The 72089-nt window shown below is 39.3% G+C and overlaps 2 long non-coding RNA genes across 3 annotated transcripts; one reads left to right on the forward strand and one right to left on the reverse strand.

The window, feature by feature from the left end:
- Window positions 1-16202: 16202 nt before the first annotated feature.
- Window positions 16203-34811, reverse strand: LOC111772945 (uncharacterized). Of its 2 annotated transcripts, none has more exons than XR_002807123.2 (3): window positions 34453-34811; window positions 34164-34308; window positions 16203-16685 (listed from the first exon to the last, which is right to left on the reverse strand). It is a non-coding gene; the product is annotated as an uncharacterized lncRNA (long non-coding RNA). The 2 variants fall into 2 exon arrangements; XR_002807122.2 differs by lacking the exon at window positions 16203-16685 and adding an exon at window positions 28884-29629.
- Window positions 31858-39852, forward strand: LOC111772944 (uncharacterized). The gene is made up of 3 exons (XR_002807121.2): window positions 31858-31914; window positions 39261-39313; window positions 39709-39852. It is a non-coding gene; the product is annotated as an uncharacterized lncRNA (long non-coding RNA).
- Window positions 39853-72089: the final 32237 nt, after the last annotated feature.

Below are 72089 nucleotides of genomic sequence, written 5' to 3' on the forward strand. Positions count from 1 at the left end.
AGGGGCCAGCCCAGTGGCATAGTGGTTAAGTTCATGCACTCCACTCTGGCAGCCTGGTGTTCACATTTTCAGATTCCAGGCGTGGACCTAACACCACTCATCAAGCCATGCTGTGGTGGTATCCCACACGAAATAGAGGAAGATTGGTGCAGATGTTAGCTAAGTGACAATCTTCCTCACAAAAAAATAATAAAGAAGTAAATTACCACTCGGCCACGGAGCCGGCCCCCTAGTAGTGTGTTTTCATGCATCACATTTAGAATTTAGTTTTCTGATCCACAAAGTGGGTGTAACAATGCCTACGTCCCTACAGGGCATTTGTGGTGATTAAATGATGTGTCGTTTACGATAGTGCCTAGGATAAGTTTGACACCTGGAAGACACTCAGTAAATATTTTCTTTCCCTTATCCCTCATTTAATCACTTCTCTTCAGCACAAGAAATTGTTGGTATCAGAAGCACTGAGTAGACTTTCCAATGAAAACCAGAATTCCTGACATTCTCCTCCCCTTTCCCCAACCCATTTCCTGGGAATCCGAGTAACACACACTGCTAAAGCTCAGCTCTGTGCTGTATTGAGTTATTTTGTATATTGGTAGATGAGTCTCTGAAAGGTTCATGTGTCTCTGCCTTATTCAGAACTCTTATTCAGTAGCGAATAAAAATAACGGAAGCCACAATTTCCTGGGTGCTCACTATGTGCCAGTTAAGTGTTTGACAGGTGGTAACAACTTATGAGATAGGTGCTATTGTAATTCCTACTACAGTAATGACACTTTCGAGTCTTGGGTCGAGTACGTTGCCCCACACCATAGAGCTGGGGAGTGATGGAACAGACCTTCAAACCAGCTATTTGTGACACTAAAGTATCAGAGGTAAAACCTTCAGGTGACAAAAAGCTTGCGACATAAGCTCTTATGATCCTAGTAGGCTAGGACTGCTTGGGCATAGCAAAAAGAAAGGCAGAGTTGGCTATTGGAGCACCTGGCTTTAAGTCTAGTCTAAGTATACTCTGGCCAGAACCCTCGGCCAGAAGTCCAGATCAAGTACGCTTTAGCAAATAAGGGAAATTTATTGACTTCATTCCCCCTCTTTCGAACTCTGCTTCTATTGGTCAGTTTTCTTCTCACAATGAAGACATTGTCAATTGTCCAAGTTTGACTAAGGAAATTTGCCAGAAATAGCTTTGGCTTAATTTCCGCTAAAGCTGGTGATCAAGCGGAAAGAGGAGGTATCTCCGCAAGACCCACCAGGTTTGAGTTCCCAGACTAATCACTACGGGCAGGAGAATGGAGGACTCTCGTTAGCTTGGCCAAAGCCATGTTCCTCCAACTCTTGAGATTGAGTAGAATGGAGGGTAGGGTAAATCCGATTGAAAATATGTGGGATGGGACATAAAAGGAAGAGACACTGAGCAGAAAAAGACCTTTTTCCTTAAAATTATGTCACTTAGAACTCGTTAAAGCTTAAGTGTTGATTTGAAACCTCAGGAGTTCTTCGGATGAAATTCAAAACTGGCCCCCTGTACATGGAGGACAAGGAGAGACTGAAGAAAAGGGCAGGCCACTCCAGATGGGTAGGCGACAAGCTTACTAAGCAAAGGAACTTGCATACAGGCTTGTCTTGGGTGGCCACAAGACGAGGAAATCTCCACACCGGCCAGCCAGAATCTTAAGAGTCTATATAGAGGCCTTAAGGGGGTTCAGTCACTTATGCAGTCCAGATGGTCTCACCAACACACATTCTCTCAAGGCTGCGTGCGGGAGTGTGCTTAAAGTGGCTCCTAGTGTGGGAACGGTGGGCAAAATGTACCTTCCAAGGACAGGGGAGGGGGTGAGGAGCCGCTGCTTGCCCGGATCCAGCTCATGGGTCAACAGGCAGTTTCATCCTCTCGATGACCTCCTTCAACACTGAGTGAGTCGTTTCACTCTGAACTCCAGTCTCTTCGTCTGTAAAATGAGAGTATTAATTTTCCTTGGAAGGTTGTTGTGAGAGACAAATAAAATAATAGATTGCAGAGAAAGTCCTGTGGCAACACTACTCCATAGTCTCTGCAGCAGCCTCTGCTGTGACATGTGACTTATTTTAGGTGCTTCTTTACCATTTAGTGAGAGCAAATCACGTACCAGACTAAATTAATGAAAAGATATGTATTACCATTAGAATATATATGCTCACATTCTTTAGCCTGAAGAGAAGTAAAAATGAGAGCGTTAAAAAAATCTGGGATGTGGTTATTTATAGCTCATGTCTGCCAAATTCTCTGCCAAAGTACAACTTAATTTCAGGTTTACCTTAAAATGTCTCTGCTAAAAGGTAAAAGCTGGGGAAGAAGCCTGTGGATAAAAATAAACAGAGGATTTATTCAAAGAGAAAATACAAAGCAAGAATACAAAGCTCACGGCCATGTGGGTGAGAACTGAGCCATGAGCAGATTGCGCATTTTAAAGTAAGTGGGAACTTGGCTTAAGGTATGAGCCAAGGGGAGAAAGTGGTGCTTCTTTCTTCAAATGATTAAACCTTAAAATTGCATCTTACTAGAATATTCCCGCTAATCAAAGTGAACCTGGGATGCTTGGCCTCACAATCAAGAGGAAAGCTTGAATTTCTGCAGATTCCTGCTCTCGCTGGAATTCTAAAACATATCTATGAGAAAGCCATCTTTAGAGAATTTCCCAGGTGCTGAATTATTCTTTAGTTCTATACTTTTAAAAAGATACTAAGTTCATTTAGGAAGTTGGGAAGTTGTACGTGTCTTAACATTGTAGCCATTGCTTTTTCTACACCTAGAATTTGCTAGGTTCTTATAATAATAGCTAATAGAAAGGCTAGAGAGTTGAAGAAGAAAAAATGACCTAGTACTGGCTGGGGATAAGGAGACCTACATTCTAATTCTCATTCAGTCAACATTCATTCAAAGAAAAAGAATTTGAACATCAGGCTTCATCCTAAATGTCAGGGATACAGTTTTGAACCAAATATTGTTCTTATCTTCCTGAAGTTTATAATTATCATGTGAAGGAGACACATAATAAAGATAATATCACATAAATTGTCATCACTATGATGAAAAATCAAGCAGAGTAAGGGATTAAGAGGGGTGTTGAGTGCTCTTTTAGAGAGAGTGGTCAAAGATGAACTCTCTGAGAGGTTAATATTCGAAATAAGTCTTGAAGGAAGTGAGAGAACAAGAGTTGAGAATTGAGGGGAAGAATGCTCCTGGAAGAGAGGATAGTATGTGCAAAGGTCCTGAGGCAGAAGTATACCTGACTTCTTTGAGGAACCAACAAGGAGGCTGGGGCGTTAGAGAGGATTAAGCTAGGAAAGCAGGAATGGTAGATAAGAAATAAACTGGAGAACAACTAGAGGCTATATTACATGGGGACTTACAGACCTCGGTGAACTTTCTATCTCATTGACGTGTAATGGAAAGCCATTGGAGGGCTTGAACAGAGGAACTCTAGCTGTTATATAGAAAACAGACAGTGAAGAGCAAAGGTAGAAACAGGGAGATCAGCAGATGGCTATGACAGTAACTTAGGATGTACTTGGTTGTGATGAGAAATGGTTGTATTTGAGATATTGTCTGTAAGTAGGGCCAAAGGATTTGATGTGTTTTTTCTGCTGTAGAACTTCAGTCATATATGTGACTTTGTGAGGTGATAAAATATAGCGGACATTTTATTTAAAGAATTTTCAGACCTACACAAGGAAAAGTGAAGAATACAGTGGACTGTGTATCCACCACTCAGATTTAGTAATTACGAAGATTTTACAATCTTCTTATGCCTATGTCTTCCCACTACTCTTTTTTTCTCTTTTTGAACTATTCAAACAAACCCAAGACATCGTATCAACTTACCCATCAATGCTTTAGTATGCATCTCCCACAAACAAGAACTTAATAAGACCCCCACAATATCACACATAAAAAACCTACACTATCAACCTAACAATGTTGACAACAATTATTCATTACCATCTAACTTCAATGTGTGTTCAAGTTTTCCTAATGTTTTTCAAAAACCTATTTTCCAGTTGGTTTGACCAAATTAGGATCCAAAGAAGGTCCACCCATTGCATTTGGTTAATTTGTCTCACAAGTTTCTTTCATCTATAATTTATTTATTCATGAATAATTATTTTATTTTATCTTTTTGCTGTAAGACTATTTTTTTTAGAGCAGTTTTAGGTTTACAGAAAGATTGAGAGACAGGTCCAGAGATTTCCCATATACCTCCTACACTGCACACATGCACATACTTCCGTATTGTAGACATGCCCCATCAGACAGTATATTTGTTACAGCTGACAAAAACACATGGACACATCATAATCACCCAAAGTCCATAGTCTACCTTAGGGTTCATTCATTTTTAATTTTTTTGGTGAGGAAGATTGGCCCTGAGCTAACATCTGTGGCAATCTTTGTCTATTTTGTATGTGGGACGCCACCACAGCATGGCTCAATGAGCAGTGCTAGGTCCATGCCTGGGATCCAAACCAGTGAACTCCGGGCTGCTGAAGCACAGTGTGCGAGCTTAACCACTACGCCATTGGGTGGGCACCTAGGGTTCATTCTTGGTGTTGTACATTCTACGGGTTTGCATAAATGCGTAATGGTGTGTCCATCATTATGGTATCATGCAGAGTATTTTCACTGCCCTAAAATCCTCTGTGCTCTGTCTACTCATCCCTCTCCCCTACCCCAACCTCTGGCAACGACTGATGTTTTTACTGTCTCCAAAGTTTTGCCCTTTTCCAGAATGCCATATAGTTGGAACCATGCAGTGTGTAGCCTTTTCAGATTGGCTTCTTTCACTTAGTGAGATGTGATTAAGTTTCCTTGATAATCACATACCTTTTTAGGGCTGAATAATATTCTATTACTTGGATGTACCACAGTTTATTTAATCCATTCACCTACTGAAGGACATCTTGGTTGCTTCCAACTTTTGGTAATTATGAATAAAGGTGCTATAAATATATGTGTGCAAGTTTTTGTGTGGACATAAGTTTTCAACTATTTTGGGTAAATACCAAAGAGTACAATTACTAGATTGGACGGTAAGAGTATGTTTAGTTTTGTAAGAAACCTCCAAACTGTCTTCCAAAGTGGCTGCCCCATTTTGAATTCCTGCTAGAAATGAATGAGAGTTCCTGTTGACCAACATCCTCACTGGTATTTGGTGTTGTGGTGTTCCGCATTTTCGCCATCCTTTTGTTTTTCTCTCCCATTTTTTTTGGTTGAGAATCCTGAATCATTTACCCTGCAGGATTTCCTATATACTCCATTTAGTGGCATTTGAAAAATGTTTCTTTATCCTCCTAATTTACTGTAAAACCATTAGCTAGATGTAGAGGCTTGAATATATTCTTTTTTGGCATGGCCAGGGCCAGAAAAATTCATAGTACATGCACCGTTTACTACCTATATCATTGCATTGTCAATCGAAATAGAGTTAAACTGAAACAAGCTCAAATGATCAAAACTTGAGTTTTCTGGAGAACTGCAGCAAGCTACACGTGAGTTCGTTGAGAGTTTGGGGCGAGCTACTTTTATGGGCAAGGAGTACAAAGAGAGGGGAAGTTAGCTAGAGTCCAAGAAGCAAGTTTATTGGCTTGAGGATGGGAAGAGGTTCTTGGCAAACGTTCATTGGTTGAGGGCTAAGTTCCGGTTCTTGGTAAGTGAGTCATTTACGGAAACAGTTTCTGAGTCTTTAAGTTTTGAGGGCGCATGCGTGAGATTCTTGGTTTCACATCCTCCGGTTCCATTTTATATTGAAATCTTTTCACAGCATGGCGGGGTAATACGATGACCGCTTTAATGAGGTTAAAATTAATCAGTGGTGTGGCAGCCCAAATAACACCCCTACTCTGCAAAGATGTCTGCACCCTAATCCCGAAACCTGTAAATTTGTCACGCTGCTTGGCAAAAGGGACTCTGTAGATGTAATTAAGGTTGCAGACCTTCAGATAGGGAGAGGAGCCAGGATTGTCTGGGTGGGTTCAAGCTAGTCACACGAGACCTTACGGGCAGAGTATCTTTCCCAGCAGAAGTGAGAAGCGGCAGGAAAGAAATACAGTAGAAGGCAGGCGGGAAGTCAGAGAGACTGTGAGCATGAGAAAGGTTTGATGTGCTGATGCTGCTATGAGATGGGGCCGGATCGAGGCCTCTAGGAGCTAAGGGCGGTACCCAGCTGACTGCCAGGAAAGAAATTGCACCTCAGTCCATCCACTCCAAGAAACTTTATTCGGCCACCAAGCGGAATGAATTTGGAAGCGGGTTCTTCCCAGAGCCTCCCAATTATAGTCCAGGCGAGTTGACACCTTGCTTCTGGCCTTCTACCATCTGCAGCAGAGAAACCAATCAGACTAGCCCTGACTTTTCACCTACAGAATGGTGAGGTAATAAATGTGTGTTGTTTTAAGCTGCTAAATTTGTGGTTTGTTAGGACAGCAATAGATAACAATGCAGTGGAGGCAGGTGTTGGGAGCCTGATCCATCCATTATAACGTCCTCGTGAATCTTCCGCCTCGTGCTTTCAGCAGCTGTTAATGATTGTTGTTTAGATCTATTGTCATTAGCGGTTACAAAATGGTGATTTTTCTAGTTCTATCATTCTTTCTGCATTTATTAGCTGAAATTCTTCTCTAAAGAAGAACTTTTCTTGATCAGTAGTTTAGTTACCTTGAAAAATTTTGTACATGAAAAGCAGGATGAATACCTGATATTTTCTCTTTATTAGTTTTCAGAATACTGAGATGGCGTTTTTGCTATGATTTAAGGCGACCGATTAGGGTTTTTTGTTTTTTTTTTTTGGTATTATTATGAGTTCATGGAGTATTATGTTTGTGTGCTTCAACCATATTGTTGTCATTAATTTGTTTGGTACTTAAGTAGTCCCATTTGTGGCCAATAGAAACCCCTTCAGGTTGGATCCTGCGTCTTTTTGTCCAGGTCTCATTATTCTATGATAGCATTCTTACTTTCTGGGGGTTCAGATTATCCAAGGTTTATCTTGTACATTTTATGCCCTAGACATTGTGCCATCCATTTCCCCAAGAATCCTTTGTTTCTTTTTGGGTCTTTAGAGACCACAATCTGGGCACTTAGGGGTGCTGCTGTCATTGCTACAAGACCATCTCATTAGACAGAGATAGGACATGTTATTTGTTTTTTAGAAATAAAAAACAAGCATGAGTTTATATTTCCAATTCAAAGGTTACAATACATGGTTTATACTTTGATTTTTATACTTGTCTGTTAAAAATTTTGGTTTCTAACCATATTAATATGATTTATTATTGGTTTTCTCAATCTATTATCTAATAATGCAAATATTGTTGTTACTGACAACAAGATTGCCGAATTTGGTTAAAGATTTTTTCGCAGTTTTTGTTGTTGTTTTTAGAATTTATGTCTTTTGGGAAGTGCAGTGAAAATACTGTATCTTAAAGTATAAAAGTATTCTTCACAAAGTGCTTATGCCACAAATTTCCTATAGTTAAATTAATTTACTTTTCTTTTTTTATTTTTGGAGGGGTTATGTTTTTGTCTTTGTTTTAATTTTGTTTTAAAATGTGTAAATGTTTGCATAATTCCAGCGTAAAAAATAAAATAGAACAAGGGGTATTCGGAGAGTTCTAGCTTCTTGTCTCCTTTCCCTACCTTCATTGTCTTTCCTCCATGGGTAGCTTTTTATTACTTCTTAGTTTTAGATCCACCAATTTTTAATTCAGAAAATACAATCAAATATATGTATGCGTATGTATACATATATGTGTATATACATATATTCATAGTTTTCTTACCCAAAGAAGAATTAGCCTTTTTAGCAACCGTTTACCTTGCTTTCTCAACATATCATGCCCATCACTCCATTGCAGTATATAGAGATTTTTCTCATTCTTTCTTATAGTGACATGATATTCCATAATTTATTCATAATAGATTTATTCAACCCATCCTCCTTTGTTGGACACTGGGTAGTTTCCAATCTTTTGTTATTGTAAATTGTGCTGCATTGAGTCCTGTGTCTTCCTCTTTTCTTACTTGCTTGTGATTATTTAGGATGCATTTATAGAAGTGGAGTTGCTCGGCCAAAGGGTAAATGTATGAGTAACTTTAGTAGAATTTCCCAAATTCCACCTCATGGAGGCTGTACATATTGCAATCCCATGAGCAGTTTTTGAGAGTGCGCCAGCTCTTGCTGAGGATTGACTCCCTTTGCCATTTCTTGGCTGTGTTCCATATGTAAATTGTGGGTAACAATTCCTTTCTTGAACAGCAGGAGGATAAAATGTAGGAAGTACCAAAAAAAAAAAAGCCTGATACAGAGTAAGTGTTTAAGAGATATGAACTTGCTTTCTTCCCTTCTTTCTTGGACAAATCATTCCAGTTATTCATTTAATAAATGGGTGTTGAGAACCAAGTGCCAGACTCTGTTCTAGGAACTAGAGACCAGCAATAAACAGATAATCTCTTTCCCTCATAGAAGCTGCATGAGACCAAATCAAGTAAACAGATAACAAAGGTGCATTCTGATAGTGCTGTGATGTAGAACCAAAAACAAACAGGGTAATGGGAGAGAGACCTGAGGCTGTCAAGGGCCCTTTTGTACTTCAATTTTAAAGAAAAATATATATATATACTGTTAGGCCAATTCCAGAAGATTGTTTGGAAAATGAAATAAGTTTCTGGATATGTAAGTGTTTCGAAAAGTTGCTTAGCAATTGTTTTGATCCTTGAGGAAAGGAACAGAAAGAAAGATGCTGTCTTAGTTTCCTGTGGCTGTCATAGTGAAGTACCACAAAAGGGGTGGCTTTAAACAACAGAAATTTATTGTCTCACAGTTCTGGAGGCTAGGACTCTGAAGCCAAGATGTTGGCAGGGCCATGCTCTCTCTGCAACCTGTAGGGGACTCCTTCCTTGCCTCTTGATAGTTTCTATTGGTGTGCGGGCATCTTTGGCTTTCCTTGGCTTGCAGATGCATCACTCCAGTCTCTGCGTTCCCTCTTAACACGGTGTTGTCCCTGTGTGCCTTTGTGTCTTTATATGGCTATCTTCTTGTAAGAACATTAGTATATCAAATTGGGGGGCATCCCATATTATTGGCAATCCAGGAAAGAAGAAAGCTGCCTTCCCTCCCATTTTGTTAGGAAAGCAAAAACTTTTCCTGAAACCACCCTGTGCCTCTCCCACCCCCAGCTATTAGATCCACCTGTCTCATTTTTGGTGAGGTGTCACATGACTGTTTATAGTTGCATGAGACACTGGGAATGTGGGGAACAGGATTGCTTAGATCAGGGATTGGCAAACTATGCTTCCTGGGCCAAATCTGCCCACAGCTTGTTTTTGTAAATAAAGTTTTATTGGAACACAGCCACACCCATTCATTTGCATATTTTCTATGGCTACATTCACATTGCAGCAACGGAACTGAGTAGTTGTGATGGCAATCACATGGCCTAATATATTTGTCACCTGGTCCTTCACACAGAAGATCACCAACCTCTGGTGTAGATCAAGTAATGATCCATAGACTAAGGCTGGAAACACTGTTGTTCCAAATAAAAAAATATTTTATTTGCAAGGAGAAAGTGGGAATGGATGTTGGGTAGGCAATTAGTAATGTCTGTCACAATGTTGTTGATGATAGAGGTTGAGGTAAAAAGACAAGGTTGAAAGTGAACTAGCCTTTATAGGAACAATGGTTTATTTCTTGTTCAGTCACCTACTCCGTCAACATTCTCTTCCACTTGTGGCCTTTATTCCTTTGATTTCATCCCTTAACCCAATCCTTAGGTAACAAGCGACTCTTCCACTATTTCTGACTAGCTGACTTTCTGGAATGGTTCTAATTTCACTCATGGATACCTTAGAGTAAATTTAGGCAATATATCCTTTTCCATGGCTCAGATATGTTTTGAGGCTTCATCTTATGTGGGAAGAAAACTGCCTAGTGAAGATGAATTTCAGGCTTTGGAGTACCTGTACACTTGTTTCCTTCCTCAGATATTTAATAAGCATCTACACATTCCAGGCTGTGTTCTAGGTGCTCAGAATACAAAGGAGAAGACAGACAAAGTCCCTGCCCTCATTGAACTTACATCATACTAGGAAAAACAGGGTATAAACAAAGCAATCAATAAATATGTAATAAAATAGCAAATAGTGATGAGTACTTGGAAGAAAACTTAAGTGGAGTGAAGCCCTGGAGAGTGACAAGTGGCCAGGGAAGGCTTTTCTCAGGAGAACACTCTCCAGCACGAAGGAAGTGATACAGGGAACCCTGCATATACCTGAGGAAAGGATTCCAGGCAGAGGGAAGTGCAAGTGCAAAGGCCCTGAGGTAGGACTTTGATTGGAACTGTCATGGGCAGCAAGGATGCCCATGCTTAGTGAGCAGTGAGCAAGGAGAGTGCAACAAGATGAGACCGAGGTTATAGCCAGGTGTTAGATCACACAAGGGGTTGAAAGCCTGGGAAAGGACTTGGACATTTATTCTAATTATGCTGGCAAGCCACTGAAAGATTTTGATCAGGAGCTTAAAGAGCTCTGACTGATGCTTAGAAAGATCCCCTTGGTTTACTTTGGGACAGAAAGCAAATTTCCATTTATATACTACAAAAGTAGATCACGTGTTGAGTTGTGAAAGTGCTTTGTAAACAGTGAATTTCTCTTCATTCATTTAATAAGTAAATATTTACCAACTGTTATACTGCGGGCACCTATTTAAGCTTTGAGGATACAAGGATGAATGAGACATAAACCCTAACCTTGTGGAATTTATTAGCTAATAGTGGAGCTTTAGAAGTAAACAGATTATTGTCAATAATGTAGTAAGTCCTATAAAAAGGGTAAACATAGGGGGACATGTTAGCCCACTGGAGAATCCACACAGCCTCTGTTTGGGTGAACTGAGAAGGAAGGAAGATGTGTTCACTTAAGCTGTGTCCTGAAGGTTGGGCTGGGGGGTAGAAAGGGGCTAAGGTTGCCAGATAAAATACAGGATGACCAGCTAAAATTGAACTTTATATAAACAATGGATAATGTTTTTAGTGTAAGTATGTCCAGATGTTGCATAGGGCATGCTTATACTAAAAAGGTCTTCATTGTTTATCTGAAATTCATATTTAACTGGGCATCCAGTGTTTTTTATTTCCTAAATCCAGCAAACCTGGAGGATGCTCTTCAGGGGAATTGCAAGTAGTTGGGTAGGCATGGAATCCGAAATCAGAGACAAGAGTGTTGAGAGAAAAGTAGATTGGGCCAAGATTGCAGCCTACCGTCAGGATAAGGTCCAAAAGACAACCAGCGAAGAGTTTTAAGCAGGGAAGTGACGTGCTCAGATTTCAAATTTAGGAGAAGACACAGCGCTTTGGCTCTAAAGTACAGATGATGAAATGGGGCCTGGGTGAGGGAAACCACAGCTTGAAGAGAGGAGACATTATAAATACGTCCCTTCCAGGCACTGGCTTTTTTATTTAGTTTATGATAAAATTTTTTAGCTTCGTCTGTCTTCCCCCGAGCAAGGGTTTCTTATGTGTTCTTTCTCATTTGTCTGTACTAATTTTAATCCTAAACCAGCAGAAAAAAACTTTGAAGAGAAAAAATTTTAACAAGAAACAAAAACAAGATTTCACAGAAAGAGAGCTCGTTCCTCACAAAGCTCCCAGAACGTTTGCACAGGAGTTCTTTCTTTTGCCCTCCCCGCCACTCCCCGCCACTCCTCGCTGTCCATTTTAGGGGGTGAAGGGAGTGTGTGTCAAAGGCTTCATCTCTTGCAGTTGCTCATTCTGACCTCAAGCCAGGAGCCCCAAGAGTTTCTCTGACAAGCAGGTTGCTAAGGTGTTCTTTTGAGGTCAAGAGGCCAAGATGGTGAAAAAAAGGCCATGTCTCCCCACTTGGTGGGAAAAGACCAGCATCAGCTCTTCAGCAGCAGCCAAAATGCAGGGTTCAGCCTGCCTTTGGAACTGATTCATGAGGCATGGGTGAAATTTCTTTGGAGATGAAAATGGAAAAGGGACTTTCTCCGCAAACGCAATGCCACAGGCCACAATCGTTCTGAAGAATGACTCCCTTCTAGTAATTTTTCTTCTATATTGTCTTCCTGTCGGAATTTGTTGGCCTATAAAACTCATTTTTCTTAATCCAAATCTTGTTCTTTCTTCTCCTCCTCTCCTTCCACCTACTCTCAGTCATCCCCCTCAACCTCCCGGTTCTTTTACTTTGTTCTTTACACGTCATTCACTCATTCATTTACTAAATATTATTGAACATCTCCAGGGAGGCCTATTTCTGGCCTAGTTGCTGAGGAATAAAAGGATGGATCAAAGACTGTTCTTTTCCGAAAGATATTTATCGTAGTTGGGAAAAGAGAGAGAAAGAGAAAAAAATAGTAAGTAACAATTATATTGTAAAATATTAAGTAACAGCAAAATTTTAAAAATATTAAGTTGTAAAAATATTGTAAAAATAATAATAAATAATGATAGTAGTAACAGTCTAGGAAATGCTTACTCGATGCCAGAGACGCTTCTAAGAACTTGATATATAGTCACTCATTTAATGTTCACAAAAATTCTATAAGAAAACTACAATTATCATCACCATTTTCGGAGACAATAGATTTGCCTGCAGTCTTAAGGGTAGTGGAGACCGGGCAGAGACAAGCAGTCTGGGTCTAGAGTTTGCGTTCTTAACAATATGCTTTATAAGTATGTATTGTCTGTTCCATATACATATTTATAGACAAATATGTTTTTATACAATTCATTTGTACAACATGCAATTCATTATATAAAGATCAAGTTTTGTGTGTATTTATACCGTTGGGTAGGCACAAGGATAGAGCCAGCTTGGCATATTTCTTGACAGTAGACCATCTACCTGGATCACATATGCCAGGGGTGGGCATGGTACGGTTGCATCTGCTAGTCTGAAGTTATAATGAGGCTTTTGGCTACAGATTGAGATTTGAAATCTTCTATAAGGGGAATTTAAAACTATGAAATGAATGGTATTAACTAAAAGAGGAGTGTGATAAGAAGAGCAGGATGGGAATAAACTCTGCAGCCTCAACATTTAGAGGAGGCCCAGCAGAAGAACCACAGATAAGGAAGAGAAGAAAGGGTGTGAGGCAGGGGGCGAACAGAGAGAGAATGCCATGGAAGACCAAGACGTGGAGTTTCAAGGATGGAATCATCCAGGTTGTCAAAAGCAGAAGAGAAATCCACTTCATTTCCTTACCTTCCCGTGTAAATAGCACATGACAGAGCTGAGCAAAATGCTTCTCAGCAACTGGCCTGAGCTGACTCATGCTCTCCGCTGTCCTGGGGTTGGTGGTTGGTGTTCTCCACTTTTCCTTGACTGACTTGGGCAATTCTCTTTTTCAGAAATGTTTTTGTAGGAATGGAGGCCATCTGGCCTTCAACAGACTTCCACCTACTCCCTCCTGTCTGGATAAGCCCCCTGGCCAAAAAATGGCAACAAGTTGATTTTGCTGGTGTCCTGAGTTTGCTTTTGCTGGAGGAAGTGAGGTTGAATGAGTCAACCCTAAAGCAGCGTGGACTGGACTGAACTGAACTCACTTTAAGGAGAAAAAGGAGGGGAGAGGATGGAAGTCTTAGGAGGAATTACGTTGTTTAAAGGAGAAATAGTGAGGGAAGTTCAACTGAATAAGGAATAAATGTTTGTTTGAGGAAATGCTGGTAGGTGACTGTTCCAGTCTGAGAGGCAAGTCCTTGGAGGTCACTATCACACTTCTCTCAAAATTCTTAGAGAGGCTGATTTAATTCTCCACCTTTCTTCCAATTCTACCGAATATCCTTCAGGTCTAGTGCTGGCAAGAAGACCTTCAAGGAGGAATGGGTCACCTCTCCTTCTCCTGACAGCAGGGGTGAGGGTGAGAGATGTGCTGAATTTACTTTAGGAGTAAAGACCGAGAGCAGAAAGTGGACCAAACTCCCAGTGACTATCTTAGAAGGGAGTCCAAGTTTCTAGATGATACAGTAACTTCCAGATCTTCATGAAATTCGGAAAACATAGTACCTGTCCTATATCTGTTATTTTGGTTTTCCTTTGTGTGTTTCTCATAGTGGTTAGCCATAAAAACTTCTGGTCAGAAAGACTCATGTCCTTCTCTTGAGAAGGAAATTGGAGTGACAGCAAAGTACAGAGGTACTCTATCTGACTCTGCAGCCAATTCTGGGGGACAAGAAACCTAACAGATGCTAGCAGTTGCAATTTTATATGAGAGGGAAGGGATCATGAGACCAAGGGGAGGGAGGAAAAGGCAAAAAAGGAGAGCCAAGGTAAAAGGAAAAGGTGTTAGTGTTTATAATTTTAACATTATTGAGGAATTGCACCGTTCCAGGCGCTATCTAAGTGTTTTACTAATTTTAACACATTTCATCCACCTAACAAACCTTCCCAAAATTTAGCGGAGTAAAGTAACTATTTTATTTATTTATTTATTTATTTATTTAATTTAATTTAATTTAATTTTAATTTTTTTGAGGAAGATTAGCCCTGAGCTAACTACTGCCAGTCCTCCTCTTTTTTGCTGAGGAAGCCTGGCCCTGAGCTAACATCCATGCCCATCTTCCTCTACTTTATATGTGGGACGCCTACCACAGCATGGCTTGTCAAGCGGTGCCATGTCCGCACCCGGAATCCGAACCAGCGAACCCCGGGCTGCCGAGAAGCGGAATGTGTGAGCTTAACCACCGCACCACCGGGCTGGCCCCCAGTAACTATTTTATTATGTGTAATTTTTCTCTACCCGCAATGTCTGGAACCTCAGCTAAGAAGACTTGAATATTTGGGAGCTGAAAGAGCGGAGACTGGAGGATCCATTTCCAAGATGGTTTCTTCTCTCACACATTTGGCTCCTTGACAGGGGTGGTGGTTGGCTTGAAGGCTGGGCACGGCTAGAACTGCCGTCCAGAGTGCTTATACCAAACCTCTCCATCGTGGCGGCCCAGGGGAAGTTGAACTTCTCACATGGCAACTCAGTGATCCAGGGAAGAAGATGGAAACTGCATGGCCTTTTATGACCTATTCTGGGAAGCCAAGTGGCATCACTTCCACTGTACCGTATTGGTGGAAGCAGTCATCAGGCCACTCAGACTTGATAGGAGGGAATGTAGGCTCCAGCTGTTAATAGGAGTGTCAAATAATTTGTTGCCATTAAAAAATGCTACACTTTTGTGATTATTGTTTTAAAGATGAAGAAACTAAAGCCTAGGGAAGGTAAATAATTTGGCAGAAATGAAGTAGTCTGTAAGTGGCAAAGTAGGTATCAAATCCAGGGACTCGGGCCCCAAAGCCAGCATTCTTAATCATTCTGTTAATATCACCATCCCCACTGATAATAACAATACCATTACTCCAGCTATGACTGCTGCTGTTACTGTACTGCTGAGGCCACCATTTCTTCTATTACTGTTCTGCTGCCACTATCTCTCTCTTCCTTTTAAGAGTGTGAGGACAGGTCAGAAGTTAAGAAATTGGAGTTGATATTAGGTTGTCGAGCCTGGGCTGTCAACCATCCCTGACTCCTGCCCCCTGATGCCGGCAGGCCAGGGCTGTGCCCTCCACCACCCAACTTTATTCCCAGCTCAGTGTATGGCTGTCCTTTGATCTGGGAAGGAACAGCCCAAGGCTCTAGTGTATGTCCGTAAGGCAGCAACATGAAAGGATGTGTAAATAGATGTGTTTGGCTTTGTTGATGGGGAAAAGGTGTTAGTGACACAGGGTTATACAGTAGAGAGAGCGGGTCTCTGGAATTTGTCCTGGCTGTGCCAGAAATTGCATGCCTCTGGGCAATTGCTCCGCCTGGCTGCACCCTAATTTCGCCGCTCTTTGATCAAAGGCATACGAAAAGCCTCTTTTCTCTCTGGTGTCTCATAGCTTAGAATTAAGCGGACAGTAGGGAGAAGCGGGGGGAGATGCAGCTTTCCGCAAGAGACTCGTGTCGGGAGCAGCTTTCCAGTGCATTTGCTCTTAGTGAGTCCAGCTAGTCTGGATCTAAAATTGGGCTGGGAATTCCAACAGACCTCTCTTCCCTGGAAAAGCATCACTCAGCTATAAGAAGTACAGATAGGAAAATGGTTTTAGAGTGTTTACGACTCTGAAATTGGAGACGCTTTAGTCCTGAAAGCTGTGGAACAAAGGGCAAATTCTATCAAACCACAGGACTTCGCAAACATTTTAATGAATATTCTTCCAGTAATGAAATCACTTTGGATAATGCATTTCTTGGATATGTCTTAGGCAAGGAGGGGAAGATAAAATTGTGCCAATCAAAAAGCAAAATAAAATGAACTTGAACTGAAGCTACTAAGTATTTAAAAGATCTAAACAATTATAATATTTTTTTGTTTTGTCTTAGAAATACTGAAGAAGCTATCCAATAAAATGTTAAGGTAAGCATGTGAAAATTTATGTGAATAACCCCTTAATTAAGAAATTTCAAACTAGAGTGGACTTATTTTGTTTTGCTCCTCAGAAGTTTGTTTTGGGGGGTGTGTGTGTCTGTGTCAGTTCAAATGCTGTGTCTGGGTTTTCTTCATTGATGGCTTCAAAAACCTGGTTGGTACCAAGTATTACACTTTCAGTGTCGGCTTTGTGACATCCACTTCTTGAATTCTGCTTTCCCTTGAGTGACTTGCAACTTCTGAGACAGATAATAATAAAAACAAAGACAATAATGTTTATTGAGTGTTATTCTCTGCTAGGCATTCTACTGAGCATTTCTTATTTAGGTCTTCCAACATTTCTTATTATTATGAGGTATTATCGTCATCATCCCCATTTTACAGATGAGGAACTAAGGGTCAGAATCATTAAGTAAATTTCTTAAGGTCACACAGCTGCTAAGAGTCGGAAAAGCCACGATCTGACCCCGCCTCAGCCAGAACCTAGAGTACAGATCCTTAGCCGCCAGCAACACCAGCAGCTCAGAGTGTCGTTTCAGTCCTGCATTTTCTGTTGCCCTGATGTGGAAGTAATGCTCTGATGCTGTTCTGAAGTTTGTGGTTAGTGGTATTTCTGGTAGATTTACTGCATCAGCTGCCCGCTGTCCGAGAAGCCAAGTGTTACGGACTGAATGTTTATATCCCTGCCAAATTCCTATGCTGAAGCCCAAAGGTCCAGTGTGGGGCCTTTGGGAGGTAGTTAGGTTTAGATGAGGTCATGGGGTTGGGGCCCCAGTGGTGGGATTAGTGTCCTGACAAGCAGCAGAGCTCTGTCTCTCTCTGTGTGTGAGGACACGGTGAGAAGGCCGCTGCAGTCAGGAAGCGGGCTCTCACCAGGAACCAAGTCTGCTGGCACCTTGACCTTGGACTTCCCAGCCTCCAGAACTACGAGAAATGAATGTCTGTTCTGTAAGCCACCCAGTTTGTGGTGTTTTGTTACGGCAGCCTGAGCTGACTAAGACACCGAGGTCTGAGCTCTCTCATGCGTAACGTTTCCAGCGAGGACGTCTCAGCTCGGTGCACGTGGCCCTGCGTCTGCCTCCCCTCCAACTCAGCAGACCTCTCTTTGGCAGCAACTAATACTCACTCTACACTAGCCCTCCCCAACTCATTACAGGGCCCCCAAGGCCCCCACGGTGTCATGCTTCTTTGACTTTGCCCAGGCCCTTTCTCCTTCCATCTTCACGCCTGGTAAACGTCTAGTAATCAGTCACATTTAGTCCTAATTATCTCCTCTTCCAGGAAGCCTTCCCTGACTTCTCAGGTAGAACTATGTGCTCCTTCCCTTGGGCTGACACTCCAGCCTGTATGTTCAGTATTTCTCTAATGGCAGTATCCTGCTCTACTGCAATTACTTCTTATTTTTGTTGTAGCAAAAAACCCATATCGCATAAAATCACCCTCCCGACAATTTCCAAATGTACAGTACAATATTGTCAACCACACCCACATTGTTGTGCAACAGATCCCCAGAACCCCCTCATCCTGTGTGACTGAAACTCTACACCCATTGAAAAACTCCCCACCTCTCCTCTCTCCAGTCTCTGGCAACCACCGTTCTCTTTTCTGAGTTTGACCATACTTTGGATGCCTCGTGTAAGTGGAATCATGCAGTGTGTGAGTGTTTGTCACTTTGTGACTGGCTTATTTCACTTAGCATAATGTCCTTGGGGGTCATCCATGTTGTAATATATGACTGGATTTTCTTCTTTTTAAGGGTGAATAATATTCCATTGTATTTATATAGCAATTTCCTTTATCCGGTCATCTATCCATGGATCTTTTTTGTTGGGTAAACATCTTGTTAATGTTTAATGAATTAATTTTTATTCATTGAGATATAATTGACATACAACATTGTGTAAGTTTAAGGTGTACGGTGTGTTGATTTGATACACTTATGTATTGCAATATGATTACTACTGTTGTGTTAGGTAACTTCTACAACATCACATAAATATCTTGAATTCTTTTGTATGATGAGAACTGTTAAGATCTAGTCTCTTAGCAGTTTTGAAGTTTATAATACAATATTGTTGGCTATGATCGCTATGCTGGCCATTGGATCTCCAGGACTTATGTATCTGCTAGTTGCAATTTTATACTCTTAAACAACCTGTCCCCAATTCCCCTACCTCCAGCCCCTGGTAACCACCCTTCTTCTCTCTGTTTTTATGCGTTTGGCTGTTTTAGATTCCGTTGGTAAGTAATATGATACAGTGTTTGTCTTTTTCTCTCTGACTTATCTCACCTAGCATAATGGCCTCAAGGTCCATCTATGTTTTTGCAAATGGCAAGATGTCCTTCTTTCTCATGGCTGAATAATATTCCATTGTATACGTATATACCACATTTTCTTTATCTATTCATCTACTGACAGACTCCTAGGTTGTTTCCATGTCTTGTCGGTTGTGAATAATGCTGCAATGAACATGGGAGTGCAGATATCTCTTTGATACATCAGTGGATCTATTGCAATTCATTTTGACGTGGGCCGTCTGCCTTAGTAAGTCCATTAATGGAAAAAACTCTCTCCTGTTCCACTTTGTATTCCAATTCCTAACACAGTGTCTAACACATGAGAGAGACTCGGTAAATATTTAAAAGAATGAATTTAAATTTGAACAAATAAAGAACAAATATTTAGAAAGAGAAACAACATGCTTCCAACAAAAGGAAAGTACAGATATTTGTTTTTAAAAGTAGCAGAGTAGGGATTTAAAGAGGAACCTGGAGCAAAAAATCAAAAATTAATTTCACGTTTTGCTAAGCTTTAAAATCATTCCCCAAACCACAATGATGTAACTACTTTCATAAACCAATTAATACACTGTGGGCTGCTGTCTCCTTCCTCAAGAAAATTCCTTTGCCAAATGGAGAATTATCCTTCAGCCCCTGAGTTTATCCCCCATTCCTGACTTAAAAGGCTCGTACACACAATTCCAGACAGAAGAAAGTGGTCCCTTCAGCACATCTCCTTCCACCATTATTTTAATGAATGCTGGAACCAGTTCAGCCTTAGAATTTAAGTGTTTCTAGAATCTCTTGTCAGCATTTTTAAAGATCTCTTTAGATATAAGTGATTCATATTAAAAATCCAAACATAATTTTCTATTCAGAAGAAAGAAGAACCCTATAAAAATTCACTTCTCCAAAAAAGATAAAATGTCAGCATTTAGGAATTAAATGTCCAGTGCTGAGACTGCTAAAACCTTATGCTTTAATTTTTTTTTAAAGTCCTGAAGATGGATCTGCTTCAGTCAGTTCTCGCATTTTCATGCCCTGTGACTAGGGCTATATATTTTGTTAGAAACCTAGCTGGTCGAGAGAGCTTCCTGGTGTTCAGGAATGCGAAGGGGAGGAAACTGACCTTTGTTGAGAATTCATTTAATATATATCAGGAGCACCAAACACCTTGCGAGGTAGGTATGTTGTTCCCACTCTCTAGATTATAGCAAACAAATGAAAATCAAAACCAAGACCACTCAACACAACAGCAAAAAATGCTGTGTAATAAAAGCCATGACCTAGGCTTGTTGTAGCAATCCTCAAAGTAACTGAACTGAATTGTCCTTCAAGTAGCAAAGCCGTATTTCTTTTCTTTTTATGAAGATTGAAGTTTTTTAATATTGCCCTATTTTATGGTACAGTAATATAAAGGAAACTCTTTGAGCAAGAATCTCCATAGGATTCTCTCCAGTTGGTTTAAGTGTGAGGCAGTCTTAGGAAATTTTCTTTTGTTCCTTGGTTTATGTATTTATTTTTTACAGCAGATCTGGTTATGGGATCCGTGAACTCCCAAAGAATTCTTGAATAGAATGCTAGGCTCTTTGAACTTGGTTGGGGAAAAAGATTGCATCTTTGATTTCATTAATCTCTAACTAAAATTTAACAGATCTCTCAATATGAATTTAGGCAGCATCCTTCAATAATGTTAGCAGTCCTGTGACCTTGTCATCAATGGAAATCACAGATACTTTCACATTGCTTTACAGTTGTTCCTGATGCCCAGACGTATTGTGTCCCTCATTGCTTCAAAACTGTGGTAGACCAGTCCATGTTGTTATTTAACAGAATAATAAAGAAGCATATATATTTTACATCATAATTTTCTTGCTTTAATATTTGTAATTGTATTTACAATATAATTAGATTCCTTTACAATTTTATGTATGTCATTTTATGCATTTAAAAATATTGTTCTAGAAAGCCTTTCAAAGAGTTCATGGCATAAAGAAGGCAGATCTCCTAAATCTTTACTCTTTCATTCTCATTCTCTCTCTCCATCATTTCTTTTTTCTTTCATCTCTTTTTCTCTTTTCATTTTCTTTCCTTCCTTCTTCCCTTCCTTCCTTTCTTTTCTCTTTCCTTTCTTTCTTCCTGTACCTGCTTATGCTAAACACAGAGATTCTATCCAGACTTCTGTTTGTTCTGACAAATAGTGGAGTGAGTTCTCCTTGACTCTGTTTTCCCATGTCTGGTCCTCATAACCTTCTCCTCTGAGGCACGGTGCATTGTGGTTTACTGTCTTGAGTCTGAAGCATTTGGAGGGAGTGGGGAACCCAACTGGGTCTATGTTCCACTTTTGTGACAAAACCCCGTTCTGCTTCCTCTTCTGAGATTTCATTAAATGTCCAACATTAGGGTTCATGCCTCACATTCAGGATTATTTCCTCTAGCTTCTGTGCTGAGAAGACAGTACAGGAATCAAGAATAAGAGCAGAGAGGTCACTTTGGAGGGTTTTTCAGTTGTCCAGGCAGGAGATGATAACATTGGAACGGAGGGGTGGTGAGAAGCTTTATCAGTAGGACGGCTGATGGGTTAGAGCCAGAGTGTGCTAGAAGGAAAGCGTTAAGGCTGACCCTAGGGATTTGGAACTGTGGAACTAATAGAATTGAATTGCGATTGTCTTTGAAAGGGCAACTCTAGAAGAAACAGATTTGGGGAAAAGGATAAATGTAAAGTTCCCTAAACAGTGACATATTTACCTCACTCATCATCCAGATGTGGTGGGTTCTCTAGAATTGCAACATAGGACGAATTTAGAGACAGAATAGGAATGGGGATGAAGTTTATCACTCTATATGAAATTAAGATAATTAAATTATACACATTACAGAGCAAGATGCTATTGGAGAGTTTGGTTAACCAAGCCATTCTTGGATACCAGGACCACTCGTGGGAAATCCAGAGCTCCAATAGTGCACCCACTATTCTGCTCTTCCTGGAAGTAAGGCCCTCACTGACTTTCTTAGGGTTTTTCCGAAGATTGCAATGGCTCTTGCACCAGAAGTGGAGGTATAAAAAATGTTACCATTATGTAGTTCAGTGACCCTGTTTGAGGCCTTTCGTGAAGAAAGAATCATCAGTATATCTATCTATCTATCTATCTATCTATCTATCTATCTATCTATCTATCTAATATATGTATTTTTTTTTTATCAGAGAGGATTCTGCCTGCCAGCAGAAGCCATACTAGCTAATTTAATAAAAGGAATCTCTTATATTTACTTAGAAGTATTAGGAAGAGCAACCAGAAGTTGAGGGAACCTCAAGAATCGCAAGTATGGTAAGCTACTACCAACCCTAGGGTTGGAGGAATGAAGAGAGGAGCTAGGCCACCAGTGGAAATGGAAACCATGCAGGTCTGCTTGGTGGGAACTGGGACCACAGAGGTAGGGCCAGAGAGCAGGTGCAATCTCTGAGGAAACTCTACCTGAAGCAAAGAAAGAGGGCAGAAATGCATTGGCCTTCTCTTCCTCCTGCCCTTCAGCCTCCTTCTGTGCTTCCCACCTGGAGGCAGCTGGTAAGGGGGCCTTGAAACATGGTTGACAGGGCATCACCACTCAGGTAATTCAGGTCTGAGGGCCAACAACAGATGATGGGTAAAACTGCTCACAGAGGTTGAAGGGAGAATGAAGTTGGTGAATTCCTGTCTCAAGAATCAAAGGAAAGAAGGAATTATGTGGGGTTTCAGGTACTATCAGCACAGAGTCAGGTCTTCCTCAACAGAGACTATATTTATTGAGAACTCTGTTAGATTTTGAAGCTTTATAATATCCCCATGTTGATGTTTATTTTCCTTGTGGTGGTAGATTCCTTAAGCAAAGAGACAGCAAGGAAGGGACACCTTTGAAGACCACGTTCTACCTAACAAACATTCTTGGGAGAGAAAAATCCCACATGATGGAATTGGCAAAGGAAGATTTTAAGAGAACAGAGAATAGGCAATCGTGGAATTATTAATTATAACAAAATAAAAATAAAATAGAGCTGAAGCAGTAATCTTTTAATAGCACTGATTCTCAAGTTCAGCTTTCCTTCCCAATAGCCTAGACAATGTTTGAGAGTTCTCACTGAAATAATCATTTGTTCTTCATCATGGTTTGTTTTTAGAGTTATGATAAGCGAACTTCTTTGTCCATTTCTCTTCTGCGTGAAAGTCGTTGCTTTTGCGTGTAAAATGGCACCTACCCTGGACAATGGAAGTAGTATTATTTCCTCTGCAGGCATCATAACCTAGAAGATTTGCTGGATATAATCAACATGGAGTCTGGATTCAGAGATTAACAAGTTATATTTTGAATAATCATTTGGTGTGAACAACTGTTGGATTTTTCTTTATTTTTTTCTTTAGAGCAGGACTTTAAGGAGCCACTAAAGTCAAAACTTTGGTAATTCATGATTCAACTCCATGATTTGTAATTTTTGTAGACAAGCCATATTTGATTTTGCCATCTGCAAGTCTGAAGTTTATAACGCATGTAATTTGATTTTCTTTTCCTAGAGATATTTAGTCTATCTGATATGATCCTTATCAGCTTAAGCAAAGTAAAAATTTCCATAAAAGTTATTATGAAGGATCCTTTACTTTAAAAAGACTGTTAGAAACTGTTGCTAATTTTAAAAGACATTTGTAGCATGGGTGTTGGACTTCAAGTCTAAATTCTAGAAATGTTTTTAATTCTTGATTTTACTTTTTATCATACTAATTTGCTTTTCTTTTGTATTTCCTGATATGTCATTGATTTTTCTCATGTTAAATTTTTGAAAATTCATCACACTGAAAGTCATTTTCAGATATACAAATTTATATATAAAAAATATTTGTCTTATCAATAGACTGATTATTTGAATAATTAAAACTCTACAGATTGCTCAGTATTGACAATCTCTCAATGTAGGAAGTGCTTTACACTTTTCACATTTTACATTTGTATGTATTACCTCAATCCCCCCATGGAATGGCTCAGGAGCTTTACTCTTTTAGAGATGAGAACATTATGGTTCAGAGGGGACCTGTGACAACTGTTACTGTGATAGTGTGATCCTGATACAGGTCAGTTGATGTGGAGCTCTGTCTCTCTAATGATGTCTCGCGTATAATTCCTGGCAGTGTGAGTGGCATAGTGAAGGTTCAGGAAGGGTTTACCTTATTTCATTTACTGCCCTGTACTTGGCATGTTGTCTGATTCTAGAAAAACACATAACAAGAAGGAAATTGCTTTGCTTCTCTCATAGGAATCTTTGATATCTCTCAGATGAAGACTAAATAACAGCTTTTAAAGCAGCAAATGAACCGAGTGGCAATATGCCTGTTCTGTTAATTCTAGAGGGTATAATGATGGTCATTTATGAAGATGAGGTTGAGAAACTTATGAAATAAGCGAATGCGTAAGTAAAGTAGACATAGAATTGAAAAGTGATTTAATCTTAAAATCCAATAATATTCTTTTTCCTTAGAACTCTTCATTGGGAGGCCTACTGAGTACTTAGAAATCTTCCTCTAGTTAAGATGAAGTCTGGCTCTCCACAGAGGCAAAGTAGATGTCCCCTCTATTATGATTTTTGTAAAATAGTTTCTCTTTCCTTCCCTCCTCGTCTTTAATCCCCAGATTTCTATACATTGTCATTTACAGTACAAGTGTACTTTCTGGCTTATCCCATCTGTAAACATGTGTTGACATTTAATTCTGGGTCAGGTAGTAGCCATGGGAATAACAAAGAACAGGGCATGTTCCCTGTTCTTGGAAATTCTGATTGGCCTTCAGTGGAATTCAGTAGCTTTGTCATTACTGCAATCATTGCTTTTATACTCATCATCTCATTAATCTTTCACCAGTGTCTTTGAGGGTAGAACTAGTATTTTAGTGAGGTAAAATTTGCTTAACATCTCTCAGAGATGAAGTCGGACCTAAATGAGTGCATTCTAGCTCTTTTTTCCAAGGGGGTGGAGTTGTCATTGCTGCTATGTGGGATCTACAGAGAGTCATCCTTTCCTCTTAGCAAATTTTGCCCTCCTTTTGCCTTCACAGCTTCCATGATCTCCACCCCAAGGAAAATAAGGCCCCACCTCCCTCCCCTGCCCTTGGGACGACGTGATACAATGAGCGTGGTGCCCCTGGGAGTTGTGTGCCTTGGTCTACTGCAGAGATTGGAAAGGTGAAAGAAGAACCCTGCATTTTCTAGGCTCCTTTGCGCCTGTGGTTCTGAATATAATTTATTTTCACCAATATGATGCACCACCTGAGATTTGGAAAGTGGAGTGAGGCAGAGGCCATCTTTCCATGCTGTCACCAAGCATGGCCATGGTACTGTACTTCAGACAACAGTGGTCTGATATAGAGCCACCAGGAATGGAGGGGTGAAGAGAATCAAGATGTGGGGCATGACAAGGTCCTAGTGTTGGGGTGCTGACAACCTCTTATCTCTGGATTGTAGCCGTGGTGTGTTGCTAGACAAACAAGTCCCAGCAATGGTCCTGATTTTCTTCTTTCATTTGTCCTCACGACAACTCTGAGGGGTAGATACCACTATTATTGTTTCCATTTTCTAGATGGGTAAACTGAAGCCTGGAGAGGTTAAGTAAATTGCCAATTCACACAGCAAGCAAATGGCCAATGCAGGTTTTAATTGCCTGGCTTAATTGTCTTAATTGTCACTGGTTTTGAGCCTGCCTTTTTTTTTTTTTTTTTAAAGATTTTATTTTTTCCCTTTTTCTCCCCAAAGCCTCCCGGTACATAGTTGTATATTCTTCATTGCGGGTCCTTCTAGTTGTGGCATGTGGGATGCTGCCTCAGCGTGGTCTGACGAGCAGTGCCATGTCCGCGCCCAGGATTTGAACCAACGAAACACTGGGCTGCCTGCAGCAGAGCGCGCGAACTTAACCACTTGGCCACGGGGCCAGCCCCTCGAGCCTGCCTTTTAATCTTGCTTATGATGATGATGTTGCTTGCCAATGACTTTTTAAATATGTAAGAATTAACGTAAACTAATATCTCAATAAATTGTATGTCCACAGAGGCCTTCTAAGAATGGGGCAATAATGGAGAGCTCTGCTTAATAGGTGCTAAGTAGCTAAGCATCATCTTCAGTTTACAGACAAGGGATTTGAGGCCCAGACAGTACAGAACCATGTCAAAGCTTCAACGGTGACCAAACTGCCACCAAGTGTTCTGACTTTCTGTATGTGGTTCTTTCCCATCTAAAACTGGTATGAGAATCTAATGAAAACTTTAGACACCTTAATAAGAAACTAAACATACACATGCATGTAATATTTTGTATAAAAATTGCTTTATTATTATAATTGGCTTATCAAAATTAACTTAAACCTTCTTTTGGCAATTTGGATTCCTTTTGGTGAATTCCTTTCCCCCTACTGTGTGCAGCCTTGGTGCAGGTGGCAAATTGTTTTGATAGTCCCAGCATTTTACTCCTTCCTGAATCTGTGGCTTTGCCATGTGACTTAGCAGTTACTCTCACAAGAACAATGGAGTATATATTTTCTCTCCTGTAATTATAAATGCCCTCCAGAATGAGGTGGGGGTGAAGATGTGCCGGTTCTGGGCTTTGGCCTAAAGTCACCTTGAGTATTTCTGCCCTTTCTCTTGTGTCTCTGTCTTTACTATGAGAACATGATTGGGCTAGCCTGATGGAAGATGAAAGACATGTAGAACAGAGACATGTAAAGATGATGCCATCATAGTTCATCCAACAACCAGTGGAAATCTAGACATGTGAGCAATGTCATCTAAAATTAGAAGCTGACCCTGAGCTAACCCTACATGTATGTGTAATTAACGCTTACTGCCGTATGCCACTGAGGTTTCATGATTGTCTACTATTATTATAATTATACAGCATTATAATGGCAATAGGTAACTGAGACAGTGGAATTACAAATTAAAATACTGTGGCTTTGTTCTGTCCAAATTGTTGACAATGGCCAAAAGTTCGGCGAGTTTGGGACTTTAAATCTTGAGTTGAGTGAGGATAAATGTAAAAAAAATCTTTTTGGTAATTGTTCTGTTATGGACTGCATGTTTGGGTCCCTCCCAAATTCATATGTTGAAACTCTAATCCTCAGTATGATGGTATATGGAGTTGGGACTTTAGGGGAGGTAATTAGGTCAAAGGTGGAGCCCTCATGATGGGGTTAGTGCCCTTAAAGAGGAGACATTGGAGAGCTTGCTTCTCTTTGTTCTCCCCCATGTACGGATACAATGAGAAGACAGCTGTGTGTAATCCACGAGGCAGGGTCTCACCAGAACTCAACAATGTTGGTACTCTGACCTTGGACTTTCAGTCTCCAGAATTGCAAGACATATTTGTTGTTTAAGCCACCCAGTCTGTGATATTTTGTTAGAGCAGCCCAAGCAGGCTAAGACACATTCATTCTAGTTGAAGGACTCAGATGAGACTGTTGAGTAGTTTCTGAGACCTGCATCCAAGGATATGCCCTGGCTTTTGCCTATTTGACTCTATGAGCCACATTTATTATTTTAATAAGCTTGCAGTAGTCCCCCCCTTGACCATGGGGGATATGGTCCAAGACCCCCAATGGATGCCTAAAACCAAGGATAGTACCTAAGCCTATATGTACTATGTTATTTCCTATACATACATAGCTAAGGTAAAGTTTAATATATAAATTAGTAAGAGATTAACAACAATAACTAGTAATAGAATAGAACAATTATAACAATACACTGTAATAAAAATCATGTGAATGTATTCTCTCTCTTTCTCAAAATATCTTGTACTGTACTCACCATTCTTCTTGTGATGTTGTGAGATGATACAATGCCTACATGATGAGATGAAGTAACGTGAATGATGGAGGTGTTGTGATAGCCTCAGGCTACTATTGGCCTTCTGACGATACGTCAGAAGGAGCATCATCGAGCCTTGACGATGTGGATGGTTGGATGTCAGGAGCAGATGATGTCTGTGATTGACTGGGGGTAACTGAAATTTTGGAAAGCGAAACTGCAGGTAAGGGGCACTGTGATACTTTTCTTTTTACATTACCCCAAGTATTTTCTGTCATTTGCTGTTCTAGTTTCTACTGCTTTGTTTAAAATTACCCCCAAACTAAATGGCTTAAAATAATAATTTTATTTATTCATGATTTTGTGGGTCAGGAATTTGGGAAGGGCTCAGATCGGCCATTCTTACTTGGAATCTTTCATGCAGTTGCAGGCAAATGTCAGACATCAGCATGCTGAACAGAGCTGGACTTCCAAGTCATTCACTCATGTGACTGCTCATTGTGGCTGGCCGGTGGCTGAGAGCTCAGTAAGGCTTCCCTTCAGAAGGCCTACCTCTGGCCTTTACAATCAGTCCCAGGGAAATTGGGCTTCTTACATGGTAGCTGGCTTCCCCCAGAGCAAATGTCCCCAGAGAACCAGGTGTGGTTCACCTCTATGAGAAAAAGGTCAACAAATGTTGGCGTGTTTTAAAAGCCACCCTATTGTGCCCTTTGGCCACAAATTATTTCTCTCCCTCCACTTGCCAAAAATGCTGTCTCTTTCCCAAACATTTCCCAAAGTGTTATTCACTAGGGTGTGAGGTTCAGGCTCCAGGTAAAGGATCTTATCTAAATCAGGTCCAGGAGTGGAGGTGGCTCCATGGACTTGGTTCCTTGGTTACAGTTCCTATTAATCTAAAAGTCTTGGAACTAAGGAGAATTCACCTACCCTGACAGACGCAATATACAGTGATGATACAGGGGTAGGATAACTGAAATAAACACTCTAATTCCAAAAGGGGGAGAAGGAGAGAAACACAGCAGTCACTGGTCCATATTAACACTGAAATCCAGATGGACACATGCCACCAGTTTGATTGGGGCCTGGTTCTGTTCCCTAAAACAAAACTGATATTAATGCAGTGAAAGCAACTGATTGGGAATTTATTTCACAATGGAGAATAGAAATAATCTTTTTTAAGAATTATAATTTTTTACTCTCTTTTTTTCTTAAGAAATTATGCTAATTTCTGAAAAAAGTTGAAGGAGATCTAAATTGTACTAGTATCAGTTTTGTTTGGTTTCGCTTTAATGAGGGGGTAAGATTATAGAGAGAGCTTATTGAAGTAGCAATATGCAGACATCTTTGATTTCCATTTGATTTTGACTTTTATTTTCATAGGAATAAGTGCTGAAAACCCTGACACGTAAAGGAGTAAGAGGCGAACTGAATATTAATTTTCATTATGTTTCATTATGCTCTTTGTTATGTGAAGATAGTTTGTCTTATGAAACACTAGATATTTCCCAGATTCTTTCTTTAGGGGTTGAATTCATGATTTTATTTCTCTTGTCCTCAAATTAATGAGGGTATCTTTCCAGAACTTTCATCATTGGTGCTATGATGAAACTTGCAAGAAAAGAATTATGAATTCATTTTCCCATTTCAACAGAAGTATTTTTCAGGAGACTTTTGTAGTAGTTCTGAGTATCTGCAGACTTCTGACAAATTGACTATAGATTTTATTATTTTCAACTGCTGAAACACTTCCTCCAGCATTGGAAAGTTTTCACAAATTTCTGATTCTAGTCTCTTCTTCCAATGTGGCAAGTTGGCTAATGGAATCCACAGTTGTCCAGCAGCAGCATCCATAAAGGTGGCTTCAGAGCTTCCTATTAAATGATTTACTTCCTTCTTAAGTGCCCAGATAGCGGCCAGCTGAGCCAAGACATCAGTGAACCCCACCCCTTCCGACTATTCTGGGAGTGTGATTTACTTGTCTCATAAAAACATGCAACTTCTGCTCAAATTTCAGTCAAGCCTTTCAAGACTCATCCTCTTTAAGCCAGGGAACATCTGTGCAGGAGGTGTCTTTGTATTCTGTCTCCTCCTAAGAAAAACCACATGAAGAGGCTGTGATTCAAAACCGGGCTCAGATGAAAGAGCCCACTTTCAGGGCCCTAGACGACACTCCCAGGGCGAGAGGCTGCCTGTGATTTCAGGATGAAGCAAAGAAACCTCGTGACATGTACAACTTTCTTCTTCATTAAAGTAGAAAAGAATTAATGTTGTCAGGTGAAACAACTGTAGAGAGCAATAGAATTTGTGTGCCAAGGTTGTGCCTGGCAAATAAACTCTTCATTCTTTTGAGGTTATCAGTTGCATCTACAGTTTCTAAAAGGGGTTTAAAAAGGCATTTTTCGTAGATGTGTTAGCTAGAAAATAAGTTTATATACTGGAACCATTGAGAGAGAGTGGTAGTTCCATTGAGTTAATGTTGAGGGAGAATGATGAGGTGCATTACTACCTGAAACACGTTAGAAAAGATATTGGCAGTTTTGGAGAGGATATTATTATTATTATTATTTATTTATTTATTTATTTTTGTGAGGAGGATTGGCCCTGAGCTAACATCTGTGCCAATCTTCCTCTATTTTATGTGCGGGATGCCACCACAGCATGGCTTGATGAGCGGTGTGTAGGTCTGCGCCTGGGATCCAAACCTGTGAACCCCAGGCCACTGAGGCAGAGCATGTGAACTTAACCACTACACCACCAGGCTGGCTCTGAGAGGATAATATTATTGATAGAGGCACTACTTCAGTTTTTTGAATTTGGACATTTCTAAGTCACATGGCCCTTAATCTTAAACTCTGAGGGAATTTCGTAGAGTATGAGAGTGTGGTTTAAAATAATTGGTGAGACCTGAAGTTCCATTTGTCTCCCAGCCAAACTCAGGATTACTCTCAAGTACTCTAAGCAAATGTGGCTTTGGTTCTTGTTATGGAATGAATTGTGAGCCCCCAAATTCATATGTTGAGTCCTAACCCCCCAGTACTTTAGAATGTGATTGTATTTGGAGATAGGGCCTTTAAAGAGATAATCAAATTAAAATAATACTGTATGTCAATTATACCTCAAATAAGAAGTTAAACTAAGGTCATTAAGGTAGTCCTAATCCAATATAACTGGTGTCTTTATGAGCAAAGGAGATGAGGACACAGACATGTACAGAGGGAAGACCAGGTGAAGATAAAGGGAGACGATGGCCATCCATGTGCCAAGGAGAGAGGCTTCAGAATGAAGTCAACTCTGCCGACACCTTGCTCTTGACTTCTAGCAACCAGAATTGTGACAAAATAAATTTCTGTTGTTTAAGCCACCCAGTCTTTGGTGATAAGAAATGTGATAAGCATTCTTTTATTTTTTCCTAAAGATTGGCACCTGAGCTAACAACTGTTGCCAATCTTCTTTTTTTTTCCTGCTTTTTCTCCCCAAATCCCCCCAGTACATAGTTGTATATTTTAGTTGTGGCTCCTTCTAGTTGTGGCATGTGGGACACCACCTCAACATGGCCTGATGAGTGGTGCCATGTCCACGCCCAGGATCCGAACCAGCGAAACCCTGGGTCGCCAAAGTGGAGCACACGAACTTAACCACTCAGCCCTGGGGCCGGCCCAAGCATCCTTGGAGGATGCTTCACATTAGGTGTTTCAGTTAAGGCAAATCCATGTTTTGGTAAAGCTACAGTCTTTTCAAAGCAAGTATCCTTCTCATGAAAAAGATCTACAATTCCTGCTGTCTTGACATGATGATTACTGAATATGTTTCTCTACTTTTGTTGCCTTCAAGACTTACTGTAGCACACAAATGAACATTGTGGCTTCTGTTTCCCATCTTGCTCAGTAAGAAAGCAAAGCTGAAAGATACCTAAGCTATATTGTATTGGCTGTTTCCAGTTGAAGGTAATCCTAATACAAACACAGAAAATTTTCTCTAATTATAATGGCAAGGTGTGTTTTCACTAATTCTTTTGTTGTTAGTGCCTTTTAGTTGATTCCAACTCCTAGTGACCCTGTGGACAGCAGAGTGGAACTATGCCCAGGCTTTTTGCACCATCCTTTCACCTTCTGGTGCTGCATCAGACATTGCTCCACTGCCAGTCATAGGGTTTTCATGGCCCATTTCTTCAGAAATGGATGGTGAGGTCCTTCCTCCTAGTCTGTCTTAGTCTGGATGCTCTGCTGAAGCCTGTCCACCATGGGTGACCCTGCTGTATTTGAAATACTGGTGACATAGCATTCAACTTCACAATACCACACAGCTACCACAGTATGACAGCCAACAAATGGATGGTGTGGTTCCCTGACCAGGAAATAAACCTGGGCTGCAGAGGTGAGAGAGCTGAATCTTAACCACTAGACCAACAGGGCTGGCTTCACTAATTCTTATCAGTGGTAAATTATTCTAGGTCTTATTATGTAATGAATATTTTAATGACTTGTTGTATGGCTGGGCCCAATCAGCTGAGAGAATAAGGAATAAAAGGCAGCCCAGAGAAGACACATGTGCTTTTTTAATGCCTTGTCCTAGAAGGGACCGTATCACTTCTGCTCACGTTCCGTGGATGAGCACTAGTCATTGGTCACATCTACATGCAGGAAGGCTGGGGAACGTCTTTGGCAGCCTCTTTCCAGTGACATAGTGTGTGTGGGAAGGAGTGAGCAGATTTTGGTGGAGAGCTGGCTCTCTCTGCCAAAATAGCTAACACCTATTTAATAATCACTATGTGCTAAGCACTGCCCTAAACCTTTCATATCATACGCCGTTTAATCCTCATAACAACTTGTTAAGTTTGGTTAGTATTCCTAGAATATAGATGAGAAATTAAATAAGTTGGTTATAGTCACACAGCTAGGAAATGAGAAAGCAGGATTTCAACTCAGCCCAAGTAACCGTTATACAGTCCACCTCTTCGTGTCTATAAAAGAAGCAGTAAGATCACGAAACAGTGAAGAAGACTAAGACTTCATGATTGTTTGGGAAAGGTGGTGAAGGGTATTTTCTCAGGAAGGCAGCTCAGCTAATGTCATTCCTGCCGTATTTCTATCCAAGCAAAATATTCTTAATTTTCTGAGACTTGAGTAAATACCATGTGTTAGTGCATTTGGGCTGCTGTAACAAAGGTATCATAGACTGGGTGGCTTATGAACAACAGATGTTTGTTTCTCATGGTTCTCAAGGCTAGAAAGTTCAAGGTCAAGGTGCCAGCAGATTTGGTGGCTGGTGAGTGCCTTCTTCTGGTTCATAGACATCTGTCTTTTCCCTGTACCCCCTCACATGGTGGAAGTGGGGAAGACAGTTCTCTGGGGTCTCTTTTATAAGGGCACTAATCCCTTTCATGACAGCTCTCCCCCCATGACTTAATCACCTCCCAAAGGTCCCACTCCAAATACCATCACACTGGGGGTTAGGTTTGAACATATGAATTTTAGGGGGACACAAACATTCAGCTGTAGCCCCCTATCACTTCCGTATATATAGTTTCATTACCTTACTAACCTATAGGAATGTCTTCCTCCATTTAATTTCCATAGCACTCTATATTTGGTTCATTTATACATTTATTAATTTACTTATTGATATATTCATCATCCATTAGCCTTCTTTTAAGCATCTATTATGTTCTAGTTACTGTGTTAGGTACTGGTGATGTACTGAGTAGAATATGAATTGTGCTTCCAAGGTTTCATAGGCCAAAGAAAAATGTGTCTGAGGAGTAGACATTGAATAGCTTATATTGTTGTAGAATTCTCTTGGATGTGCTGTGTTTCGCCAGTGAATTTTTGGATTATAACTTCTATCACTCCTCTCTCTCCTATGAAGCCTAGTACTGTGGTGGACACATAATAGGAACTGGAAACTGCCTGCCTTTTTAAGCATGCAGATTCTATTAAGTAACTCCACATTTATCTTTAATTCACATGTATTTTGGAATAATATTTCAGCATTGGTTTGAAAATATACCAATAAATGATAAGATACTCCATCAGAACATAAGGAAAGTTGAATTTAATAGATGCTCAACATTTCTTGTCCTGTATAACTGCTTCTAGAGCTGATCAATTTCTGCAGATTTGAGTTCAAGTGGAATTTGATATGGGAACTGGGCTCTTGGCACTGAGAAAGAAGGTGTCACACAATGCCCAGCCAATTTCTGACTCACTTAAATAAAATGTCGCATTTGCTCACCTTTGACTGAGCTGAAAATAGCACATATTTTACACCTAACAATCACTGCTAACTTACAGTATTTTTTTGTGAGAAGACTAATAAAAAGCACAGCAAATTTATAACACACATACACACACACTCTGTGAGAAGACTAATATAAAGTACAGTATAGTTATAACACACGTATAAACACACAGGCAGTTAGAGGGGAGAACGGCTGTTCAGTTATACATTTCAATCCAAATCCTCAAAATATGTTCTGCCCAAAGTTTGGGAACTTTTAATAATTAGTCAATCAGATAACAAATAGGGGGAAGGCAGCTACTTGTGCTGTAGTTGCAACAATCAATTCAAGAAGTGAGAAAAACTCAATTAGCCAACTAGATTGTGTTCAATACATAATAACTTACCTGATTTTTCTCCCTGCTGGAAATGATAGAGTTATGGAAACTGCCTCAAAAACTCCGATTTTAATTCTCTGGGTTTTTAGACTTTTCTTTGAGAAATGAGATAACTGTATTTGAGTTTGAGTAATCACTTTTGTAATGAATGTCTCTGTTAGTAAAGGGAAAAGAAATTTTGATTCATTGATTTGTATAATTTTGGAGAAGTAATCTTTTTTCCTTATACACCTTAATTATGAAGACAAATGAATATTTTGTTCAAATTCATTGAATGATTAATTACCCTAATCTTCACCTTAATTTTCCTATTAGTGATTTTTCTTGTTAATACTCTTAGCAGGATAAGATCATCTTATAGAATTATTGTAGTTGCTGTTCTGGGGAAAAAAGTCTTCCATATTCCTTCTGTCTGTAGGAGATCTCAGGAAAATCTTCGACATCAGACTGAGGCCCTGTATTGCTACAGGTAACACTGTTTCACTCTCATGAAAAGCAGATGAAGTGAAGAGATTCTGACTCTTGTCTGTTTTTAAGTAAGGTGTGGTAGGCAGCCTCCAAGATGGCTCCGGATGGTCCCCTTCTTGGTACTCACATGCTGGTGTAATCTCCTCCCCTCCAGTTGAGTTTACTGACGAGCCTCAACAAATAGAATATGACCAATAGATGGAATGCCACTCCTGAGATTAGGTTCCGAAAGATTGTAGTTGGAATCTGGAATTTTAAACATTTTCCATTCAATATCCCAAAGAACAAGTAATTTCCATTAATTGAAGGCCATAAATTTCCAGATTAATAGGGCCCACTTCCTATCTAGCAGAAAGAGGAAAAAAGACCATACCAAAGCGTATCATCAAGAAAATGCAGAACACTAGCACTAAAGAGAGGATTCTAAGAGCTTCCTGACATGAAAAAGCAGCAGGTCACGTATGCTCAGGAATTATAAAGGCATCAAGCTTCTGAGTGGCAATACTGGCAGGTAGAAGACAATAGAGAAATGCTTCATAGTCCTGAGGAAATGAATTCTAACTGGAATTATGTTCTCAACTCAACTATAAATCAAGTCTGAGGGTGGAATAACAATATTCTCAGATGTGCAAGATGTCAACATATTCATTGCCCACGGCCTCTCGCTCAGTGCATAGGCGCAGATAAGAGAATCAATGAAAAAGCCTGAGATCCAGGAAACAGAGGGTTCCCAGGAGGAGAGAGAGACGACAAAGAAAAGAAGGCCCATTATGCCTGCTATGCAGCTGGCCAAGGGGAACCCAGTCCACACTGGAGCCAGTGACAGGCTTCATAGAGAAGTCCCCAAGGAAAACAGTAGATCAGGTATTAATGTTCTTGACTTGACTGAGAAGTGTTTCGCAGGTTTGACGGAGTTTCAGGATGTGGCAGTGATGGGCACAGAGGACACTGAGCAAGCAAAACCCTTGTCTGCCTTAGGAGGAGTAAATTAGATAATTTCTATAACTTCAAAATCAAGAAAGCAAAATGGATATCTTTTTCTTTTAAACAAAGTAGGAAATAAACATTCCATTTCTTTTTTTTTTTTTTCTCTCCTAAACCCCAGTACATAGTTGAATGTCCCAGTTGTAAGTCATTCGAGTTCTTCTGTGTGGGATGCCACCACAGCATGTCTTAATGAGCGGTGTGTAGGTCTGTGCCCGGGATTCAAACTTGCGAACCCCAGGCCACCAAAGCAGAGCTCGCAAACTTAACCACTCAACCGTGGAGCCGGCCCTGCAATATGGATATCTTATGTTGAAATTAGGTGGTACATATCGGAAGAAACAGCAAAAGAGTTGAATGTGATGACTCTGGAGATTAAGAAGTGAGAATAAGCAGGGACAGGAGAAGGAGCCTGCTATTTTTTAATAAACCTAGTTATACTCTTTGACTCTTAGAATTATGCATTAATAAAAAATAATGAGAGGCTCCTAGAACTCATAGTTTATAAACCTTAAAATGCTTCATCCTCTTTTCACTCCTTCCTGTGTTCCCTTCCCCCTCACACCCTTGAGACATTCTCAGTGCTGGATCATGTCCATAGAGACCCAGACGTTCCCATCATCCAATTCCCCTGTCTCTCTGCTTACCTCTTTCAGGTGCCTTCTCCCCTCCTTCCCACTGTGTGTCAGGAAAGCCCCTAGGGAAAGGGGTTTACATAAACATGCCCATCTATCTTTTCCCTTTCCCTCACTAGAATTTCATGTTCAGCTTCTGGCAGGGACTCAGCATCATATGGGGTCATTGGCAGGTGTCGCTAATGATTTCTCCTCTTCTCCATTTTGTAGTGGTTTGAAAACAGTGGGTATCCCATGTAGTCAGCCTTAGTCTTAGAGCACCTCAGGAGTTTTTTCTTGTTTGTGTTCCATCTCAGCCTAGTCTCTACTCTGGAAATTGAATTGTCTCTTTGCTCATTTAGCCTTTTTTTTTTTTTTTGAGGAATATTAGCCCTGAGCTAACATCTGCCGCTGCCAGTCCTCCTCTTTTTGCTGAGGAAGAATGGCCCTGAGCTAACATCTGTGCCCATCTTCCTCTATTTTATATGTGGACGCTGCCACAGCATGGCTTGATAAGCGGTGCATAGGTCTACGCCTGGGATCCGAACCAGCCAACCCCGGGTTGCTGAGGCAGAGCATGCAAACTTAACCACTATCCCACCGGGCCAGCCCCTCATTTAGCCTTTTTGGTGAGATTTCTTCCCATTAAGATGTGCTAAGGTGTGCTTGCTTGTCATTGATTTCTACATGAATTCTGGATGGCCAGGCTGTTAAACAAAACACTGCTGGCTGAGTTCCTTTTGTTGAATGCACTCTTGGGAAGGGAAATCTACAAACTCCAATGACGGTCGTTATCACAGCAGTGCTGGCTGGCACTAGGGTAGAGGGAGGGGGGATGTATGCAGGGGCTTTTGGCCATAAATTTCTTTTCCTTTTTGCGTTCCAGAATACTGAATGTGATCTCATTCTTCAGTCAAACTCTGGTGTGAATCAGCAGGGAGACATTCTTCCCTTCTATTGCTCTCTGTTTCATATGTCCAGAGGCTTAGAATGGGCCAGAACAGGGATAAGAACAGTGTGGAAGCATGGAGGAGAGGCAGCTACTTCAGTCTTGGCGAATCATGAGAGCTTACCTGGGCAGGCATGTCTAAGGGTTGACTTTGCATGGAGCTAGACAGATGTGTAGTGGTGAGTTCCTGAGCTAGGTGGGAAGACAGCTAGGTGTGACTAATACTAACCCCACACCAGAGATGATTCCTTACCTTTACAGAGCATTTCACAGTTTACTACACCATCTCCAAGTGAGGGATTAGCAAATATGCAACAGGCTGTGCTTGGAGCGTCAGCAAATGTGGGGCCTGAGAAAATGGGCACCGTCCAGCTTTCGTAAATTTACTCACAATTTCGCAATAAGGAAATCAATAAGAAGGCTATTTTAATTGCAGATTTTATTTACAATTTGGGTTTTGCACTTTGTATTGGTTTTATTTTGTAAAATATGTAGGATGAGAGGTAGCGAAGCAGGGAAGACAACATAAATTTTCAAGTGACTAATGTAGTCACTTTACATATGTTTTTCTTATAGCAATCTTGAGAATGGCTGGATATGCTGGATAATAAAATATTGTTATTATCATTATTGTGATGTTAATAGATGACCAAGAGTAAGTCAGAGAGCTGCTAAGGGACTAGTTCCAAGTCAAACTGCTGGTGAAAGGCAGAGATGGGACTTGAGCTCAAAAACCCCATTGAGAGACCATGGCCTGTGAAGTCAGGTAGACCTGGACCCAAATGCCTTTTCTACCAAGTGATGAAATTCCTTAACTTCATTCACCTTCAAATAAGGTGAAACTATATATCCCATAGAGTTGTTGGAAAGATTAAATAAGATAGTGTAGCAACAGTGTCTAGCCTAGGGCTGGCTTGAAGTACATGTTTAAGAAATGGGCATTATTATCTCCTGGTTCCTGGGTTTAGTATCATTTCTCCTCTGCAGCATGTGCATAAGAATCCATTAGAAACAACACAAGACAGTAGGGAATTAAGTCTTGAGCTTGCTGTCAGGGCTAGAATCGCCGTTAGAGCACTGGAGTGATTTCGAAGATACTTTTGATAAACCTTGGTGCTCCCTACCCTGCTTCTTCCATCTTATAGAGAGGAGTGAAAAACTTAAGTATTTTATGTGTCCAGATCCCAGACAGAATTATTTTAAATGCTCATTTTTTTTCAATGAATCCTTTCTCTGATTTATTCAATCAGAATGCAATGGTCAGGGGAAAGCTCTGGGGCTAGCCTGGCTGGATTGAAATCCTGGCTTCCTTTACTTCCTAGCTGCATTATGTTGGAGACATTACTGAAATGGTCTGTGCCTCAGTTTCTCTGTCCATAAAATGAGAATAAGGCTAGTATCTACTTAGTTGAAAGGATTAAATGAATTAATACATATAAATTGTCTTTAAAAGTATGTGATACGAGGTAAATTTCAGTGTTCATTCAGTATTTACTATATGCCAGCTCCTACTTTAAGATTGAGATATTATCAATGACCATGACAGGCAAAGTCTCCATCATCATGGAGCTCAAATTCTAATGAGAAGAGGTAAGTAATGCTAGGGTTCTGAAACTCTGAGATATAACATGAGGGCACGTTTTGATGCTGCTTGGTCAGAATGGGAAGCACATGTCTCCAGTGTTCCTCTGGGCTTTGCCAGATCATTCAGAGCCCTGAGATTTCCTTCGACCTGTGGGTAAGGCTTTAACGTTTTCCCTCGGGAATGACTTCCTGCAAACAGATGCTTATGACTTCATAGCTAGCAACTTCTTTATAAGAACCATTTTATGGAGGTCAGATAAAACATTTGTATGCTACAAGGCCAAAGATTAGAAATGTCTGATTTTGAGTTTAGCTCTAGCACATCGCGATGAGCTACCTTCCTAAGTTAGCTCATCATCTTTGTATTATAAAATTTACATCATGCTAAATATATTTGAGGGTTCATTATTAGCAAAGCCACTCCTTCTTGACAAAGGAATGTGAAAGGTGAGAACATCCAATATTTTGAAAATCCAGATCTAAATGTCTTCCTTGTTTTTCCTATAGTATTTTTATAACATCTGCAAGCTACTTTTAACTGCTCTGCTGTCCCAACCCAGGTAAGTCCTTTCCATTGAATTGCAGCCAGAATTTTGGGGAACAGTTGAGTTAAGATTGAACATTGCCTTTATGTTATGCCTATTAGCACCCGTATAAAGATTAACATAAACTCACAAATAACTCGAGATCGTGCTAAACCTAAGTCACTGATGAGCTCGTTCTGTGTAGACAATACATATCTCAATTTCCAAAGAAACAGGACCTCATTGAAGAATTGACAGGCAGAGTTCCAAGTAGACATTATTTTCTTTGGCAATAGCACACTACCACTTCTTCTGTGTCACCTGTCACACGCACAGCAAGAAATTGTGCACCGTAATAGCAGAGAGCTGATGATTCTCTGTATGAGATAGACTCGGATTACTTAATTTCATCTGATTTGTGTGTTTTCTAGTGTCCCAGATGCAGAATGCATGTGTCTTTCTGGAAGCGCACTCAGAGGCCATCTCAAACATGCAGAAGGATTTAGAAACATTCAGAACCATCATCTCAGACTTCAAATTTGGAATTTGATAAACCTCCTCATGATGGCCATTTATGATATTTCTCGTCAAAATTCCTTCTTCTGGGAAATGCGTACCCATCTCTTAGCCTGCATCCTAGTCCATGTGTTTGTAGATAGATTTTTCATAATTTAGTGTAAACCTAACACCAACTCTCCATCAAACATCAGTCACAAGGGTTGAGTTCAGATTTGAGTAGATGCTTTGCTCTCTTAGTAGGCACCGGTAAATCTTTGTAGAAATGCTTGTACTATTCTGGGTGTTAAACATTTTGAATATATTGCGAGGTAATCTTGCAGCTCTGTGAACACACTATCAGCTACCTACAAACCATCACATATTCATTTAGTCCATATGGGTAAATCTTATGTTTCTAAAAAATTAAGAATCTTATCAGTCTAATTTTAGAGAACTTTTAGAACACACAGTTTTGAGGAAAATGATGAGGGATTCGTGTGTTGATCATCTTCACATCATCTTCCCTCAACACTTAATAAAACATAGGCTAATGCACTAATGCTCTTTAACAAGGAAAATGTGTTAAAAATGTTGGTATGAAGTTGTCTATTAATCCACTTTGAGTACCATCTGAAATCAGTGACTTGATTTACTCAAGCATAGTTTTCTTTTTCTTAATTGAGCAAAACTGGCACTTGTGAAACAGCACTCTTATTTGTAAATTTAAAATGGAGTGTAACTGAAAGAAATATGAACCGTGATTGAATTTATGTGTCACAATCTCAATAACAGAAGTGCCTGGCAAATTTATGTGCCCAGAGATTTGTTTTTCAAACCAAGTATTCAGGAACTGAAATATAAGAAATCCTGGATAACATTTGCGAGTGCTGACCATATTTCAGACATTCTTTTTGGACATAATGTTAACTGAGTTAGTGCACACAAGACATTATGAGATACTTACATTCATTATCTCAATTTTACAGATGCGAAAACTGAGATAGATGAGTTAAGTAAGGGTTATGCATCTAGAAGGTGGTGGGCCCAGGATTCAAACTCAGGTCCCTGGCTTGAGAGCCTATGCCTGTAACCACCACAGTATGAGCTTCTTAATATAATATGGGAGTTGGCTATCATATTGGTCTTTATTTGAAAGCTAAACTATTAGAAAGCATATTTTATGTACTCTAACTTTTCATCTCTCCCTCTACTGAGCCTTGAAATGACCTTGGTATGTTAGCTGCATGTGTTCCAGGCCATAATCTAAATCTAAGTCACACATAAAAATTAATTATTTCCTGTCTATCCTTGGACTCATAGAACCCGAAGTCATTAAGCCAGTTTACTAATGTAACCATGTGAGTTCTTCTGCATCTTTATTTGGCCACATTTACATTTCTCATCTCATCTGGTAGCAATTCAGCAGGAAAAGAGACCGGATGGAGACAAGTGAGTTCTTGGGTCTAAGTTTCAGTTCTACATCAGAGTGTGGGAATCTTGGGGACCATCTTAGAATTCTGCCTTTTAAAGGGTGTCTCAGTAGAGGGAACCTAAAATTTTGTTTAGTAACAGAAACTGCCAATTGAAAGTCTCCAGGAGGTCACCTTGAAAAGACTATGTTTGTGTCTTGGCTGCCTGGAAAATTTACATAAGAACTCAGTTAATTCTACAAAAAATAATACATCAAGTTCCTGAACTTTCTCTGAAAAATCCGTGTTTTGAGAAATCCTGGTTCTGGAGCCAGAATGTCTACGTTTGAATCCTAGGGTTGCAAGGTAACAACTGTGAACCTAACAACGGTGTGAACTTTGCAAGTTGTTCAAAGTTTCTTGGCCTGTTTCCTTGTCACCGGTATAGGACTTTACTCATGGCGTGTCCTGAAAATTAAATGATTTAATACATGTAAACTCTTTAGGAGAATGATGGACACATAGTGACTAACACGAAAAGCTTCACTTTTTGTTTAATCAGCATTCACATAACACTTCTTACAGAACAGGCACTGTCATAAGAACTCTATGAGGTAGGTGCTGTTATTATCTCCATTTGATAGATGAGGAAACTGAGGCACAGAGAATTTAAGCAATTTGTTCAAAGCCAAAGTGCTGGTCAGTATGGACTGGATTTGAATCCAGGTCGTCTGTTCACTAATAGCGTCTTGCTGTCAGAAAAAAAGGCACTGAGGCCCTCAGAGGAAGACTCATCATGTCGGAAAGTTGTCTTAAATCAATGCCTGGGCTTAGGTTGTTGAGAGTTGAGGGTGGGGGCGTTGGTTCTGGCTCAGCAAGCAGGTGAAGATGAATGCCTTTCCCGAATCAGTGACTCTGGGATGAATGGCATACTAGAAAAGGAAAAAGGTAAACTCCAGGAGAGTGGAATGGTTGTGTCTTGCTCATGATTGAGTTCTCAACAGCTGGAACTGAGTTTTCCTTATGATTGATGCGTGTAGTCAACTCAGCGTTTGTGTCTCCCCAACCCCCAAGTTCCCATGTCGAAATCCTAAGCCGCAATGTGATGGTATTAACAGATGTGGCCTTTGGAAAGTAATTAGGTTATGAGGGTTGAACCCTCATGAGTGTGGTTAGTGTTCAGAGAGCTCTCTCGCCCTCTTTCGGCCATGTGAGAATACAGGGAGAGGTTTGCAGCCTGCGACCTAGAAGAGCGCCTTCATCATCCAGCCATGCTCCCTGACCTTGGACTTTCCAGCCTCCAGAACTGTGAAAAATAAATTTTTGTTGTTGATAAGCCACCTGGTCTATGGTATTTTGTTATCACAGCCCAAGCTAACTAAGACAATGATAAATGAAAAATGATTGAATACATGAATGTATTCATTGACCTGGGGAAACCCAAGCCTTGAAAACCCTTGGTTGAGCATGGGAGTACTGAAGGAGTGGGACTGTCTTCCTTCAAGAAATCCCAGGAGTCCACACAGGGATCTGCAGTAGCAGCAGGGGTTGAAGAGATATAACATCAGGTGCTCTGATTTGAGGTGGCCTGAAATGACCGTGACTGACTTAATACTGAGGAGAAGTGGCTTTCTTTTCTCCCCCAGTAAATGTTGTCACCACCTCCAGGTTCCATCACAACAGTGGGGAAAGACAGAACCAGGCAATGCAGATTTTGAGTAGCCAAGCCACGACAAAGCAAGACACAGAAAATGGGGCATTCTAGTGGACTCATCATATCACCCAGTTCTCCCTCAGTGGAGGCATTATTAAGCAGGGCAGGCCTCTTTAATCTAAGCAAGTGTTAGTCTAAGAAGCTTCTGGGTCATCTGGTCACATGGAAATGAGGTAATTAACTTTGGAAATACATATATTAAAAAAAATGAAATTTGACTATTGTGCCCCATTCTGCTTCTAAGGGTCGGAGGGGTTGATGTCCAAGTCTCTGTTGCCAAGACAGCAAATATTATATTTACTTAAAAAAAATTAAAATGGCAGTGCTGCCTAGTGAGTCAAATCTGTGGAATAATCAAGACAATTTCCTAGCTCTTGAGTGCCCCCAAACCCAAATCTTTTATTTCACTGAGTTTTTGTGCCTCAAAACTCAGAGTTAATAAAATAAGAAGGTCCCGCAGGAGTTAAATGTCTTTATCTTAATCTTGATTCAAAGCCCAGACACATCTTATTTCACTGAAATAGTATTCTAAACTGGGTTTTGAAAAATATCACATCTACCAGGATGGGTAGATTTTGCATTCTAGTCTTTTGCTAGAGTTTTGGTAAATTTGGTAGGGTGGCCAAATTTATTATCATGCTGCAGACCTTCTAAAAATCACCGCAGGGGGACGAGAGACAATGAAGTGCCCCAGATGAAGTTGATCTCAAGGCCTTATCTGATAGCAGTCTCCTATTTCTTATTTTCCATGCCCAGCTTGATGCGATGCTACTGGAAACTTGTTAACTCAGCAGCATTTATCATGATTCTGTTTTGTTGTACAAGTACAGTAGACTCTTTTTTCTTCCTTTAATCAATAAGTAAAAGTAGGAGTTGGGTAGAGGAGAGAGGAATCATGTTAGATTCATAGTTTCTGATGAGGGTGAAATTCAGCTGGACTATTGCACGCACAGTCCTTCTGAGATCGTCTCTCCTAGGAGCAAAATGTTTCCGAATGATTCAACAGCATTGCTTTTGTACATCACCACTGCTATTTCACCTCTTAACTGAGAGAAGATACAAGGGGCATTTCAATCCATTCAAGATCTGTGTTATTTAGGAGATAGACTTCTGCAGGCAGAGGGAATGCAAATTTGGGGAGAGGGCTGGCAGAAAGAGTAGAGGACGGAAAATATTGGAGGCCTATCTAGCTAACTCTCTAACTAGATATTGAACATACATTATTTCATTCAACCTCCCTTGTAAGTGAAGGGAGTTCTAATCTTATTTCACAGATAAGGAAAGGGCTGTGTATCACAGTGGTTGACAAAGCTTGAGTAATAGGCTCAAGGTCCTAAGGCAGAAGGCAGCAAATGTGTTACAGACCAAGGTCTGTGTAACTCAAAAGGCCAGTCTTCATTCTTTCTTCCTTTTCCCCCCAACAGGTAGTTATGGAGGAGTCACCAGTGAGTACTTTAGTGGGAATTTTCCACAGAATGGAATATGAGGGCATTTAGTTTGATTTCTGCTCTTAGTTCTCTTTCTCTACAATAAAATAAGATTTGAAGAGACAAGACCTGACATAGTGAGTTTAAAAGGAAGAACAAATTTCAGAAGTTTATGGATACAAACTGTGTTGATGAAATTAAAATGAGATGTGTGGTATAAGAAATACTAAATCTGTGTTTAAGTATCTTAAGTAAATATGAAGAGAGAGTGGTCTGCATTCCAGTGAAGCTCATAGTAACATGAGGCCTTGTGGTTCCTTCTTGTCTGTCCTGAGTAATCTCCAGAGCTAGATGAGAAGTGAAGTGATATATTGGATAGATTGTAGCTTTGGAGACAGAAAGACTTGGGTTCGAGTCAGGATCAACACTGCTTAGCACCTTGTGCCATTTACTTAATCTCTTTGAACTTCCATTTCCTTTTTCTAAAACAGGCATGATAATATCTACCTTGTGGAGTTGTGAAGACTAAGTGAGATATTATATGTAGAAACACTGTGCCTGGCACATAGTAGGCAGTCATTAAAAGAGTTAGGTCGCCATATTCAACTTAAAAGTTCATTAATAAAGGAAATGTAAATTGAGAAAAAGTAGGTGGAGGGAAGGAGTTGATGTGAAACGTTGTGTAGCTCTTCCAAATGTGGCCATCCTTTGTATAGTTACAAACTATATTCTACAAGATATGATTTATCTGGTCCTTGGAAGACCCATAATCTAAAATGTCAGGGTGTCTGAAAACCCATTATTGGATTACTTTTGGCTCTTGAAGGCTTTTAGAAAATGACACTTCAGGAGGAAGGGATGGTGAGAAAACTGGGAGCGGGGAGATGAACCCTCACCAAGCCGAATTTCACCTGCGTCACAATTTGCTAAGACCAGCTTTGCTCCAAAAATCCCACAGCGAAGCACATTGGAACATGGAGGGTTGCTAAGCTTAGATATCCACTACCCTTGATTTCATTTTGAGAGAAGGCCAATCACGGAAAATGAGTCAGAAAGAGTTATTGCTGTAAAGGGCCTGAGCCAAGGCTTTCTTTTTGCTATTACATACTATTTTCCCCCTTGCAATCATTTCCAAAGCAGAATTTTATATTCAAATGCTTTTCTTTCTCCCGCTCTCCTTGGAACAACAATATATGAAATCATTCCAGGAGGCAGAGGATCTCTTGTGAGATTAACCTGACATGTGATAGAAAGAAATTGAAGATAATAAAATGACATAAAACCTGACCATTTCTGGAAACAAAGTAGGTTTTATATTGCACTTAGGAGTGGGTATTTAGGACCTTCTGAATGCACTGCCCAAGCGATGACTCACTCCACTTAGCGCAGACACCTGGAAATTTCAGTTCAGATATCATTATGACCAAGTATAATTTTCCCAGCCTGTGGTGTTCTCTCTGACTCAGCTGACACACAACCTACCACATTTCCTCACTTGGGTCATGACTAAAATGCCCACTGAATTGAGAGAGTTATTGTGCTGTTCCTCCAAAGAAGCAGCGAAGGTTGTTATCATCGTAAAGGGTACAGTTAGCATGGTACATTTACCAAAACAAACAGAAGTCCACTGTTACACCTTCAAATAGATATACTTAAGTATTGCTTATGTAATTCCTTGGAGATACCACGTTATATTAGTTCTTCAGTTTCTGTTACCATGTACCTACTCTCTAAAGGTGGTTTGGAACCAGTATCAAAACACTTGAAAATTAAATCATTTGAATTGACTGTAATCAAGTTCTCCATAAAGCAGAGGGACGTGGACAGAAAGCTTTATTGTGCCGACAGTGCTAAATTTTAGAAATAGGTTTGTGTTCTCTCCTAGACATGAGCATATGTTATGATGGGATATTTTTCAGATTTTTTAAAGCTATGCCTGGCATTTCAAGAGATTCAAAAACAGCTAGTTGAAGGCAAAGCATTCATTATTTTGAAAATCAATCAGTTAAATTCAAATAACCAGTTTCGAACTAGTCATTATCCAAAATAAGAAGACTCAAAATTAATCGAGCCATTCATTGGGCTATTCATAACCATTGTAGAGATAAGGAAACAAGAATTTTTAAGTATTTCATCTGACCATATTTGATTGAATTATTTATTTATAACAATTTCATATTTCCCAAAACCTAGCATAGTAGCATAGTAGATACTGAATAATTCTTTATTGAAAGAGTGAGTGGATGAAGAAAAGGAGAGAAATATTTTGTAAAGAAGGCAGTGAAATGAATCTCTTGATCTTGGAGGAAGGCAAAATTCCAAACACCATCATGGTGTTTTTTGATAGTGGAAGGAGTTGTCCTTCTCCTTGGGCCCTATTGAAGGTGGAGGGGAGAGAACGAGGGCTTGGAAAAACTGAGAGAGAGAGAGATGGGAATTAGGAGAGGAGCTTGAGAAACTTGGCAGGAAATAGGATCCTACAAAAGGGCATGACCAACAGAAATTTTCCCCGTGATGGGAATGGACTTGAAGTTTGAGGACATTAAAGTCTAATATTCCAACTTACATTTGCCATCCCTGTGCCTCGCTTTAACCTCTTCCCATTTTCTCAAACTTTAATCCAAAGGTAGCTACACTCAGGAGGACTGAGAAAGTACTTGTTTTGGGAGAATGAAGGAAGCTGAGTGTTTTTCATTGTGGTGCAAAGAGGTAGGATAATGGTGAAAATAAAAAGGATGAGAGTTGCGGAGGAGGCAGTGCAAGGTAGAAATTCAGAAACCATTGGAAGCAGGAAGTAGAAGCAACAGGGACCCACAGGAGCCTAAATCTACTTTGAATCTTGGAGATTTAGGACAGATTGGACTAGGGGTTGTGAGGAGGTGCCAGTACATACTTTCCTCCCCACCACAAACATCCACCCATGCCTGTGCATTTTGTCTCTATCAACTACTTGTAATCATCCCTTCCCAGGAAGATCTAATGAAAAGTACCTCGATCGATACAGTTAATCAGTGCCAAGGATTCTAGCCTTCTGGCAGCAAAGTATATTTTCATTTGATTTCCATTTAATTAACTAGTAGGTGATGAATATATTTTGTTATAGTTGCCTAGAAGTAGGAGTTCTAAATGTCCTAATGATCTGATTAATTTTGGCTAAGGCATACCTTCTATCTTACTTGGGTATACGGTTATTAAGTAACTCCTAAATTCTCTCTAACTCTGAGATTTTATCATCTTATGATCTATTTAACAAATTTTCAGGGTTTTTTGGTCATGCTGAAAGCATTCAAGTGCTTAAATCTACATTTTAAGCCCATGTCTAGTTCCTAGAAGAAGCTGAGAAAGAGTATTTTATATGGACTACTTGTCCCTGGAAGAAGTTAGGTAAAGATGACAGAGATGGGATTTGTGTGTAAATTGTATGTGTGTGTGTGTGTGTGTGTTGGACCTATTAAGTTTTGAAAACTTTATTCTAAAAGTAAAGAGTGTTAAAGGTGGTAGGCGGGCTCTGTAGCAGTGGGAACCATGGATCCAGAATTTATTCTTCGCTTTCCCATTGAGTCCGGCAGAGTACATGCCCAGCAGATATCTGCAGACTTAAATAGAAGAGGCAGGGGCCAGCCTGGTGGTGCAGCAGTTAAGTTGCATGTTCCACTTTGGTGGCCCGGGGATCACTGGTTCGGATCCCGGGTGTGGATGTGGCACTGCTTGTCAAAGTATGCTGTGGTGGGCGTCCCACATATAGGATAGAGGAGGATGGGCATGGATATTGGCTCAGGGCTTGTCTTCCTCGGGAAGAAGAGGAGGATTGGCAGCAGATGTTAGCTCAGGGCTAATCTTCCTCAAAAATAGAATAAAATAAATAGAAGAGGCAGAGTTTGCAGGATGTATGAGGTCATAGTTTCTTTTTTTGCAGAGCAGTCCCCACAGAACATTGCTTATCTACCATGATAATCTGAGGCTGGTAACTAGGCTGACATTTCTTGATAACTATAAGTTTGATAGGAGACAATTATTCATTTGGCCACCTCTCCAATCTCATTCCACAGAAGTAACACTTAAAACATAGTGGCTTAGCCAGTGGGCTGCTCTAGATGGCACAGAGAGTAGAGAAGGCCTTACTGTTTCTAGGAAGTTCTTTCTCTTCCTTGTTTCTAAACTCATCTTCCTTCTGATTCATCCTTCTGATGGAAAGAAGCACTTAAAACCCAAAGTTTGAACACCATCAAAAAGTCTCTTCTACCAATATACTAGATTAGGTGCTTTCTTTGTAGAATTTTAAGTAATTTAGCTCTAATTAGGGGTATTTTGTTCAATTGGGATAGAGTGCAGAGCTATTCTCACCTCTAAGTGAGTGAAACCATGATGCTTTGAGTATGCAAGACTTTGTAATGGCTTCTTTCCTTGGAATACAATTGCCCTCTTGTCTGACTGCAAAGAAGTTTCTAAAAGATAAGAGGGGAAGATGTGGGGATAGGCCTAAAAAAATGCAAAACCAGATTTTTAAAACCATGTTCTTTACACACTAAGAGACAATCAGAAACGTTGGTCGGTCAGATTGCCACATGCAAATTTCCCCAGTAATATCCTATTGAGCTTCAGATGTAGTATTCACCATGGGCATTTATAATTGCAGATTTTGTACTACATTATCAACTCTGCGCATGAGGGGAATAGCAACATAATGGAAAACAGGCTCTGTAAATGAATATTGGATGTTAATAGGAATTCCCACTCAAATTATGCTTTATTCAATTGTTGAACATCAAACCGTGTTATTAAGAGACTCATAAGCACATGTGGGAAACATGGGAGAAGTAAGACAAAAGTATCAGTTATCAACCAGGAGAAACTAAGAAGTAATTAAGATCCTTTGCTGTTAAGTCTTTTTATTTTTAATTCCTTAACATTTTATAGGCAATTATATGACGTCTCATATTCTCTATTTATTTTCCAAAAAGTCTAGAAGAAAGACTGAGGATGGTGCAATTGCTTTTGTATCGGATAGCAGCCTTGTTATTGTATCTGTCTAGCTGCTTGACAGTTCATTGTTCTAATTACCAGAACTCCTTTCTTTGCCCCCAAATACCAACACCATATAATGTGAAAACAGAAGAAAAGAACAACAGTAAAAAGTTTAGGGGAAAAAAATCCAGGTTGATTGATTTTTACACTTCCGAAGAGTTGCTTGGACTGGAAATGAATCCAGAGTCTCTTCAGATCAGTCAAAAGACTCAGAGGTAAAAAAAAATTGTTGGGACATTTTGAGAACTTTAGTTCCGGGTTAATCAATTACTATCCCCATAGATCAAAGGTGTTAAGTTTTTTAAAAAAGGGAGACCTACACAGAAGCATGTCTTTTGTCCATCTTGCTAAAGCTTTTAGAGAGAAAATAAGCTGATATAGAAAATTGTATACTATTGTGGGGGACTGGAATTGGCCACCCCAAGATATGTCTCTTTGGTATGAGGAATATTTTGGGCTGGTTATTTTTAAAAAACTGCAGACAGGAAAGAGACTCTGAAAAGTAGAATTTACTTACCCTTTGTTAAGAGACATTTACATTTGTAAAGGAAATCTCCATCTGTAAAGGTGTCTCCCTCTCTGTTCTAGGAAGAAGGTAGGATGGCCTTATCTCTAGAAACTCTTATCAATGCAGAAGGCAAGGACTTAAATCTGCGTAATAACCTTACCCTTGTTTACTGTACTTTTTGGTAACCTCCCATGATCGACTCCCGCATCCCCGACATCCTCCTTTGTCTTTACCTGAGGGTGGTATTTAAGGGGAGAACTTACACCATTTTGGCAAGTTGCTCAGTTTGCCTGAGCCTCTCCCATGTATACATGTTATACAGCTTTGTTTAATTTTCTCCTGTTATTCTGTCTCAGGTGAAGTTAATTCATACTCCAGCCAGAAGAACCCAGAGCAGGTAGAGAAAATGTCTTCCTCCCCTACACTATATACACAAATATGTATGTACTTTTATGTGTATGTATATATATGTATTTATGTATGTGGAGAGAGAGAATTTCCTTCACAGCATTTTATGCCATGTTTCTTTCTCTAGACCAAAGATTCCTAGTGCATTTACCATCATGAAATTGGTTTATCTTCACAGGCTTGAAAGCACCCAGGTGACCTCACCTCTGCGGATCTGAGTAGTTATAACTAGATGGTCCCAAGGCTGATCAGGAGTCCCCTGAGCCTCCATGAGGTTAAGTCTCCCCGGCTCAGATCTTCCCATGACCACTTTACTTTGCTAAACAAAATATTTTTCATTGAAACCAGCTGGTAAACACTAATAAGCATATTCTGCTCAAAGAAATAATATAATGTATAATAAAATACCAATTTAAAGGAAGAAGGAAGGAATATATAGCAATATATCTAAGACTCCTTTCTGCTCTTCAATTTCTTTTTAACTAAAGTCTTGTAAAACTCTTCCCCTGTCTTTGTGTCTTCTGAGTCAGACACATACCATGATTTAAGGAGCCTCTGCAGGTGCTTGAAGCTTTGGTGGCACAAGGCTTTGAGCACATTATCTGCCTCTTTGAGTCTTGGAAACGTGGCTTATTCCAGGCTTTCAGCAGTTCTGCTGACGTCGGTTCTAAAGTCGCTCCGTCTGTTCCTGCAAGCACTGGATTTCATTAAGTGCTGACTCTGCCATCTCAGGTAATAGGACTTTACTTCCACTGTCTTCCTCTCAGTCCTCTCTTTTGATCACGTTTTCCTCAAAATCAAAACAGAGATGGAAAAACCAACGAGAAATCGCCTCTTATCTAAGTGAACCTGGTTTGAGCTCATACTTTTCTCCATGTGACCTGGTGACTCAGATATTGGCCCTACTTCTACGTTCGTATCGCTGGCTTCTAATCTTTCCACGTGCTCTCAGAAATTATATGTTGAGAAGGGCTTCTGTATCCTGGGTTGGATTTCCTCATTCCTCCAGGAAGCCATCCATAGTCTTCCCCTCCCCAGCCTCTGATCTGGGTTAGGTGCCCTCTTTTTTGCTCCCGTCACTCAATGTTCTAACTAGCCACAATGTAAAAAATTACCTGTTTCATGGTCTTTCCTCCCTAAAAGGCAGGATTTTCTAAGAGTATGAGCTGTGTCTTATATTTGTTGTATCCCCAGCTCCTAGAACAGTTCCAGTGTATAGGAAACAGTCAGTTGAACTCAATTTCATTAAATCTGGCCTTCCCAGTCATCTCAAACCTTAACAAGATGCCATAGCTTTCTACTAAAAGGAGCATTGCCTTATTTATTTAATGAACACTTTAAAATTATGGTAGATGCGTAGACAACCAACCACACAAACAAATAAAACAGCTGCTGCAGAATCACAAGGCAGTGGCTTTTCTATTCTTGACTAGACGACAATCAGTTCTAAGAGTAAATGAAAAAGGGGTTGTCTAACCTGCTGAGGGGAGGCCAAAGCAAGACCCTGTGAAAAGTGAGGGAGCCAGGCTAACATTTCCCTCTGTTTCCAAGTGTCCTGTTTTGTGGTCTTTATAGACTCTTTGAAGAGGCAGATTTCAAAAGGAGTAGAGAAAGTGAATCAATGAGGAGAGAACCAAGGAATCAGCTTTTTATCAAGTGAAGGAAAATGCCCTGAAAACTCCTTGCCATTTGTTACAGCAGCCATAGGGTCACCCATTAGACAGGCTCTGACATCTGCAAGAAACAGGAAGAACAGGCTTTTTAAAGCTAGTCGATATTATCATTCTTGGCTGGACAACTCTCAGCTCAGGCTTCACTTATCTTTGCCAGTGTTTTCTCTACCGAGATGAAAATAACTTCAAGAAATATGGAGCAATTTTGAGTTTTGAAGCTAGTTCCTGGAGCTGCTGAGGGTGGGGCGTTCTGAAATGCTTTTATTTGTAACTAAAAGTGATCACTTGGCCCTCATTATGTTGATACCTACAACTCAGTGGTTCCTTCCTGCATCTCCTCTAGCGTAACCTAAATTGATCATCCACAGTCTGTCAATATGGATAGCATGGTATAAAATGCTACGCTCACCATTTGAGTGTTATTGTGGCAGCAATAATAATAATTTTTTTATGGCACCTGCTATGTCCCAGGCTTAGCGATATATGCTTTTATATATCCCAGTTAATCCTCATGATTTCCCTTTTTTGCTAAGTATCTTTATCCACTCCTTTTACAAAGATTGAACAAGTAGCTAAGATTTGGACCAGTATTCATCATATTCTACAATTGTTTTCTTTCTCCTCATCCATCCACCTTACTATAGGCTTATGACATTTCTCTTCAACTAAAAAATGCATAAAAAATGCATAATTTTAAAATGGTTCTGCTACTATGCAGATCAGACAGACTTATAACAGTTTTTCTTCATCTCTCATTACCTTGTGATGGCTTGTCTGGGACATTGTGTAAATCATGTCCCTTTCTAGATCTTTTATTATTTGAGAGGCATGGATGTGTTGACAAAGAAGCCAAGCAGAAAACAAAAATACAAGATTATTTCAAAGTCAACTAGAAAGAATTAAGCCTGGTTGTACATAAAGAATATCACTTTTACAGCACCGTACAATTTACAAGTGTGTCAAACACATGTTCTATCACATGACTGAGTGGTCCTGTTGACAGACAAAATATGCATTATTAGTCTCACACTAGAGATGAATAGTTAAGCTCAAAGATTATTTACCAAATGTGTTTAATCCATATCTTCAAAAAATGTATTAAATGCTTACTATCAAAGTCTCTCTTCTTACAGACTTTCTATGCTGGTGAATGGAGATAGAAAGTAAGGAAAGAAACAAACAAATAAGGCAGTGTCAGATGGCAATGATGAAATTGGGAAGAAGAAGGATGGTATTTTGAGCTGAGATCTGAAAGCTGAGAAGGATCCTGCTGTGTGAAATCTTGGGGAATGGTGATAAGAATAGAAGAAAGAACAAACTCTGAGACCCTGAGTCTGAACTAGTACTGGCAAGTTTGAGAACTAAAGGTGCGATGGGAGCACGGTAGTTAGGAAGGAAAGCGGTAGAAGTTGCCATCAAGACAGCAAGGCAGTACCTGATCCTAAAAACTTTCAGAGGACAAAGGTTTTATTCTATAGGTAATAGGACCATGAGAAGATTTTAATCATGGAGTCAATAGAATAAGAAACATTCTATTTCTCCCAAAGATATCTTAAACATGTCTAGGCTAGGTGCCTGGATCCAGTGGAAACCAAAGCTTTCAGTTCTGCCTGGTAATTCTGCTTTGTTCACTAAGGACATTTGGGTGCAAAGCTTTGCAAGCTCCAGCTCTCCTGGCCTCTTTTCCATTTCTCAAATGTGCCAGGTTCATTCTCAACTCAAGGCTTTTTATAAGCACACACAAAATGCCCGAAATGCAATTCCTCTCCTTCTGGCCTGGCCAACTCCTGTTCATTTATTAGGTGTCTGCTTGAATGTTACTGCTGACGGGAAGCCTTCTGTGTTCCCTAGACTAGCCTAACTCCTCTGTATGCCTCATAGTGCAGTTGTCATTTAGATAATGTGTGTGTAGGTGTCTGTTCAACGTCTGTCTTTGCCACTAACCATCAGCTCCCTGTGATGGTTAGTTTGATGTATCAACCTGGCTGGGTTATAGTCCTCAGTTATTCCATCAGATACTAGTCTAGGTGTTGCCCTGAAGGTACTTTGTGGATGTGGTTAACTTCTACAATCAGTTGACTTTAAGTAAAGGAGATGGCCCTCAATAATGTCAATGGGCCTCATACAATCAGTTGAAAGGCTTTAAGAGCAAAACTGAGATTTCCCTGAGGAAGAAGAAATTTTACCACAAGACTGTAACATGAGCTCCTGCCCGAGAGTTTCCAGTCTACCAGCCTGCCCTGTGGATTTTGGTTTTGCCTGCCCTCACAAATCACATGAGCCAATTTCTTAAAATAAATTTCTCACAGAGAGAGAGAGAGATTTGAATAAGGGAAAGAAGACATTTATGGGACTCTATATGATGCACACCCAAACTTTCATATTAGTTTCAATTACACACAGAAATCCTTGGCATTTTAAAGCCATTGGTAGCTTCAATTCATAAAAAATGGCTACCTTTTTCAAAAGCCTGCTGCCTGAGATGAAGGCCAGGTTCTGTCAACTTCTCTTTAAATGCCTTTCTTCTGTGTTCCCTCTTTTTAGATTTAATTTGATTTTCTTGCTCATGCTACAGAATTATGTAGCATTTTCATGTTAGACACGGAGTGTCTGCGCAAAGTTATAGGCATTGTCAGAAAGGCCTTTGAGATTAGCATATGTCCAAAGCAAATTTACTGGTTTTGCAGAAGTCAAAAGTCATCCATTAGAAAGAAAAATTAAGCTAAAAAGTTATAAGTATTGGGCCATGTCTTATCAGTCATGAGAATTGATGCTTTTATTCTCAAGCTGCTTGCTGAAATGGAAGAAAAGTTATTTAAACACAAATGGAAATTTTAAATTATTTAACAGGTTTTCAGTTTGACTCTAGGAGAGCCCCAGTTTTTTGATAATGCCCTGGAAGGAGAACAGACCCGATACTGGGCTTTGTGCAATGATGAATCCGTGATTACTCGGGCTGTCACCGTCCACCCATGCTGCTGAAAATTATTTAGCCAAAATAAGAATTAGTATTATTTATGGTTTTGTTTTTACAACTGGGACAAGGAAGGAATTGATCAAAGAGCAGTCTATCAGTCTTGCTCAGGGCCTTGCTGGGGTTTTTTCCCTTTAAATTAAGATGAAAACCATGGAGAATATTGATTGAAAATCTTCCAAATTCTATTTAATTCCCAACTCCATCTTAGAAACTGTGATCACTTTTAAAGGTGAGATTGATTGCTTATTAGCTGTTTCGTGAGGCTGTTTCATTTCTTACTTCTCCTCATAATCTCTGCTTGACGATCGAGGTAAATTGTGTTGGTTCTACTATTTGTATCAGTGCAGCTTGGGCCTTGTTGAAATAAATAGATATTTGTTGGATACTCTTGATGTCCCTACCATTGGGATACATCTTCTGCAGGGCACACAGAGGGGACTAACACAGTCCCTGCCTTTGTTAGCTTGTACCCGAATGGTATAGACATACCTACTTAAAAAATTGAAATTACAAAAGGCAAAATTACTTCAGAGTCTGAAGATTTGGGTCCTTGTCTTGACTTTTTCTCTAAGTATCTGTGCAGCCTTGGGTAGGCCAGTGGACCCCTCTGGGCCTTGGTTTATTCAGATCATTTCCGTGACTCTTAGGTTAGCATGTGTTCGAAGGGTAAGTGTTATAGAGCCACTATAAGAATACCCTTGTAGCAGACAAAGGTATATTGCTTGGGAAAAGCTGACCAAACACAATTTACATAAATATTTATTGAGCACCTACTGAGTGCAAGGTACTGTGTATATCACTGATGTAATATCAAGATGTGTGGAATATATAGCATTCCTGTTCTCAAGAGGATCACAGGATAGTACTAGGAAGCATAATAGACTGGGAGTCAGGACGAAGGATGTGACCTCTGGAGGGTATTTGAATCTTTACCCTTCCAATAACTGCCTGAGTAGATAACATAGTTCTCTCTTAGAATAGTGTAAGAGAGTTCTTACCTCGTAGGCTTATTGAAATGATTAACTTAATTTATTCAGTGGTCAAATATTCATTGAGTGCCTGCTCTATGCCAAAGACTGGAATAGGTACTTGGTATATATTGGTGAACAAAATACAGATAGATATCTGCCCTATATGGCTCAGTTTCTGGCGGGGGGCAGATTGAAACTAAACAATAGATGTAATAAGGAGGTGAACTGTATCTTACGTGATGAGTTGATAAATGATATGGGGAAAAAGAGAAAAGTAGATGAGGATGGGGGAATCTGGGAATAGGGACTGGGGAGGGGGCTACACTTTCAAATATGGTAGTCAGGGAAAGCTTCATAGAGAAAGTTCCATTTGAGCAAAGGAGGAGAGGAAGATTGCCAGCATATATCCTGGAAAGAGCAATTCAGGGACAAAGAACAGCCAGTACAAAGCCCTGAGGCAGGAGCAAGCCTGACAGGTTGAAGCAGGAAGAAGAAGTTCTGTGAAACTAGGGCAGAGTAAGTGATGGGAAGCGTTTTAGGAAATGAGATGAGGAAGGGAACAAGAGGGAAAGAGCAGGTTGTGTAGGATCGTAGGCACTGCGGGGATTTGGGCTTTCTTCTGAGGTAATGAGGTGGGGGGCATTGTAGAGTTTCACTGAGGAGAGACATAATCAGACTTAAGTTTGCAGTACAGTAGGAAGCATAGGGAGAAGCAGGAGCATGGACAATGATGAAAGATGGAGAGGGATTTGGAGGCTATCGCAGTCACTCAGTCAAGGGAAAATGGTGACTGGAGCTGGGATGGTAGCAGCGGAAGGGGTGGGAAGGGGTTGGATTCTGGATTTATTTTAACAGAAAGGTCAACAAGATTTTCTGATGGCCAATAAGTGAGGTGTGAGAGGAAACACAAGTCAAGGACAATCCCATAGTTTTTAACCTGAATATAAGAAATTATAAAGCAGAGAAAGCATGTTAAAGCACTGAAAATACTTAGTACAGTGTTTGGTGCAAAGTAAGTACTTGATTAAGAAATTAAGGTAAATGAGGTTTGGAAATAACTCGCTGGTCTGCCTAACTCCTTTCATCTTTGAGATGTTAGTTCGGTACCACTTATGCTGTAAATCTGCCTGACTTCCTCTGGGTGATGTGTCTCTTCTATCTAATCCCATAAGACTCTCCAATTCCTCCTCTGTATCAACTCTAAATTTATATTACAAATTATGTAAACCACCTAGAGAGAAAACAAGTGGTGGGAAAGCTGAAAGAAGAGCCCTCCCATTTGCTGTGAGAGATCAGAAAATGTTTTTATGGAGGAAGTGAAGTTTGAGATGGGACTTGAAAGAATGGCTAGGCTATGTAGTAAAAATTGAGGAAATAAAATAAAAGGGGTGAATTTTCAACCTCCCTGGACAGAGAAGTCTATGTATGTGTCCACTTCACATTTCAGGTTGCCGTTGATAGCAAGCAAGCAAGAACACCAACAAACTCCTAACCTGAGATTTCAGTTCCATATCCTCTGGTCTAGCTAAAGGTCACCAGACAGTGACAGAGGGAGTGCTGGCATGCTTCCATCCTGTGAATGCACACTTTATGCCTGTTGCCTGTGATAAGAACAAATTAATGACCCTGCTTATAGGTATTTCTGGGGATGTGTGTGTGTGTGTGAGTGTGGTAGTGAGGGCACTAAAATATAAAATATAATGATTTTCCCCATTATTTCCTTACTGACTTTTTCAGATCTTCCATACTGCTCTGGGGCAAGGTATGGGAATAGGAGGAAATTGGGATTAGTGTCTGCAAATCACAAGAAGATATTCAAACCCTAAAGTAAGAATACTGCCTAGAATTAGCTGATATTTATGTAGGTCCATACGGCTTATCTTCTCCATGGGCATCTTAAAAACTAATGAGATATACACCATGTATGTAGCTGTATTCCACACAAAACTTTGTTAATGGGCAGACACAAGAAGTTGTTGATTTATGATGCAATATTATAAATGTTGGACCCTTAAAGTAAAAAAATAAAATGCAAATATATGTTTTTATTCACAAAATATGAACAACCAAGCAAAATATAACCTCTTTTGAATCTGTTCCCATTAAAGGATTTTTTTTTCTTAGATGATTTACATTTTAGTAAAATGTGAGTTCAAAAATTCAGTGGAAGAGACTTTCTTTTCCAGATAGCTTACCTTAGCAGGCAGAGATATTCTTCATTGTGTCAACAAAGAATTTCAAACTATGTTCAAATTAAAGTTATTCTGTCTTGCTTATTTTTATTCTGTGTTCATTATGCATGAATGTCTCTGATGTAATTGAGGTTGTAAAAATGAATTTTGGATGTTGCTATGAAGATTTTTATAATATAAAAGATTTTTTTAAGTGTGAATGTAATCAAAGTACTTGAAAATGGCCTGTAGGGAGCCTTCTTATGCGTGAATGGAGCACGGTGACATTGATTTCAAGATGGGTGATGTCGAGAAGTACAGGGAAACAATTGGCATTAGAAGGTTTTATCCATTGTTTCCAGGGTGGATCCAGAAACAGGAATGAGACTAAGCGGCAAGTCTTCAATTCTTAGGAGGGAAAAGTTTAACAGTACATCAGGAGTCTCATTTTGTAGGAAACTGGGATCCCAAGCAGTTTATCAGATCAGGAAACAAGGATGCATATGGAGTCAGAGCTCAGGCATACATAGGGCATATGATGGAGCTGGCCTGCAAGGAGAGGCTACCTATCTCACCAAGAATGATGCTCTGAAGGTTTCCTAGCAGTCTCCACCTAAGGTCTGGAGTTTTCCTGGAAATTAGGAAAGATGGATCTGCAGGTGACCACAACTATGAAGAGAAGGAAGGACTAATGAGGAACCTGAGATTTCAACAATTGTGCTGTAAGCTCCACAAACATAAAGCTTATTACTTTCCTTGGCTGCTGGTGAGAATGCAAACTGATATAATCATTCTGGGAGGAATTTCACCATTTAGTATCTAAGTATTAAAAGATAAAAAATGTGCATACCTTTCACCTCTAAATTTTAATTCTAGGGGTTTTATTTTGAGTAAATAATACAAGTACATACAGATGAAATGTGCAGACACTCACTGCTGTTTATAATAGTAAATGAACAGTTAATTAAAAGAAAAAGGAGAGAATAAGGGAAACCATCTAAATGTACTGTAGCATTTTGTATCATATCTTATATAATATGTAATATAGTATATTATATATTATATGTTTATTATATATTGTATGTAAGTTATCTTTTACTTTGCTTGAAAAGCTCTCAACTGACCACTGTGCTTCTCTCACTCACCAATCTGCCTAATTCTTTTCATCTTTCAGATAGTTGAGATATCACCTATACTGTAAACCTTTCCTGATTCCTTCAAGATCGGATAAAGTGCATCTTCCATTCACTTCCATAACTCTTTTAAATTACTCCTCCTATTGATTCTCATCTTACTATAGACTAAATGCCTGGTTTACTTCCCTAATACTATTTATACAATAGAGTGATATAAAAACATTTTCAAATGAACACAAGTGGAGCGATTTCCTTAACACAGGCTAGCACATAATAAATATCAAAGGAAGTTTTTTGCACTAAAGAGAAATGATACCAGATGGAAACACAAAGAAACACAAAGGAAATACACCCAGAAATAGCAAGTATGTGGATAAATATTTCAGACTTTTTTCTTCTCTTTGTTTAAGAGCTACTTTATTATTTACAGCAAATTAATAATGATAGATTGTGGATATTATAGCATATGTAGAAGTAAAACCTATGACAACGGTTTGAGAAAGGGACGTGAGTAAAAGGAATTATACTTTGTAAGAATTTTACATTACACATGAAGTAACATATCATTACTTTCAAAACATTATGACAGACTCTGATAAATTAAGGACACATATTGTAATCCCTAAAGCAATAACAAAGTCCACCACCAATAAAAAATAAGAGAGAAGACTAATAAGTTAATAGTGGAGATAAAAAGAAATAATTAAAAAGGACTGATTTATCAAATGAAGACAGAAAAGGAAAAAAAAAGAGCAAAGAACAGATGACAGAAATAGGAAACTAATAGCAAGGTGGTAGCTTAAAATTCAACCATATCAATAATTATAGTAAGTATAAATGGATTGAACACTCCAATTAATTGGCAGAATGACAATAGGGAATTAAAAGCAAAATCTAATTATATGCTATTACAAGAGATCCATTTTAAACGTGAGGAGCAGACTGGCTAAAAATAAAAGGATCAAAAAAGGTAACACCATGGAAACACTACTCAAAAGATACTCTGATTATATGAATATCAGACAAAGTAGATTTCAGGATATCGAACATGACAATAGATATAGAAGGATATTTTTAAACCATTGAGTCAATTCGTCATGAAGATATAACAATTCTAAAGGTGTGCATGCACTTTGAACCTAAACAAGAGCTTAAAATAGATACGTTCACAGTTATAGTTTTAACACTTCTCTCTCACTAATTGATAGGACAATTAGACAAAAAATTTAGTAAGAATGTAGAAGAAGTGAACAATACTGTCAACTCTCCTAACCTCATTTATATTTACGGAACACTACTCCCCAAAACTACAGAACACAAATTGTTTTTAAGTAAGTTTCAAAGAATTTATATTCTCTGATAAAAATTAGAAATCACTAAAAAATGTATTTATGAAATTCTCAAATATTTGGAAATTAAGTAGCACATTTCTAAGTTAACCATGTGTCAAAGAAGAAATCACAGGGATATTTAGAAAATGTTTCAAACTGAATGGTGAGAAAAACTCTGTATCCAAATTTGTGAATACAGCTAAAGCACTGCTAAAATAGTAAATGCTTATATAAGAAAAGAGGTTTGAAATTAATCTGAGAAATTAGGAAAAAATGAGTAAATTAAACCCAAAATAAGTACAAAGAAGGAAAAAAATTAATATGAGTAGAAATCAATGAAAATGGAGATAATTAATAAAATTCTAAGCCATTTCTTTGAAAAGTATCATAAAATTAATAAATGTCTAGATGAACTGATCAAGGAAAAAAGAGGGAAGCACAGTGATCAATATCAATAATGATGGACATCACTACAATCCTACAGATGTTTAAAGGATAATAAAGGAATAATATGGATAAGCTCTGACAATAAATTTGATTATTTAAATTAAATGAACTAATTTCTTGAGGCCCACACATTTTAAAAACAGACACAAGGAGGGGGCTGGCCCAGTGGTGTAGGTTAAGTTCACACACTCTGCTTTGCAGACCCAGGGTTTGCGAGTTCGGATCCTGGGCATGGACCTATGCACCACTCATCAAGCCATGCTGTGGCAGGATCCCACATACAAAATTGAGGAAGACTGACACAGATGTTAATGCTCAGGGACCTTCTTCCTCAAGCAAAATGTGGAAGATTGGCAATGGATGTTAGCTCAGGGCAATCTTCCTCACCAAAAAAAACCCCAAACCAAACAATAAAAAACAAACACAAGAAGAAAAAAATAGAAAATTTGAATAGCCCTTTATCTGTTAAATAAATTAAATTCCTAATTAAAAACATTCCTAGAGGGAAAATACCACACCCAGAAAATGATATTGGTAAATTTAATCAAACATGTTAGCAGGAAACAACATCACCCTTCCACAGACATTTTCAGAAAATCATAAGGCAGTACTCACCTGACTAGACCTTACAAGAATGTCTGTGTTCGTGAGAATCAATAGGCTCATGAACATACATAGACAGAATGCTAGCAAGTGAAATCCTCAATATGTCAACAGCATAACACAGCATGACCAAGTAGAGTTTATTCCAAGAATGTAAGATTGTTTCAACATCCAAAAATCAGTTAATGTGATTTGCCAAACTAATAGAATAAAGGAGAAAAATCACATGATCATTTTAATAGATACAGGGAAACTTTTGAAAAATTTCAACACACGTTCATGTTAGCAAACTGTCAGCAAACTGCAAATTAGGGGGAACTTCCTCAATCTGATAAAGGATGTCTTCAAAAATTCTCAGCTAACATAATACTTAATGTTGAAACCTTAAATCCCTTGGTTCTATATTCCAAAAGAAGGCAAGGACATCTACTCTCACCAGTTCTGTTCAATGTTGTACTTCAAGTCCCAACCAGTGAAAGGAAGAAAATGACCACAAAGGCATAGATTAGAAAGGGAAAAATAAAACTGTTTTTATCTTCAATTGACATGATTTTCTATGTAGAAAATTCCAAAGAATCCAAAAATAACCACAAAAAACAGTAAGTTTAGGAATGTGACAGTATACAAAAATCAACGTATTTTTATTTATTATCAATGGATAATTGGAAAATAAAATAATACCCGTTTCATAATATGAAAACAAAATACTTCTAAATAAATGTAATGATAGATGTGAAAGACTTATAAACTGGAAACTACAAGGCAATTCTGAGCACACAGAGAAGCCCTAAGTAAGGGGAGAGAGGCATCTTCATATTGCACTGGAAGTCTCAATAGTGTTCAGACATTATTATTCCTAAAATGTTCTGGAAGCTCCATGCAACCACCATCATAATATTAACAGGCTTTTTGATAGAAATTGACAAAGTGATTCTAAGAAATTATATGGAAGTGCAATGGACCTAGAATAACCAAGGCGATTTTGAAAAAGTTCATGACTTACACTGCTTAATTTCCAGACTTAATATAAAGCTATAATCTAGAAAGTGTAATTCTGGCATAAATGTAGATGAAAAGATCAATGGAAAATCACGGAGGACAGAAATAGACCCGCAGATACACATTCACGTAACTTACTCCAAAGGTGCCAAAGCAATTCAACGGGGAAAGAAAGTCTGTTCATCAATTGATGCTGGAAGAACTGGATAGCCACAGGAAAGAAAATGACGTTGACTTCTACCAGACATCTTGCATAAAATTGATTCAATTTGAATCATATATGTAAACATAAAAGCTAGAACCATTAAGCTTCTAGGAAAAAACCAGGAGAATATGTTTATGACCTTGAAGTAGGCAAAGAACTGTTAGACAGGATGCAGAAATTAGTAAGTGTATACTAAATGACAAATTGAACTTCATGAAAATTAAAAACTTCCATTCATCAAAACACACTCTTAAGAAAATGAATATGCAAGCCGCTGGCTGAGAGGATATATTTGCAATAGGTATGTATATCTCACAAAGGACTGAAAGCCAGATGGTAAAGATCTCTTATGAAAAACCCTAACTTAAAAACACAGAAAATACTTGAACAGACTGTCCATAAAGGAAATTATACAGGGGCCCAGTGGCACAGTGGTTAAATGCACACGTTCCACTTCGGCGGCACGGGGTTTGCCAGTTTGGATCCCGGGTGCAAACATGGCACCAATTGGCAAGCCATGCTGTGGTAGGCATCCCACATATAAAGTAGAGGAAGATGGGAACAGATCTTAGCTCAGGGCCAGTCTTCCTCAGCAAAAAGAGGAGGATTGGCAGCAGATGTTAGCTCAGGGCTAATCTTCCTCAAAAAAAAAAAAAAAGAAAAGGAAGATATATGAATTGCCAATAAACACATGAAAGTGTTTGTTGTCAACATTGTATTAATCAGGGAAACGCAAATTAAAACTGCAATGGCATACCACTATAATCCCTCTAGAATGGTTAAAATTAAAGACCACTGGGATTACCAAATGTTGGTGAGGATGTGGAGCAATCAGAACTTTCAGACATTGTTGGTGAAGTTGCAAAATGGTACAACCATCTTGGAAAACAGTTTGGAAGTTTCTTCTGACCTAAAACACTCATCTACTCTATGTCCCAGCAATTCCATTCCTAGGTATTTGGCTGAGAGAAATGAAAACTTATCTCAATAGAAAGACTTTTACAAAAATATTTATAGCAGCTTTATTTATTATAGCCAAGAAGTAGAAACAACTCAAACATCTAACAACAGGAGAATGGATCAGCAAATTGTGCCATTTTCATACCATTCAGAAATAAAACTGAATAATCTACCAATACACCAAATAACATGGATGAATCTCAAAAACATTACGCTAAATAATGGGAGCCAGACACAGATATATACTTGCTGCATAATTCTATTTATGAGATGTTTTAGAATAGGCAAAACTGATCTGTGGTAGTAGAAATAAGAAGTGGGGCATGCTGGGGTGATGTAAATATTCTATATCTGGATAGGGATGTGGTTTAGACAGTTGTAGTGTTTGTGAAAACTCATGGGACCATTCAGCTGAAGTTTGTGCATTTTACTGTATGAAAATTACATCTCAGATTTTTCAAAAAAGGTTAAAATAATTTAGTTATATTATTCTGTTTATGAAATTAAGCAAAAAACATAAAATTTATAAATTTAAAATAATCCCTTTATGTAAACAAGTAGTTTATTGGTCAGGATCTATGATTACAAACAACGAAAAGACTCTAGCCTTGGAATTTACTAAAACATATCTAATAGCATACAGAATATTTAGAAAGGTAAGGGAAATTGGCTTGCATGGCACACAGTCAAGACCAAAACAAAGAGAATCACCCAGATACAATATGGGACTGTTCTAGGTGGCATCCCACTGCTCTTGCCATCTGCTACTTAGCACTTATGATGCAGGGTGGAACCTCTGTGGAAGCCATGCTAGAGAATCAGATGTCTCCACCACTATAGTTTCAAGAAGATCTGGTTTCCCTGTGTGAAAGCAGGCTGCCATTTCACATTGCTCACTTGTCTCTTGCATGACCTGTGCAGTGCAGTGTGCTGAGTGGAATCCTTACTGAAAAGGCTTGGAAAACATAAGTTATCCAGTTTCTGAGGAACAGAAAGTTACGGTACAAGATATGATACAATCCTAAAAGGAAATTGAAGTGGGTGATGAGTGAGTTACCCTGGTTTATCTGCCACAGTTCAACCCTTTGAATACTTTGTACACATTCTTTTCCATGTGCAAAATTACAAATAACAATAGTAGCACAATATGCTTGCATTTAACATATGGAACCATCTTTTGCAAAAACAAAATTGAACTCACCCTATGTTCTCCAAAGGGGAGATACAAGTCTGGTCAGTTATGTCATCCAGCTCATCCTTTTCTCTTACCTTAGCGGAATCACAGTCCTGCTTTGGTGTTTTATAACCTATGGACTAAGTAATAAATCAAACTACCACCAACATACTCCAAAAATAGAGAGCCAAGAAGAAACTTAGTTCTGCAATTGGTCATGAGGGCTCTGGTGTCCATAATTTCCTTCCTCTGCTGTGCATTTCATGTTTCATTTTTCCTGAAAAACATCTTGGCTGGTTGAGATTTTTCACCTAATGGGATGAATGAAGCTGTAGTCTTACATTAACATTTTACATTGGACTTAGTAACAGAAGGTATGCAGAATGATCCCCAGTGGTCTAGAATGTTCCTCTTTGCCTTCATTACATAGCTGCTATTTTCTATTGGTAATTATGGTTAATAACCCTGTCCGTCTAGTAACACAAGGATCCCAAAATGACCATATAGCAGTTTTAACTTTAAGTGCAATGGAAGAATTACTGTCTTGGGCACTCAGACCTATAAATAAGCAGAGCCTGGAGTCCTAAAGGCCATAATTTTTTTTTTTTTTTTGTAAGTAGGTCAATAGGTGTAATAGTGCAAGGTGCCTTGCCTACTTTCACCCATTTCTTTTGAGAGAACTAGCACGATGTACTAATTGCTTATTCAGAGCACACTCATCTCTTCAGCTTCTCAAGGTGACATTTCCAAGCTGGTGCTTTATCTGAGTCTTCCATAGGTCATTGCATCCTTCTTTAAGGTTTCCTTTTTCGTAGTAAATCCACAGATGGTGTTGCTAACAGCAGTGTGACTAAGGGAAAGCCAATCTACATTTCTCGTGCTCCCACTCTACTGCCAGGTAGCAGGGTCATCACCTTAGAATGGGATGCCACGGCAAGTTTGGAAACGATCATTGTTGACAAGAGTGAGACTTAGCTGTTTTATGACCAGGCCAGATGTGGTGAGGGGAAGTTTATATCTGCACATGAACATTTTCTGTTCTTACCACATTGGCCACTTTGTTCATGAATACTTTGAGCAATCACTGTCATGGCGAGGGAAAGGGGTGAAATGAGATCCATAGAGGAGACCATTGTTTTTAACCTTCTCAGTGAGAGACTCCTCTGCTCCCCTCCCCCACCACGGGGGCACTGTGGTAACCATTTATATGGCCATACATATTCTTATAGTCTGAACTCATTAAGAGTGGGTCATCCACTTATTTCTTTCATAAAGCTTATTACCACACTTCAAATTTTATTTTTCTAAGACTCTGCTACCGGCCAATTCATTTAGCTATTACCCATGAATTGATGTAGAGACTCATCTCAGGTCTTCATTCCTTCCTGCACAGGGAACCATGAGATGTACTGCTTGCAGCTTTACTAACTAGGAGCATTTCCTGCATAACTGTCCTTCAGGGCCTCAACCAAATGAGGCTACAATACCACAGTATTCCCGTTTCAGCTCCGCATATTATGCAGAATCTTCTGTAAGTCAATTTTTTCCTTCGTTGGTCAGTCATTGGGAATTCTTCATAAGGGCGTAGGCGTAGATTAAGGAAGACATGATAGTACGTTAGGGGTAGGCATGTTGGTAGTAAGAGCCAATTATTCAAATTATTTGTGCCTCTGAGGATCTTCTTGTATTTAATCTTGTATATACAGCTTCTACTTGATCATGAATGCTTCTGGGAATACATGACCGTGGTTTCTTTCGGGATGCACAGTTACCTACTCTTTCATGGTCAGGTGTTCAGTTTCTAAAGCGGTCCAATAGCAAGGCAAAAACTGTTTTTCAGAAGAAGAATAGCTACCCACCCAAAGGGGCATGGGTCTGCTCCCAAACCCACTATGATTCTCTTTCTAAGCCTTGTAATAAGCTCCATAGAACATCCTTGTCAGCCACAGAGAATTTACACACCATCAGATATACTCTGTTGTAGGGATCAAATGGCAGAGCTCCTTGAATTGGAGTTCTCAAGCCCCTCTTGTGGCTAGTTCAGTAAATGGGAACAGTACATCCACATGAGGAGTGTGATGTTTCCAAAATTGAAAGGAGACTCTTAAATATTGTCTGTCTTTAGTGGTTCGAAAGGGTGAAATGCAACAATTTTTCTTTCAAATTGCAGAGAATATGCTGTCATCACCCAGACTATTGTTTATGAACTGATTAAGAACTGGGAGTTAGATGAGGAGCCTTAATCTTCTGTTTAACATACTAGAATTTTCTTTATTTGTTTATCATATGGATGAACTAGAATCTTAGTGGGCTAACATACATGTCATGCTAGGGATAAGGCCATCTTGTTGCACAACTCCAGGGGATACTATTTATTTGATAATATTCACGGTGTCAGACAAAGTTTCCTTCAGATGAAGCTATCTTCTTTTCTATCCCAGCCCTGCTGCAAATTATTGCAAACTGCCCCATCTTACCTCTACTGGTTAAGTGCCACCATGGGATCTCACCATCTTCATTGTAACAAAAGATTCCATTCAATGACAGTGGCTCCTGCCTTTATCCAAGGTCCATCCACTTTTCAAAGAAGATGGTGCTCTGCTCACCAATGTATTTCTCAGTCTTGTGGTGAAGAGGATGTTCTTTTGGAATTCTGGGGAGTTGGTAAGTAGCTCACACCTGATAGATTCACTATACAAATTCAGTGTCAATAAGTCTCTAATTTCTTTTGTACATTATCACACAGAATTCTGATGTCTTGATTTCATTTAGTACAGTCCACAGTTGAATACGGATTTTAGCCAACCAAGCACAAATGACCAGAACCACCATTAGCTGTTCCACTCAGTACACTGAATTCAGAATTTTGGGCAGAAGTACCCATATCAATAAATTCAACCTGATCTAAACTCCCTACTCTACCTTCCTTAGAATCTGGCTCTACATAATCCTCCATGCTTTTTGTTGACAAATATTACCAAACCCTTGCAATTTTTTTGCCTGCAAGCCTTCTCCTCTCAGGTCTGACTGTGTAATGCTCCATTTCCCACCCCTGGGAATGCTGGAATCTGCCTCTTGTTTTAGGCTAAGAGGCAATGAGAGTTGGTAGATGTGGGACAAGTGTGAATTACAAGAATCAGTTCTATTGGGGGAGGAGGATATGCTTCTGCTGGCAAAGGAGCTTCAGAGGAATTTGCAGGTTTAAGATATACAGTGTTATCCAACTCAATAAAAACGTTCCTGTTTCAATTTTTAGAGTCCCATTCTTTCCCAATCAGTATCATAATTCTCATGTAAGAGACCTGGCAAGGCTAAGAATTTAACCAAAATTGTATTTCAGTAATCTGCATGAGCAAATTTCGGTCTGATTGTAGGCTCTATCAATCCAGCAGTGATAAGAGGTAATAAATATACTATTAGGACAGTTATAAAAACTCCCTGGTTCCCTGCCTGTGTCTTAAGTCAAGAACTGAAAACCATGAGTTTGTGATTTAAACTTTTAAAGATCTCCTATGCAGTTAGAAGCAACTAGCCTATTCCTCACGCTTATGATGGTGTTACTCAGCATCCCCCTGGAAAGCCTTGTCTTCAATAGACACTGCAGTCCAGGGAACCACAGATGATAATTCCAAGCAACTATGTTCTCACTGTCTGCAGTGAGTGACTAGTGCTGCATTCTCAAAAGACAATGGATAGTCACTGTATACAAATTGAGTCAGGTCAGTACCAATCTGAGATCTCCATTTCCTTGTCTGTTACTTGCAGCCACTTCTGTTAATAATTACCCTATTTATCAGGATATTTACTTACAAACAATACATTTCACTCTTAGTAGTTTAAACAGATAGGATTTTTTTTTATGGGTTATCCTATTACAAATAGGTAGCCTTCAGAATTGTTTTTCTGTAGAGGATGGCACTGAGGGATATAGGGAACAAAATGCAGATGCCTCATAACTGGGAAAAAAACACATCATGGAAACATCTATTGATACCACAGACCATTCTAGAAGGAATTCCACTGCTGCGTGCCCTCTACTCTACACCTATATTTTCATGAGCCAGACACTAGAACCTTCATCATTATTGGCTTAAAAGAATCAAGCATTTCCACTATAATTTTTGAAAGAAGATCTAATCTCTCTATGTGTCACCACCACCTCACTTTACTCTCTTCTACCTTCCAAATCTCATGTAAGATCTAACTCACATGCAGAGCCAAGGTTTCTAGATTTCAGAAAGTTATGCATAAGGCACAAATATATTTACACAGAAAAGTTCTAAAAGACAGAAAAAATGTTACCACTAATTATCTCTGGATAGAATTATGCATAACATACATTCTACTTTTGGATATTTGTATTTCTAAATTCTCAATAATAAACATATGTTCTTTGTGAGATAAGAACAAATTAAATAACTCAATAAAAAGAAGTAAAGTAGAAAAGTAAAGTGATGTCTTTTATTTTTCAGACACCATGACTATCAGGTTAGCAGGTATATGCAACATACTGAATCCACTCTTCCAGAACCAGATGACTCACCCGTCATTATCATAGTTTATTATCCCCCTACCATTGTGATAAGGTAAGTTTACTGGTAAATATATTGGTTCAATAAACAGTAAGTTGCTAATATATGATTATGATTGCTAATATATGATTATCACTGTTCTAGGTTCTAGAGATACAAAGATGAATAAGACATGTCACTTTCCTCTGGGAATATGTTATCCATACACAGGGGTAATTAGTAAACAAAGTGTAATAAAGAGTTATCAGTGCCAAGACTAGCCTGTATACGTGGGGTTCATAATATATGTATATGGGTTCAAAATATATACACACATGGGTTTACAATAGAAATAGGACCGTCTCTACTAAAAGGCAAAAATGAGGGCTTATGACAAATATCAAAGAAGTTGATTATTTTGAACTTAATTTTGAAAAGTAAATACGAGTTTAATATGTGGATGGGTGGGTGAGGGAACAGCATGAGTAATGCACAGAAGAAATATGTCATGCTACCTTGGCAGCACTCACTTCAGCATCACATGTTACTTTATGATTCTTCTCTTTGGTTTCTTGCAGAAAGTAACAGGTTTATAATTATTATAGTTGATTCTCAATTAGAGAAGAGCACTGAGTCATCTTGAGGCAGAATGTGGGATATAGAACATCCCATAACAATACTATAAATAATTGGAGAGACAGCATAGAGTAAATCTAAGAGGTTTCAGTCTGAAGCCAAGCACACCTGGTTGAAATTCTGGTCCTATCATGTACCAGCCAACTAATCTTGGGAAAGTAATTTAATTACTCTAAGCCTCAGTTTCCCATATCTGTAAAGTGCATATCTGAATAGGATCTACCTCTTAGGGTTGAGAAGGTAATTTAATAAGATAATGCTTATAAAGTACTTACTAGTGCAGTTCCTGGCCTATAATAAGTGCTCAATAAACATTAGCTAATATTATTAGCTTTATTTCTCCTTGCTTTCATTGTGCGACTCCAAAGATCTAGTCAATTCTATGCTATTTGTTGATTCTTCTATGAAAATTTAACACCAGACAACATTTAAGATTAATTAAGAAAGGAGATTACTTAAAAAAACACAAAACCCTCCAGATATGCATGGATTTTTTTTCCTACTAGTATTGCTTGACCTGATAGTTTCACTGTAGTGTCACTTTCAGTGACACACAAAGAATGGATTGCTTAGGGATGGGTTAATCAAAGACTCATGTTATCTGGTACTCAAAGACACTGTTGTGCAGACAGCAGCTGTGCATGTGGGCTCAGGTAAAGCTGAGGTAATTCAGCACCAACCCAATCATTTGAAAAGTTATGTTGAGCAATCAATCAACTCAGTAAGAAAAAAATCAGGAAGATAATTAGTAGTTAGACAGTAATACTCAAAGTGTTGAATTCTCTTTCCATTTCTTTAATTGGATATGTTGGCGTCCTGAGAATACTACTGCATTCAATACCATCACCATGGAAGAGACTGTTGACTGTCCTGGCGTTCTTATACCAGATCAGACCTAACTAACGTGCATCTCAAAGCATAAGAAAGTGAGGCAGTATGATTAAGATAGAAGAAAATGGACTGTCACTTGACTTAGTAGGTATTATCCAAGAGGCAATGTAGCATGGTGGTGAAAGGTGACGACATTGGGGCCAGGATGCCTGGTTTGCAATTTCAGCTCTTCCATTTACTACCTGTGTGAACTTGAACAAGCCTAACTTTTCTTTGCCTGAATTTTCTGTACCATCAGATAAAAATAATAGTACCTCACAGGACTAACGGAATTAGTACACGTAAAGTGCTTAGAAGAATGTCTGGCATCTAGCAAGCTTTCAATAAATACTAGTTATTTTTATTAGCTGTGTGATCTTGCCCTAATTATTTCTGAATCTGTATTTCCTCCTGTGTAAGATGGGGATAAGAGTAAAATAGCACTGGGATAAGCTCTGGGTTTTTTAAAAAGTTTTTAAAGTCTTTTAAGAGTAAAAGAGGTTCTCCCTGAAAATAAAATGAGAAAGGTGTGTGTAAATGTATAGGGAAAAACACACAGACACATGCACATGTGTGTGCGTGTGCTCACACGCACATGCATTCTTTCATAATGAAAGTAACTGTTGGTCCACTCTGCTCTTTTTGCTGCAATGCTGCTAAAAGCCCACACACCCTCTCCAAGCAGGATGAGGGGCACAGGTGTACCGCCTTCCTAAAAAAAGAACGCACACTGCTCAAGAGCTGGTGGCGGAAACAATCCCTAAGTCTTGGTTTAAATATGGTAAATCTGAGTATTAGCCATTATTCGGAAACATCCTGATTCCTAATTCTCAGAGGCGCCATCCAAAACCCTGAACTTCATTATCAGATAGGGTTACATTATCACTCAGAAAAACTTATTTTCTTTTATTAGTTTACTCTTGTCCTTTGAAAATTTTTTAGTTCTCATCTCTTTTTATTTTTTTTTATTTATTTATTTATTTTTTTTTTCTTTTTGAGAATTTTTTTTTTTTTTTAATGTTATGATAGATTACAAGCTTGTGAGATTTCAGTTGTACATTTTTGTTAGTCATGTTGTGGGTACACCACTTCCCCCTCCGTACCCTCCCCCCACCCCCCCCTTTTCCCTGGTAACCACCGATCAGATCTCCTTCTCAAT

This window comes from Equus caballus, chromosome 3 (assembly GCF_041296265.1).
Source record: "Equus caballus isolate H_3958 breed thoroughbred chromosome 3, TB-T2T, whole genome shotgun sequence".
Lineage (NCBI taxonomy): Eukaryota > Metazoa > Chordata > Mammalia > Perissodactyla > Equidae > Equus > Equus caballus.